The 72,089-nt window shown below is 31.6% G+C and overlaps 1 protein-coding gene across 1 annotated transcript; it reads right to left on the bottom strand.

The window, feature by feature from the left end:
- Nucleotides 1-14,965: 14,965 nt before the first annotated feature.
- On the bottom strand, nt 14,966-61,644 carry Syn2 (Syntrophin-like 2). Its single transcript, XM_088237624.1, has 9 exons — nt 61,514-61,644; nt 58,090-58,249; nt 43,801-43,926; nt 25,579-25,845; nt 22,700-22,884; nt 20,831-20,989; nt 19,401-19,628; nt 17,968-18,174; nt 14,966-15,549 (listed from the first exon to the last, which is right to left on the bottom strand). Exons 1-9 carry the CDS (start codon nt 61,634-61,636, stop codon nt 15,439-15,441), a joined length of 1,566 nt encoding a protein of 521 aa, XP_088093750.1. The 5' UTR covers nt 61,637-61,644; the 3' UTR covers nt 14,966-15,438.
- Between the last annotated feature and the right edge of the window lie 10,445 nt (nt 61,645-72,089).

Here is a 72,089-nt window from a genome sequence, read left to right as displayed (position 1 = left end):
TTTGCATACCTTGCACCATGTCCAATTCGCCAAATCCCTCAAAAAATTTTGCATGTTATGCACATATCGTGATTTTTTATCCCTTTTTTTCAAATTATTCAGCGCAACGCAATGTTTGCCTATTATCTTAGATGTAACTAGTATAGAAATATGTGTCTATTTACCATATGTCAGTGCTTATACTTATTTTTATAATTGCTTCTAAAAGCATTTGTAATACCTAACATGAAGGTTTGTGTTAACATGGATATAAATTGAACTTGATTAAAAATAATAAATTATCTTAAACGTCCACCACGTAATCTACTTAGCTATATAACCATCGTGTATTAATACTATAGTCGGGGTAAGACCGCATAAGGAATGGGGTCTTCTGGAACTCACCCCCTATTTTCAGGACCCGTATTACAAAGAGACGATAAGAAATTGACTGATATTTGATCGATGGATTTCTTTACACTTTTACTCGAAAGTTTACAATATGCAGCTAAGCAATCAATTGATTGATTGAATTTTTCTACTGATATTTCTAGGTGGAACTGCATTTTAATTATGATAATAAAAATACGTATATAGTTTTATTCCACTTTTATTTATAATTTTTTACCAGTGACCGGGTTTCGTCGTGTTTTTTATTATAGTTTAAATTAAATTTAAATATATATAATTCAAATACATTTTCATTATGAAACTTCATAAAATTATACAATTTACACCAGTTTTTATTATATACATTCAAATAAAACTTATATTCTTAAAATTGTTATTATCTTATTCTTAAATGATTTTAATTTTAATTCTTTTATTTCCATAATTATATAAAATCATGATTTACAACCCCTGCTTGCACTTGTACATAACATAGAAATTTGTTTAGTCTCCCACCAGTCTGACGATGTCGGTCACGACGAAACCCCGTCACTGGTAAAAGTTTAAAAACAAAAGTGGAATAAAACTATAAACGTATTTTTATTATTATAAATCAATTGATAATTAATTCGTTAATCACCGGTCGATGAACCAAGTGATTACACAATGTTTGTTTGTGTTAGTACTCGTACTAGAATTTTTTTTTAATTGTCACGCACGCTTAACCAAAAGCTATTAAAGATTTGAATGAAACGTACTCAACGGAAAAACTTATACAATCATTCTAATTTCCAAATATTAGAAAATTTATCACTTCTGTGACGGGTGACAAACATCGTCAGACTGGTCTCTGGTAAACAATTTAAACTGAACGTATTCCATGCTAAAAAACGTATTTTGCTTATTTTAACTGCAATATGCATTTGTTTACGACTAAAAAAAAAATAAGTCGACAAAATAAACAAAAATGAAAGAAAATAAAAAAAGAAAATTTAAGCGTAAAATCAAGAAATCACTCCTACCAAAACTAAAGTAATAAATAAAATCAATCAATCAATAAGATTTAATAGGAGGGAAAAAGTAGATTGCTCTAGTTAAACATTATTTAGTTATTGCTTAAAAAATCAACTTGCTACTTTAACAATGAGGAAGTTCGGTGATTTTTTTGTTGATGGACTATCAAAGTAACATAAGTATATGGTTTTTTTATTACTCCGCGCGTGACGTAACTAGTTCTCTTCGGTGAGTTGGCTTCCAGGAAATCAGAAATCTATTATAACACTCTTATCATTGGTTGATTGCGAAAAACTTGTGACGTCATTTAAAGTAGTTCATCTTTATTACAATCATTTTTGTACTTTTACATACATTTTATTGAAACTCGCCTTACAATTAAATACTTTAATTTTTGCCGCGTGAAAAGAATCCAATTTCATTTGCTTTGATTATTTCTTTCTTTCTTGGAGAAGCATAGCATCAACAACACAAATTTAAATGTTCTTTAAATTTCAATAATAATAAAGTAAATAATATAATCACACCTTTATATTTTTCTTTGCAAAACGAAAACTAGCTCGTAAACAATTTCACACACACAATAGGCTGTTCGCGTACACGGTAATATATTAAAACAACGTGTAAAAGTGTGTCTGCTATTAGAATCGCGGCGCCTACTGTCGTCTGGGGTCGGCCGAACCGGGGAATCCCACGCTGCGCCGGCACCAGCTGGCGTAATCGTAAATCGGCGTAAATCGAATCGGTGCAAAACGACGTTTACCTGTACTCTATTCTACTGCTGTCCATCATCGACCAATCACAGCGCGAATTCACCAGTAGTACGGATACATGTACTTGCGCACCAATATGCCAACAACATCAATGTCTTTAACGTAAGCCTTGTGAATTTTAAAAATCAATGTACCCATATGTTCCATATCAAATAGAAGTTAATATTATAATTTTATGTACCTAGCTGCTTTAAACTTTTAAACTTTATTTATTTTATATAATGTGTATTTTATTTGTTTGTCTAATTTTTAAATATATTATGTTAATATCTTATGCAAATTCTTCTCTCTTTTACAGTTTATTTTTATTTTTCTATGCCAACTGTTTTTCTTAACACTGTTCTATCTTTTATTTATTTAAATTGTATTTTTAAATTTTAATGTTGTTTGTAGATTCATGTTTACGTAACTTTTATGTATGTAAAAGCCTTATGAGCGTGAAAAATAGATAAAATAAAACCCTGTCATTGCATTATTTCATAATGTTGTAATAGAACACTGTTATGTTAAAATGTATTTATGTTTATGTTTATAAAAGGCATTATAAAAGCACATATAAAAGGCAAAAACAGTACTTTAAAAACAATATGTCCCAGGTTTCTGGAACGTAGATTAAAAATAATAAAGCATTCAACACCAACTTCGAGTAAAATTGTTATTTATAATATCGACAAATATCGGTAAGTCTTATATCGTATCTTTTGATTGAGGGCAAGGAGAGGGTAGGAAATATCCTTTGACTCCCCGGGAGCCCAATCATGCGAAAATACATCTGACAGTTTATCAGAACAATGAGAAAATAAAGTGGTAAATGTTCCTCTTACATTTTTTGGTTTTTCGCTATTTATGATTGAGACACTCAGTTTTCGGGGTTATAAGGCTTACAAACGTTACAGACAAGTATTGTTATTTGTATATTTTTATTTTTTGCACCGCAAGAGGCCAAGGGTCCAAATTAAAGTGGTACAAAAAACTGAAAGGTTTAAGAGTGGAATTGAGATCATTGTGAATGGAAATATTTTGAATTTTTGTTTAGTGGGAATTAAAAGAAAGGTGAGTGTCGGAAACGGTCGTGCGCTAAAATCAACCTTGGCAAATAAATATTTGCGGCAGGAGGCGAAATGAACGATTCGCAATGGAGTCCTGGTACCGACCTTAATGTATGAAACATAGAAATAAGAATAGTCCAGAAGCCGCATACGCACATCAAACAGAAAGTGATTCAACTACTCATAAATGAGTAGGTTTACGTTTTGACCTATTAGTTTCTTTGTAGACGTCGCTCAGTACGCAACTCCTGATTCGAATTTAACCATGCCGTATTGTGTCCTTTTAAAGTGTAGAAATACTGCTAGGATCTTAAAAAAAAAAACAGGATGCAATCACATTTCATGTGTAATTATCAAATGAATGTGTTTGTCACAAATGCATTACTTAAAAATTGAATTATTTTTCCATCTGTCAGATTGTGGAAGAAACGAAATGGAAATTTCGTTAGTGTTGCCAAGGTAGATTTTTTTTTTATCCTGCTTTGCTCATCTAATAAAAGAACTAATGAAAATTAGACCTCGGATTAAACAACGCCGTGGGGGACATTTTAACGACATTATCTTTAAAACATCAAATATTATTTAACATGACATAAAAATATCTGTTTTATGTAAAATAAAATTTGTTTTATATTTTAAGGGCAAAGTTCATTATTCAATAACTCTTATTAAATGACCCTTTACTTATCTACTCTGTTGTGTCAATCTATGTTTCCGAGTGCACAATAAAATTTTAGAAAAATTGACAAATTGTTTTTTTTACCTTACATTTGTATGGTTATATTCTTGGCAATCTGGCAATATTACTCGGTGACTTCAAGTATGCGCGCGGCGAAAGTGTGTCAAGTGGGGGAATTGTTGGACACAATCCGATGTATTCAAATATGATTCTCCGCTCCTTCTGGACTATTCTTAATTCCATGGTATGAAAGCAAAGTATAGAATTGGAAAAACATGAATGAAAGTTAACTAAATGCTCTACTATCGCAATAGATTTTCACAGGTCGCAGTGGTGCCAGTGGTGTAAGGAGATTATTTAGCACCCCTGTAGGAATTAGGTTGCTAAGAGTTGGTGGACCAGTGGTTGGTATTTAATGCGTACTTATTGCATGGCGAATGAATATGAATTATGTCGCGCGAGTGTTACGGCGATGGGGAGTTGAACTGGCTGCTCTTGAATTACATGCTTACATGCTGGAACTGAGTGACTGCGTTGAGCTGAGTCTTCGGACTGCCTGGTGGACTGGTGCTGACTGACTGGGCGTCACCACCCCTGTGGTCTCTTTATAGACCGCGTTCCTTTGTTCTACGCTAACGTATTACGTACCCCCCCCCCCATCTACTAAAAAGACAGGAAAAAAGCTGAATGGTCTTTTTAGGCAAAAGTATGGTAAAACTATCTAAAATAGTGGGACAAATATCGAGATTCATACATGATCTAAGACTGTAATAATACAATTGAATATACAGCAAAAATAAGTTTGAAAAATACCATGTGAATGTTGACCGAGAAAGAAATGGCACGACCAAATCCAACTTTGTGGAGGGACTGCTTGTCCGAAAAATTAAGCAATTACTACATTTTGAGATTACATTCTTTAATTATTATTTTTGAAATGACTTTTTGGAATTTTTTTTTAAAGCTTACCATGAGGAATTTTCCTATGAAGTTTCGCGTTTGGCCCTGAAAAACCGTGTATAAGTTTATTCAAATGTTATTTTTGCACCACAACTGGCTTTGAGGCCCAATTACATTGGTCAATTACAGCACAGTGCACCCAGGCTTGAAAAAATCAATAATATTTTTTGTGTTCTCACCGGGAATCGAGCCCAAAACCTTTCATGTGGGAGTCAGTTATCTTAGCCACTACCCCACGGAGGCCGCCAACGTTATATCTCAAAACTTCATTTTTTGGCATTCATCCTTTATATCCTGTACCCTTCATGCCCATTAAACCCTGACCCCCCTTATTTAAGAAAAATATTTTTCATTCCATGTTCTTTGAATACCTACGGGCTTACTTTACTGTTCTACGACTGGCTCCTGAAGCGTAAGACTGATCATCTTACCTTCATGTAACAAATAAAGACAAATAACGACAAGTGTACCATTTTATCTTTAACGTTGTATTCTGAGGTAATTTTAAATACTATTGCGGTAATACTAATATTTTCATATACTTGGTTTATCAGACTAAAAGTTGGCATCACTTTAAAATGTATTGAATCAATATTAACAGAGATATTTGACCTTTGAGTTGATTGGTACAAACGTCCTCTACCCAGGGTCAACTGTATCAGAGATTTAATGAATGAAAATACAATGTTTTAGTTAGAAAAATGTATTCTTTTAAATGGCAATATAATAACAGAGCAGCTTTTTATCGACTAAAATCAAAACACAGCTACTTTCTCAAAGAAAATCAACACAAAATATAAAAAAACGAAAAACGAGTCTTCTCTCTAATTAAACAATAAAATCTGAGTTAAAGCCTACAAAACATTATTCTTTTAGTTTAGTTAACTACATTTTTGTAGTTTTAATGCTTACAATCAGTAAAAAAAAAAGAAAAATATTAATCAAAATATTGTATGGCAAAACTTGTGGAACTTTTGTCCCTGTGGTACAATTATCCCCTGTAAAGACATCATTTTGTAATTTATTAGTAGGTTAAGATTTTTAAAATCTGAATCACAATATTTCTTGCAGAATTGAACCCCATTGAAACTACAGTTCCATTTTCACAATTTTCTCTTTTTTTTGCATTGCATAGAGAAAAATCGAAAAACTTACTAAAAAACATTCTAAAATAATAAATAGTATTTATATTGTATAACTTCATAATAAATTAACTAGAAGGTAGTCATGTTATTGTTTATTTTTGCATAAAAATATCTGCCTTAAAACAGGTTGTACCTAGTCAGGCAGACTAGACATAATCCAGAAAAATCTATTACATAAGTATGTATCTAGTAGATAAAGAATTTGTAATTTTTGTTAATAAACCATTCTTTTTATTATTATTATTAATTAAATAAGTATCAATATTATTTAATGGCAGTAGTAGTATACCTAACAACATATGTACCGGAAGTAAAACTATCGGTGCTGTTGACGAGTAAAATGGGCATAAAATCAAACTGCGAAACTGCTTAGACGAATCAGGTTAAGTTGGGCTACATTTGGAAAGCTGAAACACGTTTTCAGAAATAAAGAAATCCCAAATAATCTGAAGGCCAAAGTCTACAACTTTTGTGTTCTGCCGGTGGCAACATACGGTCGCGAAACCATGTCACTCACTGCTAAAAGTGTTCACAAAATTGAGTGCACTCAGCGGTTTATGGAAAGACAAATGTTGGGCGTCTTCTTAAAAGACCGAATAAGGAATGAGGAGATAAGATGCCGTACAAAGGTGACCGATATCGCAGAAAGAGTGGGAAGACAAAAATGGCAGTGGGCGGGTCATGTGGCGAGACCAGAAGTCGGGTGGATCCCCAAAATACTAAGCCGGAGACCCTACGAAAGTAAAAAGAAAGTAGGGAGACCACAAAGGAGATGGACTGACGACGTCGTCGAACTCGTGGGCCATGGATGGAAACAGAGTGCCCAGGACAGAAAAACATGGAAGAGGCCTATATCCAGCAGTGGAGAGAAACGGGCTGATAAGAAGAAGAAGATTATTCAATGTACTAATTATAATATAAGCTAACTTAAGAAATAAATTAAATTAAATAAAATGTATCGAACCCGGGACCTCAAGTATGGTAGACCAATGAGCCAACCACTACAAACACTACAAGGCCGATCTGTCACCACTCAATTTCCTTTGTTAGGATTTTTACCTGAGAGTAGCCATCAAGTCGAAAACACTCATCCAGGATTCTGGTTCTATTTCACACACGAAACTATATTCTTTATTTGCTTAAACATTAAATAATAAAGATTCACATAGTATGAAATATTCTAGTATGGAATAAAATCTACTCAAAATGCAATAATTGAAAGTGTAGCGTGATGGCAACAACTTATTGTCTATTTCGCACGGTACCCAGTGGACCTATATAAACACGACACTCATCCTTCTCTGCCTGCACCAGTATTCCAGTTTACAACTTAGCATCTCTATTTTATTATGAACCACATTTTTCGCGGATGAAATAATCTTTAATTAAGTTTCCTTGAGGTTAAAATATGAATTATGGTAACAAACACATTATAATCTAAGGATAGATACCTTTAATAGCAATCTCAAGCAGCACCTTCATCTCGAGGGCAAATTATTTATTTATTTAAAATTTACATGTACATTACCGCGCATCTGCCAATTTCAATGTATTGTACCTGTACCTCAGAGGCACACTGATGCAAATCCAGAATTTGATGAAATGACATTTCGATTTTCGTATCCAGTTTCTGATCATACCCATTGATTTGAAAGAAATGTAAGTCTTTTCCAATGAACCATTGTATTAAGATACTGAACATATAAATTAGTGTTATAAATTACCAGAAATCACTTAAAGAAAGTAGATTCTTTAGGTTTGCGTTGAACATTTGACGTTTGGATTTATTCTGAGGTACAGATATTATTATGAATATTTTTTAAAAATGCAAAAAATTGCACACATAATAGAACATTGAAAGGTAAAATAATATGTAGTCCATAAAAGCAATAAAAAAACAAATTCAGCAAATCATTAGTACACATTTTTTTTCGGGAATAACCCGCTATGCCTCTATTTTAGAGGCTTGCCAGCAGGTGGAAAAGAGAGGATACGGAAGGAAATTATGAAAAATTCACCACAATTCCTGGAAGTTGGTCTGGACCAATTGAGAAAAAGTCTTGGATTAGGAATCAAACCCACGACGCTAGTTTCGCAGTTGACCATCTAATAACTCCCCACAGCGCCTATCAAATACATAGTTAGAGACTTAGAGTATATATACTCTAAGGTTAGAGAGGAAGAGTCTAAAATGGGATTACCTAGTATGGAAAACATCCACCTATCTTGGTAGGCTGTCCAACAGACCAATCATCTTCCCCACAGGCATCATCAATGGTAAATTGGTCCTGCATTCCAGGAAGAACAAATGATCTCTTGTCGCCAAGCTCTTAAGTAGTTTCTCGTTGCATATATTTTATGGACTCCAAAATGTCGGGATTATAAATTTACCCGTTCAGAAAAGCCATCATAAGTGAGGCTATGCTCCTTTCTCTCCCCAAACTTGTGATCCTAAGCATACCTAAAAGGAACAATGATGGGTACTGCAATAAGTAGTATCCTAATTAAATCATAGGTAGTATTGTTAATCAAATAGGAGAAGATAAGGAAATAAAATAAAAGGCTTTTTTAAAACATTTAGTAATTTTCGATATATTGTCATCTAATAATAATTTAAAACAATCACTCTTACAATAACAGTAACACATTACTTTAAATGGTTAAATATAATAATTTCATAAGTAATCACATGCATTGCGTCAACTTGTCAAACTCTAAATTTTATTAGCTAGATCTTATACAATCAGTTCTCGCAGAATTTCATATGGTTGGTAGCATTGATAACAAGCCAGAAACAGGAGTATCTTAATAATATTTATAAAAATCGTTGAATGTGATGGTCCATAATTATTTTATTTATATATTATAAATCCCGTGGTTTGTGTTCACTAGATAATAATTTTTAATCAAGCATTTAATATGGCAGTTTGTTTTACCCTTTTCTGCTTCAAAATAAATTGTACGTTCAATCAAATATGACTCTCTTTGTGTTTATACTATGCACAACTCACAATCAATTTTCTGAATGAATTTATTGTTAAAATTAAATACAATTTACTTTAATTTAATAAACCTAAAAAAACAATCACTTTTATTTTAAATATATTGTAGCATACTAATTTAAATTCCTTTTTATATCATGAATATAAATCATACAACGAAAATCATCATTAGAAAGTGTATATGTAATGTATGTACATATACTCAAATCCAATAAAGAAATAGATTTTTCATAATAGTGTGATTATAAATCAGATGTATGTCAAATTATGGAAAAAAAGTGACTTCTCATCCATATTAGCACATTTTTATTTTATTATGTCAACACTTAGAGGGTGAATACAAAATGATGCACTAAATATTTGCATAAGTACGTAAGATAATTAATGATATTCAACATGCCAAAAAATATAATTCTAGAGTAATCCATTAAGTCAGATTTATTTGTCATTTACAAACATCAGTCGACTCAAAAATGAATGGAATTATTCCATCATTTCATGCATAACTTCACACGGGTTTGTTTGATGGGTGATAATATTAAGACCTGTCTTGGTCAACATAGAATATTGCATGTTAATGCCGTCAAATAAGTGAGAATACAATTATGATATAATCTACTCAGGATTCAACATCTTTGCACATATGAAAACTGAAAAAACCTCTGGTGACGCTGAATATAAAGGTAACAATGCACAATGCATGCAATAAAAAAAAAGACTAAAAATACTCTTGCCAGACTCAACCAGTTTCAATACAATCAATATTGCAATTATCTTGTTTATCTACATCAGCCTATTTTAAACCAACTGGTAAATATTATTAACCTGTGTAGGTCATTACATTAAGTGAAACTAAACAGTATTTAAAGGCATTAAAAGACAAGATAACATTTTGTGAAGAGAGTTAAAGAAATGACGATTAAACGATAATTAATAATACTAAACAACATTGCATATCCGTTTGAAATCACAAGCTTAGGATTTTTTGACATAACACTTGTATGAGCATTCTGAGCTTTATGACTAAAAATAATGAACCATATTTACATACTTAAGTAATCTCAAATGTATTATTACATTGTTTTAACTCAATACATTTTTGTTTTAAATGTAAGTATCAGTCAAATAATTAACCAATGATATTATCATCAGATTTATCAAAATTACATAAAATTGACACGTGATTGACACTAGTAATGTAAATTTGAAACCAATCTATTGCTTTTGCGTTCAAAGTATAATTGAATTTGAACATTAATTGCTGATAACCATCGCAATTAATGTTCACAATTTAATCTACGAAGTAAAAAAAATTAATTTATTTGACAGTGGTCACTTTATTTTTTAATTAGCGATGCTAAAATGTATTTAAATAAAACAATACTTTTTTTTTTCTTTTATTGACATAAATATTTTAATTATTATATTCAATTGTACCTAACATAAAACTTTGCGATCTTTTCAGATACTGGAAATTTTTACGAGTCAGTAACTCAATTTCGTATGACTGAAATTAGGGTTGGGAAATTAATTTATCATACATAATACTGTTCACTAATCAACTATTAGAGCGTACTATACATTGAGAATTTATTTTTTGTTGGGAAGATGTGTTCTTATAATATAATAAGTCTTTGTTATGAACCTAGTGCCTATAATTCACACAACACAATAGCACAGAGGAAAATATATTATTATGGCTAATAGAAGAGGGCAGATGAATATTTTTTTTATATACAAATACATCATAAATAAAATACTTAAACACTATAGGTTCTATATTCTATTGCAACTGTTAATAAAAAGTACGGGGGCTTTTCTTATTGATTATTACACAAACTCAAGTATTCTGCAAATTTGCTTCATAAAAATAATAATATTTAAATAATAAGTCGTAACTAGAACATAAAATAGAGATAGAGAAGTTTGTATTTTGAAATTCATATAAGAAAATGTTGACCTTGTTTATGACAAAGGCTTCAAACCATAATTCCTGTCAAAAGTTGTTAAAAAACAAATACAAAGAAATTAACCAATATATTCTTATAATATGGTTCCCTGAAAACAGAGTTATTCCAATCACGTTAGGTACAAAATAAATACTCAATTTCTCACTAGACTCATACGACATGAAAGCATAGGGATGGCATTGGACATATTTTAATTACATATATAATGTAAATGTAAAGGACGAGTACTTATCCGAGAATGAGATTCAAAAGTCACCTTTCATAGTTTTTCTATCTGTCAAAATGTCAGATTCTGAAACTACATGTTTTTTTAAGAACAATTGTTTCAAACAAAATATATCTTTGGTAATTAGTAATCTTTATCGCTCCCCAGGTTGATCTGTAATAGATTCACTGTAGTATTTTAGATTACAATAACTTAAAAATGTTGATCCATTGCAGACTTAAATACGTCTTTAAAGATGGAAGTATGCATACATATGTATTAGGAGTTAAAATAAGTTGTCTTTTTTTGCTAATTTAAAAATGAGCGCCAAAAGTAAAACGAAATGGTAAAGATAATAAGTCATTCTAAAGAAATGTTTCTGCCTTACAAAGACATTGTGTTTGATTTTACTTTACGTATATTATTTTATTTTATTCACCATAGGGCACTGCATTGGTACACCAATTGCAGCGTATCTTAATCATTTTTGTTACATAAGGGTAAAATGATCAGTCTAACGCTTCAGGGACTATGAAATGTTCCAGTGTGAAAACACCTTTGTAAATAAATATTTCATAATGACCATGTCGGGAATCGAACCCAAGACCTCTTGCATGGTAGGCAAATGCGCTGACCATTACACCACGAGGCCGACTTATTTCATTACAAGCCTTCAAAATGGAACGTCAAGTAAACGAAAGTAAGCATTTTCGACATCGCCTGTTCATGTCCAATCAAGGGAATTAAGCTACCAAAGCTGCTCACGATATTTGCGCAGTGTATGGTGAAGATGCTATGAATTATTGACTGATTTGTTGTAAAATAAAAAAGGAGAATTACATTATTGATTAATTTGTTGAATTTTTTTTTTGTTGTGTCCTCTTGCTCTCTTCATTTGGAAAAAAGTGACAAACCTTATGTTAACATTTAACACAATATTTAACCACCAAATCTATGTTTTGTCCATTTTGAGATTAATTGACAATCAGAAAATAATAAATTAAATGAATATGGGAATGTATTGTATAAATAACTGTGCAATATTTATTTTCTACATATTATTCACTTAAAAATATAAACTAAATTATCAGACCCAATAATAGCTGTATTTCTTTGGTAAGGGTCAAACAAATTATATATTATGCAAAGTACAATTATTTTATTATTAACTACGCGCTACTTAGATTTAACATTCGGTTAATTAATATATAGTTTTTCACATCCATTCAAGCTTCAAATTTTTCAATTGACGCTAAAAACAATTAATATATTTTTATAAATAATCGTCTCTTTAATTTTCATAGAATTGACAAAAACTCATTGCAAAATACGTTTACTGTGTCAGGAAATGTACATTTTAGGGGTGGATATGATGATTCTAATTTTATATACATAAGCACCAGAAAATGATCAATACTTCTAATACATAATATTTCCGCTCATTTCAATTTCCAAACAATGTAAATATATGTATTTTCTATAATCTACTAAGAAGGCCTATTCATTCATTGACAGTGTGCACACTACAGGAAAGGTTATTGAAAATATAAATATAATATATTATACTTTCTGTTAATATCTAGAAAATGATAGATCAATTTGTAAAGCTTTTAAACATAAAACAACAAATGGTGGATAATTTTCATAACCAACAAACCATAATAAACTTGTTCTTTTTTTGTTTTCATAGACACATGAAGAATCAAGATTTTATCTTAAGAGAAATATATCCTTTGGTAACTTTCTCCAAATTAATCAGATTTATCGGTGAAACACAGTGATTTTTATCTAGAGCACATTGGTTCTTTAATAATATAGGCATCATTTTATTTTTCAAACAGAAAGGAGAAATCAATACGAAAAAATAAATGGTAAAATGTCTAAATCTTACATAAAATAAAGAAAATAAATTCAATAAACATACATATTTTAAAAACATTTTCTTAAATCTTAAGTTTATTTATAATATATATATTTACACACATATACAGAAAGTAAGCATGCATTTGTGCTGTACTTCTTCATTTCAATGTAACGAGTGAAATCATATTTAAACCAAAAGACAAAGATACTGATGATATTCTAGTCAGAAAGATATCGTCTATTAAATTCTGAAATATGCTTAATGCCAAAACATAAAATGTGCAGGAGAGTGATTTTTTTTTAACTTCACAAACAGTACATTCTAGAGTATTGCAAACGCCATGTTATTGTAAAATTGTTAAAAGTGAGAAAATCCTGTGAAAAATACAAAGTTTAATTGCCTTTCAAGCGAATCCTAGGAGTATAGGATACTTTCTCAACCTTTTTTAGCCAGCGGACCGGTGAAAATAGGAAAAAAAAATTGCGGGCCAGTAACGCAGGTATAAAAACTTTTATTTATGCAGTATTTTGTTTTTTGGTTTTTAATATTATATTAAAACAGGCATAGAAAGAACAAATGACGCTTTTAATTAGTACAGGAATTTTAAAATGAGCGACAAGTATTTCTGCGGACCGGCAGAAAATCGGTCCGCGGACTGCCGGTTGGCAAACGCTGGTTTAAACGCCTGATTTTGAGTTGGCGTTCAGGATAAACGAAAATTAATAAATAACTTGTATTTTAAGTAGGTATTGCATATTTTGCATTTGAGATTATACAAAAAGGAAGGGAGTTTCACAGAGAATCATATTCTGTAAAAAAAAATCATTTTGAAAAATTGGCATTTCGGTTAAATAAACCATAAATCGTCAGTATACTGGTAACCCTCTAAATGACAAAATTTGAGAAAACAAGTTATAAATGCAGTTACATGTCATTTTTCGAGCTTTATAAACTGACAAAATCCTCTCAATCCTCCGAGGTTTACTTTCAAAGTTATCACGTTTAAACACTTACTTTTTAAAATATTTTTATTGTTTTCTGGTGAAAACCATTCATTCCATTTACCAGATATTTTTTTTAAAAATCTCATGCATTGGAGCAACTTAAAGGAAGTGAAATGGTTTCTTCGGTATGTATCATGTCTAAAATGTGTTGGATAAACTTTTGTGGAGTCAAATTGGATATACCGACAATATATATATAATTTATGACTAAAATGTATATAGATTATCGGAATATGATAAAAAATACATAAGAGAATAAGAAACAGAGATTTAAAGTAAAAACAGAATGAAATCATGTAAGAAAGACACAATATTTCAATATCATTGATTATAAATCTGTAAATAAATTATCGGTTAGGGTTCTAATTTGGTACAAATTAATTTGTCAGCATGTGTCGCACTCCGAGTATAAACACAAGTTGGTACATGATTACAACACCAGGTTTACTAGTATGGAAGGGCTAGCTGTTCCTACATATTGCAATAAATATGGCAAAAGGATACTGCAATACAGTATACCTAAAATATTTAACATGTTACCAAACAGTATTAAAAATACTGAGCCAAATACAGAAGTGAGACATTTGCTCAAATTATGGTTTGTAGAAAAAAGTTTTTTGTATTAGTGATAGTTTTTAATTTTTGATAATGTAATATGTAATGTTTTTCAAGTGAAATTATTATTAATGTAGGTTAAGTATGAATAATCGAAGCAATTTATAAGAACCTGCTGACATGTTGTATGTATGCAACTCAGCAGGAGTTTAATTATGTAATTATAATGTTATAATATATATGTATATATTTATATTATTAGTCTATTTTAAATATGTATATACATAGTTCACACTTACCAAGCATTCATTGACTGTTTTAATAATACAATTTTCTAATATTCAGTCGAAGGTTATTTTTATTTAATCGTTTCTCATTTGTGCACTTCTTTGGAAACTTACAACTAGTTTTCATTTTTATTACAGACATAAAACAACAGTTATAATAATTACATGAAACACAACAATATTGTACAGTACATAATTTCATGTTTCAGATCCAAAACAATTGACTTTTGTTGAATTTAAGAGACACAACAATTTCATTTTGTTAAACCAATCCGTTTAAACGCTATAAACACTTTAAATAATGAATAATTAACAATAAAATTGATCTTTTAACAAGAATTTAACATGTTTACCTGCGTCGCAAAATTATCATATCGATAATTGTCGTAAAAGCTCAGATTCAAACTACCAAATATCTTTTTAAGCCAGATTACCTATACCTAGGTAGATTGCGTACATTTTATTGTCCTCGGATGAGCCAAGTACGTTGGTAGATCTCCAAGTAGCAGGCACGAGATATGCAAGGCAAATGAGCCAAAGTAAGATTGATGACTGGCGACTTTTACGTCGCTTGAATAGACGAGAGGAAGGCCGGATCAACAGAAGCGACTTTTGCGGTCAGAAAAGCATGCATACAGAACAGAAGACTCTGTAGAATTTGACATTCTAACTCCTGTAAAAAGAAAATTGATTTACTAATAAATATAAAACTCATCAAATAACAGTCAAATAATTTCACAAGGCAAATAATGTTGTTCTAGAGACCTCAGGAAAAAAAGGTTCTGTCAGGCTATAAATGTCTAAAAACATCTACGACATAAAAAAATATTAATGGCTGCAAGATTCAATTTCATTTAATTATAATTACTATTAAGTAACATGGAACTCGATAATTCTATGCTCTTACTTTATTACAAATTTTGATTTCATTAAACCATCTATGATTTATAAATTCCTAGACAATTGAAATGAATTGATTTTTCGTTTTCGTGACAGGACACATTTAAAAATGTATTTTCTAAAATTGAATTAAAAACAAGTGATACGAAATTTTTCTTTTCTGAAATAACACTTGTTTCAGTGCCACTAATATCTTCTGGGTTGAAAACTTAAAATAATGGTTTTAGTGTAGCTTCGAACCTTTATTCAGATTGGCAGTGGAAAAATATAAATTTCAATGATCCTAACCGCCACCGAGTAATGGCACTATAAGAAAAAAAAGTCTCGCCAGTGCAACTTGATTTATGTAAAATTACATATATCATTTCAGGAGATTACCGTTCCCAACAAATATATAGTGAATAACCATACTGCAACGGACTCCTGTTTTACTTGGTGGATATGTTTCATGCAGTACTGTGTAAAACAAGTATACGTAAATAAAGAATAATTGGACAGGTTTCCTTGCATAAAACATCAAAGGATATCAAAAAACTCATTAGATATAAATTTTATTTTTGAAAATAAATATTAGCGTTATTATAATTTACTCAAATATTTCAATTTTGGTGGCCATTTTCAAAGAGTTGTAAATAACTCATGTGGTAGAGTGGGGTTCGAACCTCAGACCTCTGATCTGTGAGTCCGCAACACTAGCTACGGGACCACAACCCAATTTATATAATATATATATAGGTTTACTAACATAACTATTCCTAAATTCTACAGCATTTTTATGGCTATAGATTTCTCTGGATTGTGTGTAGTCTGCCTAACAAGGTACAACCTGTTTTAGGGCGGACATTTTTTTATGCAGTGCAAAATAATAATAAAAAACAGCACTACCTACTTAGTGTATTTATACTAGTTAAAATTTAAGTCATTCTTCTGACTCTCTACCCAAACCGACTAACTTTTTTTTTACAAATCTATTCAATTGACTCAGGGTCATAGTTTTACAATGTTCGGGCAATGCATTCAACATTTTGGGCCCCAAACACCTGGAAATTCTTTGGACCCATCATCTAGTTTGACTCCTGGTAGTGTAACTGGTAACAACGATTAAAGCACCATCACTTTCAGAAAATAGACGTACCCGCTTAAACACGCTTGGATCAGCATTGTTTTCATCCATTAAGATATCCAAAGCCTTCTGTATACCTCTCTATGCCTATTGAGTAGTAAGAACATGTAAGGGGTGTGGGAAAGTGCAAAACAAACACATAGTATTACTGTTATACTTTGTTAAGTTAATGTTCGAGTAAACATTAAATTTTTTGCACTGTTTATTTTTAAAAGAGGAGTTTGGTGTAGTGATTCACTCTGTTATACTGTGGCTAAAAAACAACCAATCAAGCAATACAAAAGACACATAATAAACTTGTAAGTTAATTGAATTTTTTTAGGGATAAAGACACAGTTTATAGCGACACAATCAGGAACGACTCATGCCTGTGAACTCAACACGGATTTTCTAGCGAGTCGGGGCACTTGTGATGTATTCATAAACATACGTACACACATATATACATACATATTCGCATATACATATTCATATTATACTTTATACACACATATTAAGTTTATACATATCATTAATATTTTATACATTATACCACTTATTACATTTTACATTTATAAATACATATTGGTCGTTCACCAGTTATTCCACATTCTATCGCAGTAATCCATTCCCGTTCGAGCAAACCAATTCCTTCAACCAGATTTAAATTTTGAAAATGACTCAGACTCCTTTGTCACCGATCCAGTAAATAATACAATGTTCATGTCCCCTGTCTTTGAATTGGTATTTTATGGACATTTATTTTGTATTATTTTTACTGTATTTTATCTAGTTTATTCTCATTTAGATCTATAGTGTGCAAGTATTTCTTGAAATGGTTGTTTATTTAGCATCATGTTTTGTGTTATCTAACGCAACTTATTGTAAGTTAAAACATTACCCACATGTTAATTGATGTAAAAATGAGTATAAAATAAATAAAAATGTAATTAGGTACAGAAAAAAGTCCTACGAATAATTCTGGTTCCAACTCAAGTGTATTCTTAATCTATCTGGACACAGGATTTAATAAAATGTCAATGAAATAATAAACATCCATTTTATACTTATTTTTATCAGAAATTCTACCTTAGTCTCAATAGCTCTACTTTCAGTATCCTGGAAGTGCAGTTTGAGTTTGGACTTCCCATCGTCACTGGATCCTCGGAGCTGGGAGAATCGGTACGACCACAGGGCCGGAGCTCCAGGAGCCCCCTCCTGGAGGGAGAAGCCCGAGGTCCAGTCCAGCGTCAAGCCACAAGTGCGGCCCTCGAAACATACAGTGAAGGTTTTCTTCTGCAAAACACAAGAAATACATATTTTTTGCACCACAACATACCAGAGAGCCTAATTAGAGATGTGAATTATAGTATAGAACAAGCGGGCTTGAGAAAAATCACAATTAATTATTGTAATCTCACAGGGAATGGAAGTGTGGGGCAAGACAGTCTTCACCATTACACCGCGAGGGCCGTCAGTTCACTGATTTGGCCGAGATAATTCGTAATTTATTTATTGTTTTAACAGCTTATGCCTTAAACAAAATGTAATCATTGAGACAAAACACAAAACACTTAAATTGAACAAAAATTTCAGTGCTTGCATAGGGAAAAAAACATGTTTTTTTTTATTGTTTTATTAATGAATCTAATTACATACAAAATTGATTTTGTTTTTTTTTCTACACAGTTTACTTAAATAATTTTTTAATATTCAAGCTGTAACTTTCAAAAAAAGAGACTAGCTCTTATTTATTTATTTAACTTTTTGTACATAATGTTATTTGTACATTGGCGGGCTTATTGCCAAATGGCAATTTCTTCCAACCAACCAATTATTTAGCTCTTGTGCTTGGAGAGTGAAGAATGAGGGTGATTTAAACCCATAAAGTTAGCACACCTCTCCTGCTGCTGTTAAATTAGCTATCCTTTCCATTGAATCGCCATCCCCTCAATTTTCCTCTTTTTGATTTCTATTCATCTTTACTTATTTCCTTTTTCTTTTCTTTTTTATACTTTACATATTTTGTATCAATTACTGTAATACTTTATGTACTTCTTAACCAAATATTGTAAAAGCCCTCTGGGCGTTTATAAATAAATAAATACAAGACAAAATAATACAAGATAAAAAAAAGGTTTTGGAGTGACAGTAATTGTTATTCATATTTATGAATTGCTTTATAAAACATCAGAAAGGTACACAGGTATATTACAGATTGATTGATAATGTTAAAATTATTGTGGTTATTAAGAACAAATCAATTACCAATTATTAAGCATCACAATATGCTTTTTTTTTTTTTAAAAACATTTTTTTAAATCAATAAAAAGTAACAGAATCGCAGGATCATAAAGTCATGAAAACACGAGGATTGTAGGAATACTGCTTTATCTTGTACTTTATTAACACATTAACTTTTTAGAAAGGTAAAATACGTAATAGGGATAAATACCTTGACGCAGAAACACTAGCGGGCATACAAATGCAAAATGGGTTGCACAAAATAAATAAACAAGTACCCCTAATTTGATGACCGAGGTGAGTATAGCTGCAGTCCAAGCACTCTCGATGCGCAGTAGCTCCTGTCTGGTCTCCACACTGAGGTAGCGAGGGCCAGTAGCCCCCGAGGCCTGCACAAGGAAACAGTGTTGGCGCCAGTCTACATTCTCCGACTCCTTCACCACTCTGAACATGGTCTGGTACACCTTCAGAACGTAGGGACACTTGGTCAAACCACCCACTGATAACTGGAACAAAAGGACGTTCATTAAAAAAATCATTCTGATTCAAATTAGTCATGAAAAATATTATGTATTTGTGTAAAGCATAACAAAGTAAACACTAAAAAAAAACTAAAAATGAATTTAGTTATTTTCCACAAAATATTATTTTGAGATGGGATGTGGTTACTCGGTAGTGTTTTGAATCAGCAGGTCAGAAGATCATATCCCGCCCTACCAAAACTTGCATTGTCTTTTTGGGTAATCCCGTTTAGGTTGGATTTGTTCCGACATTCCAGCCACCGTTGCAGGGTAAACTACAGTAAATACTCACAAAGTTTACCCTGAAGATGCCTCCTTAACGGTAGCCAAAATTTCAGAATGAATCCAACTTACACGGGATCACCCATAATTGATAACAGTGATCGTGAAAATATATGCAATTACCAAGACTGGTTTTCCACAGTTATTTACAATTCGTACGAAATGGCTCCAAAATTAAACTTCATTTGTGGAAATTAAAAGAATGCTAAAATGTCTTCTGAAAAAAGTATACCTTTGAATCATAAAAGCAACGGTACATTTTAATGGAAAAGTAGACTTAGTCTAACTGACCAAATAAAGTTTTATTTGATTCAGCCTAATTAGAATAATGTAATAGTAATATTGTTATCTTGGTTGCAGTTCCTTGTAGTACAATTTGGGGGTTATAATAGTGGTTGCATCTGAACGTTAAATAAATAGTAATTATATGTGGCTCTAAATAGAAATAGAGGTCAGTAATATAACCCAATACTATTTTATATAAGCGCTCAATATCAATTCCACGAAGGGTTTTTCGTAGGTATACTACAAATGCGGTAAAAGCAAAATACTTCTAATGAAAATACGTATTTAATTCAATTATTTATCAACCATTTGACATCTGTTCTATTAAACATTTATTTATTAATTCATTCATAAATAAATTATTTATTTACATTGAATGAAAACCAGCTTCATGGGACTTAAGTACTGTGTTGAGTTGGGACGGATAATACACTATAGTCATATTGTACAACCATAATATTGTAACACAACAATACATAGCACATCAATAGAGAAAGTACAAAGACAACCATTCGACTTACATGAAACAAGCAACTCAAATAACTTTAAAATCAAATCATTCCGAATACAATTTTAGTATTAACATACATGATATGATTGTTAATCTAACATGTACTCACCGGAGGGGTGTCGAATAGCATCACATCAGTTCCTTTAAGTGTAAGAAACCTCGGTTTGTATGTCTGCCAGGGTTGGTTGTTATTCAGAACACCCTCGTGGACCCATCCCATATATTCTATTCTTTCTCCGGCAGCATAATTTCTGTTGTACAATTTTGTCTAGAAAATAGAATAGACAATTTCAATGAAGGTAATAAAAACTGGAATATTTTTTCTCAATCTTGAAAATCTAAACAAGCTACTGATGTCCCTGCGTCTTCTGTGGATCTGTTGCGACGGGAACAACATTACATGCTTTTAAATCCATAGAACGTAGAATCTGTTTCGATCCAAGCTTATCTAATTTTTAACGCATCCATATCAACAAATAAAAAAAATATACTATGTTTTTTTATACATGGATGACAAATGCCTGATAGATGCCTACTGTGCATAGTATTTATAAATTTTGTAAAAGATTATTTGAACCTTAAATAAATAAATATTTAGTTTATCAATATCCATCCTAACTTCCATACTGATTTTATCGATGTTTGTAATAAAATATACAAATATTATTAATCGTAATTGACATTTACAAACATTTAAACATACTTATAACTTTGATAATTATTAATTAAAGTTGCCATCCAGAAATGGAGTTGGGCTGGTCATATAGCCAGAACCACAAGCTCTAAATATGTATTTAAAAAGTTCTGGAATGGCCAAGATGTGGAAATCTAAACGGAAGACTAGACAATATTAAATTTCTAATGTAACCCTAACGGGTTTTTTAAAATTGTAAATAAATAAAAAAATAAAAAAAAGGCCTATGTTCACCATTGGACATGAGCTGATGATGATTTATTACTTTTAAAGTTATAGAACTCACTCCAAACATAGTACAATAAAAATTGTGAAACGAACTCCCTTTCTGAACACAGGCATCTTGCTCCATAAAGGTAAGACTGTAAAATATATCACGTAAATATTATACATACATAAATGAAGGTATTAGAAGAAAACTTAGAAAGCTCCACCAAAAATGGAAAATAAGTTATTGATGCCAAAATAAACTATAAGTACATTAAAACCTAGCTGCCTTAATAAAAGTGTAATTCAATACCGTCTCTAAATCTTGCAAAAAGAGATTTTAAATAAACTACTTGACACCGCAAACTTAGCATTCTCTATTGAGTTAGTGAAGCATGATTAGAAATCTCTTAATTCTTTTTTCAAAGTTTTTTGCTCTAAGTTTTCTTCTTATACCCTCATACGTATGTATAAAACTTTTTGTCTTATACTTAGTTTCAATAATAAAGTTTTATTTTATTTTATTAAATTTTATCTCTATTTCTTAATATTTTATATATATTTATATTTTCGATACCTGACACCCTCTTTCCAATATAACACCCACACACCCACCCTCTCACTCACTTACACTCACACAAACACACTAGTATGTATTGTACGTGTATTTAATGTATTTCTGTGGATATCTGTCATTGGTTTTATTCTCTGTATATGTTATTTGTTATATTTGTATTACATGTATTACTGTTGATATCCCCAATAAATAAAAAATAAAAAAAAAAAAAAAACGATGTTTATAAATCGATTTTGATAAAATATAAACTTTTAGAAAATTATAGTTAAGTTTTACTTTTAGAATTAAATAGAAACTTAACTGCAAGAAATAAGAACAAGTATATTCTCTTCTACTATTACCATCGCATCATATTATAGTATGGGTAAGCAGAGGAGATAATAAATCACATGCATCCATTGTGACATCATAAATGTCACCCACCATCATGCTTATTTCTGCTACTTTCATCACTTCCTATTTCATTATTCGTAACAGAATATTGGAAAAGATTATCTCACCTGCAAATTAGTTAATCCAACAATATTATCCATGATGTACTTGAGCCACTGCGACATGATGGCGAGGTCATCACAGTGGATAACTCCTGTAGAGACTCCGTTGAGGCCGCGGACCTCGAAGGAGTTTGGACGTAGTTTGTCAGTTCCAAATACATAGCGGGTTACGTATGCCATCATGAGAGGTACTGAAAATCAATATTCAAATTCATTAGCTGGAATTATTTATTATTTTGTTATTTCATTTTGTTTTTAAATTCATGCTTACTTAACTACTTTTAATTATAAGAAATGCTCTGTAAATCTCAAATTTTACAACCGAGTTGTTTAATGAATACCGAGCAATCCCATATATTGCTTGGAAGGAATAATTTTCACAATCAGTTTTTACTTGGAACAAAACCTAAACTCAAAGTTTTAGGAAAACCTGATAAGTTGAAAAGGAAGAGAAAGCAAGCAAGACTGACATTAATAGTTGTGAATCTTCCCAAGCCATAGTTCATTTATGAACTGTCGATAACAAGAAAACTGATAACTTGTAAAGTTGGTTACTTAGGATTCTTGGGAGCCATTTTCTGTAAGTTGCACAGGCAGCCAAATTGCTTACAGCTTACAGCCCTGGTAAACCCTAAACTTCCGTACTACTGATTATTTTCAATGAATACATAGCTTTTTTTGTATGTTTTTTTATTGAGCCAACTGGAGATGTATCTCATGAGCAAATGCTGAGAAGTACCTGATTGGCCCGCATTAGAATATCCTTCCTGATTCCTACAGTTTAGCTAAAATAATGTAATATAATAGCAGAAAAATCCTCTTTTTGAAATATAAACCTTGTATATTATAAGCAAGGTAAAAAATAATGCAACTCCCATATAATTTTCTTTTTAAAAACTGGAGATGTATAGGGGTTTTATCGTCGAATTTTTTTTTGGTGCTGGATCTAATAAAGAACCGTGGTTACGGTCCCTATATTAAACTGTGACTCTTCCTCTGTCATTCAAGTGAATTAAGAAAAAGTAAAAGTATTGATTACAAATTAATTAAACTACAGTGAGGGATACAATGAAAGCTTTTTTTAAGTTTTTTTTTTTTTAACGTTTGATTACTTTTTACAATTTTTGTTTTTAACTTCGCCTGGCTTACAAGAATACATACCCTGTTCTAAGCAAGCAATAACATTTTAATATAATTTTTTTACATATAAATTTATTTACATATAAATTTATTTACATGTAATTTTTTTTTCATATGAATTTATTTAAAGATTTATTTATCAAGAGAAAAAAAAATAATTATATGTAAAATTCTGTAAAAAAAAATTGGGTAATTTTTCCTTTTGCTTATGGACAACTACAAAAACTTATGTATATCTGTATAAATTAGTTTCCTTATAAGCTTGTTGTGTCATATCGTCTGACTAACTTGCAAAACTCCTATCTCCAAAAAAAAATTTTTTTTCAGGAGGGTAAAAAAACAGTATAATTTGTTGAAATTATACTGTTTTTTCACCCTCCTGTTATAATTTTCTTTTTGGGGATTGGAGTTTTGCAAGTTAGTCAGACGATATTATATTTATCGATGATCCCTATTAACAATGTCGGATATATATTTTTACCAATTTTCACTTATTTATAAAAATACTAGTGGACCCGACAGACGTTGTCCTGCCCGAACGTTGGCTTGCTTGCTATCATCCTGGAAAAATACTTTTAATCTAGGTACTTGTTTGTGATTAAATTCCAAAACTAAAAATTGTTGATATTCTAAAAATATTGAATTTAAGTAGGTACTTGTTTATGGTTGAATTCCAAAACATAAAATAAATATATTTTTCAAATATGGCATTCTTTTTGCAAACGTCAAACTCCGGTCGTCTCATCAACAAAGTGGTGTACTAATGTAGGAATACGATTTTTAAAAATGTATTGAATTTAATATTATTTTAGTGTTACCAAAAATCTAATAAAAAGAAATAAATGGGTAGAAGTTATAAGGAATTAAAAGAAAGAATCTGATTGAGATCCACAAAAAACAAATGGTGTTTGTAAATATTCAAAAACAAACTTTTTTTATACACAAAAAAACAACATCTTTCCATTTTTTTGCAAACGGATTCTTCTCGAATGCAACCCTGGTAGATCGATGAATAAAACATTTATGCTCCTAACTTTTTTTTTACAAATTTGATTAAAAATTTTAATATCTACGAACACGCACAGCGCAAAGATCTATATTTCTCTGAAAACCGCACGTAAATCAGTTAAGCCGTTTAAGAGGAGTACGGTGACATCACACGTACAGAGAAATTATATATATAAAGATAATAATCACAATAAAAAGTTACATGGTGAACAATAATTTATTTGATTGAAAATCATGTTATTTAGCCAGTTTCTAGGCTAATATCGTCGGTAGTAATAACTTTGTCCATGCATGAGTGTTGGTAAAACTAACTTTAAACTGCTTTACTCAAAAGTAGTCATTTTGCAGAACCGACATTGTTAAAAGAGACCATCGTTATATTCTATAACTACAAAGTAATTTTTTAAAATTGAAAATGGAATGGCCCACGCTCAGCGTTAATGGCTTTGCGGGCAAGTTTTCTAAATTGCGGTCTCTTCATTATTTTATAAGATGTATTTTTTGTAATGTGTATTTTTTTGTTGATAAGATTGTTATTGTAGAAAATTTCTAATGTGCTGTACATTAGAAAAATAAAACAAATGATACCATAAAGTAAAAAAAGTATATATTACGTTCGCAAAATAAATCAAACCACTCTAAAACAAAAAGAGACTAGTCGTCAAATTTTAGGAAAAGGGTGGGAAATTGCTAACATAACATAAATAAAAAAATAAAACTATCTTAGTCTTACGAACCTGTGAAAACATCCACCCAGTGTTTCCTGCCCATGGATCCCACATAATCCGAGGCTACTGACGACGGCCGGCTGTTGGCTGCGGAGCCCCCTCGGCTCCAGGGGTCGTCCCCGCGCCCCAGGCTGTTGCAGGCCCCCAGGCCGGGCCCCAGCCCAGCCTCGCCCCCCGGAGTGGTGGCCCCCAGCCCGGGAACGATGTTCCAGCCGACGTTGTGGTGCTGAGGATGCTCGTCTCCGGCGATGCTGTCCGTGTCTGATGCGCCGTCAACTACAAATAAGGAGAATAAAATATAAATATAATGGAAACATTTATTAATTTATTCCCAGTATTTATTAAATTTAAAATGAGGAAGTCAAGTGCTACGGAAAATTTAATTTAATTGTATTTTCCTTGTTCTTCCAAATAAATTAATCGTAGAGTGTTGTGATAGATTTCTGGTTTCTGGGAAGTCAAATCAGGCCAACTAACCGACTAGCCAACTAGTGACGTCAAACGCTGAGAACATGTTATATAACCAGAATCCTGGACAAGCTTTGATGAAGACTAGATGGCTGCTTTCAGGTAAAAATTCTGAAAAAAGAAATGAAGTGGAGATAAGTCCTCCTTATAGCGTAGTGGTTGTCGCGTTCGCCCTCCATGCTAAGCTCCCATGTGCGATTTCTGGCAGGATACATGTGAAATATTTGGTAAACGTTGCGTCGTATTGTTGCAATGAAAAGACTCGGGGTTATGTTACAAATTTAGTTTATCACCAAGCTTAAAGGCGGTGATATAAGATAAAATTTAATGACTCGATCCGGGAAGGAAGTAAAGTCCACAGACCGTCGTTTTCCCGAACTCGGTTCCCGGTAAAATGGCGGACATAAATCACCCTGATTGGTACTAATGTTGCCACGTTACATTTGTTTTAAATATGATTCTACGCTACAATCAGCGTTGCCAACTATGTCGATTTTTCGGTAGATCTACCGATGTTGGGAGCAGTCTACCGATCTACCGAATTCGATGAAAATTGACATAAATCACCCTTATTGGCTAATGTTGCCATGTTACATTTGTTTTAAATATGATTCTACGCTACAATCAGCGTTGCCAACTATGTCGATTTTTCGGTAGATCTACCGATGTTGGGAGCAGTCTACCGATCGACCGAATTCGATGAAAATTCTACCGATTTTTACACATTTTGAACAATCGGCAATTTTTATGACGTAACTGCTAGCAGACACCCTCACTATATTTTGCTATCCCTGTAGCTCAATCACAAATAACTATCGACGTGCTTAAAAACATGTTAAGCATTTGAGCGATCACAATGAGCAATAATGAACATGCTTAAGTTATCGCAGTCATAAGTCAACGCGTGTGTAATCTCTAAGTCAACGCTCGTGTCGGTTTGTTTTTTGTTTTCCTCGTAAATAAATACATATCATTGGCGAAAAATCGGCATTTACTATAAAAAATAATGCAATATATTGCAAAATAGTAAGGAGTATCTAATACAGAAAAGTGAAAGATAAATTACTATTAATACGGCGACTGCTTTTCTTGACATTTGGCTTGCCAACCGCTGGCTAAATGCAATAAATAGCATGATAAATAATAAATAAATAAATAAAAATAGAGGTTTTGGAATAGTTTCCATTTACACCGGTAAAATTTAAATATGTGATTGCGCAGCAGGATTATACGTTGAGAAACGTAAATATTTTGACATTTAATATTACGCGTTCACGGATGTTGCATGTGATCGCGAATACGATAAACAACCATGGTGAAAAATTGATCACGTCGCTTATTAGCACGTTGATAAGTATTTGTGATTGAGCTACTGGACTAGTATCTGAAGCGTAACCTTACATTTGAAATTCGAAATACACTGCGTTTGGTTTACCAATGCAGTACCCTATGCATCAGTGGGTGAGGAAAGAGGAATGACAATGATGATGGTTGCTAGCTATTTTGCTAGATTTAACCAATTCTGTTTTTATAAATAACTATTATGTGTATTCAGAATTGTTTAAGTCTATCATAAAATTATGTAGTCATGTTTAAAATAAAATTATACATTTGATCGATGCATTTATTTAATTTATTTTTTCTTTCAGAATGTACAGTAGAATCCGTTTATCCGAACTCCAGCCATCCGGATTGCCAAATATCTAAATCGTTATCATGAAATACAAATAATATAGATATTTCAAATTTAAATGTAACTGTACACTTAACTTTTTTTAGCGTTGTAATAATACTAGCGAAATATAAGGCTGCTCGCGTACATGGCAATAGAATAAAACAACGTGTAAAAGTGTGTCTGCTATTAGAATCGATGCGCCTACAGTCGTCTGGTGTCGGCCGAACCGGGGAATCCCACGCCGCGCCAGCACCAACCGGCGTAATTGTAAACCAGCGTAAATCGAACTGGCTTAAAACGACGTTTACCTGTATTATATATGATTAATGTATACTTTTTCATACTCATAATAGCTTAGAGTAAGTAAATAAAAAAATGCGATAAGTTGTTGATTTATAATGTATCATAAATTTTATTCTGATTTTGTAAATAATATTAAAGTTTAAAATATAAATACGTCTGTAAATGAATATTGTTATCTGCATGTCCCTAAATAAGTTTTTTTTTTCAAAAACACCTTGGGAATATTATATAAAATAATGTATAATATGTTTTTCATTTAAATACAAAAAAATAATATAAAAATACTTCGGAACTGTTATGCATTTAATTTTAAATCTTTTAATAGTCTCGCGGGCGGTAATAACAGTTGAAGTAAAATAGTTGAAAAAACATTCTACATAATGAAAATACGTACATACACAGTTGCATTTTTATGATTTGGTCTCACATTGTGACAACTGTGCTTTTTTCACTGAAACAAAATCCGGCACAGAAATAAAGCACAAAGGGTATTGTTAAAGTAGAGTAAAGAGCAAGTTTTCAGTAAAACTGCAGCTAAAATATACCCCAGATCCCAGGGCGGCCAGGAGAAGTTGGGTCAGCGTTGCATTCATATTCTGGAGAGATTTACCTACACAGCTCTGCATACAAACGTCACATTACAAAACGGACGTTCCCAAACTGCGGAGAGATACAAGTTATTTATTTACATCAGAATTTATTGTAGTCAGCGGTGATAGAACTTATAAATATTTTGGACTTATAATTTGATACTTAACAGTAAAAAAATTGGAGCGTTTCTCTTTTTATTGTTTTACTTATATTCCTTCGTTATCTAGTTTTAATTTTATTTTTATTTTATCTTATTTTATTTTCAGTTCACAAACAGTAAAATATATCACAATATAAATACAATTTATAAAATAAAAAATAATAGCACTAAACTTCTTTCACCAATTATATGTGAACACCAAAAGTCACACAAGAAAAATTAAAAATTATATATAGACCAAAATTTAGTTTTCATTATATGTTATAAAAGCAGTTATTAAAATTTATATAAGATTAATTAAAAAAAATAAAAATTAAGATAGATGCAATTTATACAATCGAATATAATTTTACTAAATTATTAATAAAGTCTCGTAGTAGTAATAAGTTTTTTTTAATGTATATCAATAAACTATACTAATAATAGTCCCAATAAAATAACATAAATAAAAAACAATGCGTACTCTTATTTAGTGTATCCGTTTTATTATTGTTGTACATGTTAGTTAGGGTGAGTATATATATTTAGGGTGTGTGTATATGTGTATGGGTGTGTGAGTATTGTGTGCATGAGAGAGTGTGTAGTGAATATATAATCCTCGGAATTAGTTCGCAGTAATCACCTGCATATCCTCCATTCATATCCGTCTTCAGAGGCAATGTAAAACTGGTGAAGTCGTCGTCTACTCTATGGTCCGTGCATCCTACAGTTTTTCCGAAACAATATGCAAAAAAAGTTAGTGATAAAAAACGTTATTTATTCATATGTGACGTTATTTTTGTTATTAGGTATTTAGTAGTGCTGATCTTCATCGAACATGTATAGTTATAATCTTAAGAAACGGATGCAAATTAAGGTTTTCATAGAGCATACAGCAAACTGTGATTTAGGTACGAAAATACCTTTATATCAGGGCCGTCTAAACCAAATACGATCCTGGGTCAATCCAAATAACAAAATAGGTTGGAGGGCCGCAGAAACAAACAGTTCAACTTTTTGAAGAAAAAAAAATACACGGATGTCATTGTTATACGAGTAATACAATTAATTTTATTAGTTCTTCATTGACCTATTTTTCTTACAATTCTGTTAATATCAACATCAATATTAGTTGTTGCCAGACGCAGTGTGTGTGTCTTCAGGTCTTCACCTGTATTTACATCAATTCACAGTTGAATACGCACTTTTACAAAGATAGGTACTGCCCATCATCGACCCCATTTTTAAGCCAAGATTCATTAGTTTGAAGAAACAAATACACAGTTCAGGAATCCCCCTAATAATAGTTACAGAAAACTTGTTGCCAAATGAATAAATATTTCGTTTATTTATTTGGGATGCCATAAAAATAAAGTAATGTTCTACGAAATTAATTTTGTAAAGGGAAAATTTTCGCACGATTGCCGCATGAATACATACTCGTATAAGCCGCGGACCGTGCTTTGGACAGCCCCGCTTTATATCATATTATCCGACAATCTAATTGACCGATCCCCGTACAAGAATTATTCCGACTCGCCTCATTTTCACAGCTTCTAGGTGCGTAAAATCACGCGCAGATTTTTATTAGAATGGTTATTGGATATAATATTAAAATTTGTTTCCCAGGGAAATAGTAGTGAATTTATTTTTAATTTTCAAGTCAATCAAAACGGCAATTTGAAAAACTATGTATTATAAAGTTAGTTATACAAGTCCACACAGTGCGCTAATAACCCTCTTGGCTAAAAGTTAGTGTAAGATTTTTTGAGAAGCGCTGATACGAAGATAACCCTGTATTGAAACTACTCCAAACATGGAAGTTTTTTAAAGAAAGACACACCTCTCAAATTTCAGCAAGCTATTGAGTAAAAGAAAATAATAATTTGTAAAGCAGGTGAATTTTAAACAATGTCTCTTTTAAACAGAATTCCGCATCTACAAACTTAGAAAGTGAGTAGATTAATAATATATTTATAATCAACGCTGGAAAACAAAAAATAAAACGTTATGCAATAATTTAGTTTTTATTAATATGAATATTTTTATTAATAAAAATCATTTAAAAAATATACTTGCATAATTTGATAATACAATACTACAGTTCAAAGGAACCTGATATTAATTTATGATATAAAAAATATATAAATCAACCCCAACAATATGTACAAGAGCCTAGTTAAAATTCTGAGTTTTCTACTAAAACGTATTTATGGCATACGCAAATGCTTACTAGTTTTAAAACCAAACGCATAAAAATTCATACATTTGGACTTAATCTATAACACCGCCTTTACCCAATATAGGACATCTAGAATCATCTTCTCATAAATACTACAAAAACCCAAATTGTACTTGTTGGTAGTAAACAAATGTATTTAAAAGTGAATTTTACCACACTTCCTCTTTTCAAAATAGATGGTACAGAAATTCCATTCATGACTTCAGTCAAAAACTTAGGTATTATCATTCATAAGCGTTTAGGGTGGCACGATCAGGTTAACGAAGTTAGTCGTAAACTTTATAGCAGTTTGCACTCACTTAAAAGATTACAGAATTTCTTGCCAATTAATGTTAAGCAAACATTAGCCCAGAGCTTACTTCTTCCACTCCTTGACTACGCGGATGTATGTTATCCAGATGTTAACTCTGAATTGCTTGATAAGTTAAAACGATTGCAGAATATTTGTATTCATTATATCTTTAATCTTCGCAAATTTGAATTTGACCACATAACAGAGTATCGCACGCAACTACATTGGCTCAGTATCAGGCAAAGAAGAAACATTCACATTCTATCACTTCTTCACAATATTTTAAATAATCCCACTTCGCCTGTTTATCTGAGAGAGCTCATCCAACCTCTTTCACAACACGGACTATCTCTTCGTTCTAGAAACGAGAGAACCCTTTTAATACCCTGTCATCACTCTAATTTTCTTGCCTCCTCTTTCACAGTAGTAGCCGTTCGATTATGGAATAATCTACCCACTAATGTTAGAGACGCCTCTTCTTTATTTACATTTAAGTCAAGATTGAAATGTCATTATTTGAATATTTAAATTGTTCCTTTATCCTTCTTTTTTCCTTCTCATCCCCTCTCCTCTCTTCATAGTATAGTGTTAATGTTTTTTTTAGATATATTTATTTTTGTTAATCTTTGCTTTTAATTTTTGTATAAAATTGTAAGATTCAATATGTCCATGTATTTAGAATTTTCTCAAACTAAACGGTTTGGGTAGGTAGGAAGAAATTGCCTTAAGGCAATATGCCCGCCCTTATGTATATTTATTGTATATGTATATAAAGTGTCAAATAAATAGAACAAAGTGGTACGTATACGAGTATAGGTATACTACCACCAGAATTGAGGTATTTATTTTACAATATTTCGTATTAATTATAAATCTTATGTCACAAGAGTATCGTAATAACACTGGCAGATCCGTCTTCCACTCAGTTTTTTCAAATACAATAGGTTTACTATCATAAAAAATAACGAATTTTATTAGGTTTGCAAGGCGTAAATCAACACAAAATATGTGTCCTATAAAGTGGTCAGGGTGCAAAGAGGCCACTTTAAAAACTCGGTTGGTGGGATTTTCCAGTGTATAAAAGTTTTTCCAAGAGAATTTCTCAGTAAGCATTAAATTTGTTACATTTTATAAAAAAAAAAAATATTATATTTACGGTTATTAAATACTAATTTTAAGAATAAAGGGGCTGAACAATGACGCTCGTCTCACGCTCTGGGGTTCAGGATTCAATTCCTGGCAAGATTACAATAATAAAAATCAGTACTGTAATGAGGAATTCCAGCCCAACCCGGAATTGAATTTTAAAAATGTTTTCGTGTACAGGTGAATATTTAAAAAATTTGGAGTAGGATGAAATATCTCAAAAACGCACGCAAAAATAAATAAAAAATGTTAAAAATAGTATTCATTTTAAAATCGTAAATAATGACGTCACTCCTTATATCTACGTGTAGTATTTCCGGTTTCCGCTTAAAGCCCCCGCACCCCTTAAGGAACGTTTTGACCATAGAAAAAAAAAGTATAATTTTTATAATTTGACATTTCAACCAGAGATTATGTCAACTTTCTAGGTTTTTCTAAATCGAAACGTTCGTAAAAACAACCATAACATAGAAATGAGCAAATTACGATCAACTAAATGAAGTAATCAAAGCAATATTCCATAGATTCTTGTCAAGTCAGTGAAAGTAAGAACGCCAACCGTTTCATAACGTCACTACTGAAAAGTGACACACTGATTACAGTCATTTGGCGCGGTATTTGATAAATGTAACTTTAAAAAATCATATCTTTGTAAATAGCACACAAATATATATATATATATATATTTGTTCAGTTAAATAGTACGCTAATAGAAAAAAAATAAATAAGAAAACAGTGGAATTCCTCATTCACCACTGTATATGAGATGAGGAACGTGAATAGTATATTTCTTTTATTTCATGTTTTATTCTTAGTAATTGGGCTTCTTCAAGTCCATCTTCGTTCTTCTGTTCTCTTCTCTTTCAGAATGACAGACCAAGATAAAAGTGGAGATAATGAGAAAATCTTTGAAGTTGACCCATTTCGAGAGATTGGAGATAAGACATGAAATATCTACGTTTAATATTGTTATAGGTACAGTGTCCCAATAAGAACAGCAGCGTTTGTATAAAAATATGGTTTTTTAGAAATATAAGTAAGCATTTGCGTTTTTATAATTTACCCTCATATTTCAATTTTAGAGGCCATTTTTAATGAGTTGTAAGTAACTCACCATTGAACGTAGTTGTGCAGAAAGCAGCCAGTCCACAATTTAGAAAAAATGATATATTGATGTTATCGGGTGCAGTAAGGTCAATTCTATGTTTTGCTAAAAACAGACACATTGCTTTCATACAAAAAACTGTATTAATCACCTTCTGAAAGTGGTGTCGATCACAAAAATGGCATTTCTCGATTTGCAGAAAACACCCACAGCGCTAGAAAAATCTCACGGCACTTCAAAAATCATTAAAACTAGTCAAATACGTAATTAGATTCTTGTTTGTAATATAAAAAAACGAATTAATTCATTGTTTATTATTTGTTCAAATCTAACTGTTGTGTAGATTTTATTCTTCGCTCTTCTCACAAAAAAGCTATTATCTCTGTTTCACTTTTCTATGGCTGGCTGCTTTCTGCATATCTACGTTCAATTAGAACATGGGAATCCAAATAGGTAGTATGGGGGTTCGAACATCGGACTTATGATCCGCGAGTCCGCGACAGGACAGGTCTACAAACCGATTAATGTAATGTAGCTCATTAAATTTAATAAATACAATCAGGCACCAATACTTGAGTCGAGTTTTTTTCTATGGATTAGACATTCTTTTTGTTTTTTAGTTCACTTAAATAGCGTAATTTGGAGTATGTTTATTTAAAAAATATATAAGTTTATATAATAAAGTAACTGAGTAGTAAAAAAAAACAATAGGATTACAACACTTATCTTTGTAAAATCCTGTACAGGATATACTTTTCAAAAATATTAATACTCAAAAAGGTTTCAGCTATATCTTTTAACAAAATATCAATAGATCTGATGGCAACAAACAAGAAATGTGGATATTCAAACATATCCAAAACTATAAATATTACCAAGTGTGTAAAGCTATTTAACCCTTAGACTGCTAAACAACGATATATCGTTGTTGTTAATCCCTATCATAAAGTTCTAACTAGACTGTTGCTGACGTCATAATCCCCAAAAGGGTAAATGAATTCGGGAACTGCTTGTTGCACTTAACCGTCAGTGGTATAAAACATTTTCAAAACATCAAAATTACTTATTCGACGGGTTATTATTCAGTTTCGTACCTATTTCAGCCCTACGGAAAATTTAATACAAAAAATGTTTTCTTACGCGCGGTGAAAATTCGAGCATTAAATTGTACAGCAAAGTTTCTTGAAAATTAATAAAAAATAATACATTTTTTAAAAATAAAAACGAACTACTTTGAACGACGTCACTTGTTTATATGAATCAATCTATAATAAGAGGGTTGTGGAAGATTTTCGGTTTGCTAATCGTCAATGGAGCAATCAACAGAACAAATCAAGAAGAAGCGGAAGAGAACTTGCGACGTCACACGCGGATTAATTTCGGAAATACAAAACTATAAAAAATCGTAGCGCTGATAATACGATACATAAAAATTGAAAAAAAAGCTTTGTTTAGTAGTTTATTAACAAATATATATATATATTTTTAAACAACTAAATTTCCTCATTATACATTTATTTATGATGTTTAAATTTGCAGTGCTTTTAAAAAAAGAGAAACGACTAAACACAGGAAACTTCTAGCTAGCCGGGAACGGAAACAGGGAATTTTTTACATTGCAAAAACAGTGAAATAAAAAATAAATCATTTTAATATTTAGAATTTTTAATCACTTATATGATATTTGAGAAAAATAATTATATTTTGTGTCTTCCCTGCTATTATACCCGATCCAGTGATTACAAAAATATTGATGTATTTCCGTAATGAATAACTAATTGAATACTTTACCTTTAATACAATAACTCTTATCTAGTAAGGTCCCTATATCACCGGAAAACCCCGTAATTAAGAATATAAACAAATAAGTAAAGAGCCATAAAATATAAAAATAATTCACCATGGAACCTAAATGATAGTCAATTAGGACGTTTGAATATTAAAAAATCATTTGTTGATTTATTATAATGGGTACCTACAGTAATGTGAAATTTAAATGTTTTAGCTTTTCATTAGGTAGTAATTATTACTCTACAAACAAAACGTAATTATTACTATAGAAACTCTATTCTAGAAACTATTCTACAAACAAAACGTAATTGTGGTAAATAAAGTATATCAGCTCGATCTTGATCCAAAAATATTTCAAAAATGCTTCTTCGATTTTGAGCTCTTCATAAGAGTCATATAAACTATCATCACTATCACTTAGAAGTTGATCGTTATTGTCGAATTCACTTTCGGAATAGGTTAAGCTGCTAAGCTTCCGAGTTTCTAGGTGAGGTATTATTATTTCTATATCACTTTTAATATCCGTTATCATTTTGCATGATATACTTTGTGTATTTATTCACAATAAAAAGGACCCTTTGCAGAGTTAACTTGTCAGTTAGAGTAATAAAGTAAGATTAAAAATATATATAAATGTACACAATATGTAATTTACCACAGCTGTTTGTAATTTCAGCAACTGTTGTCTATCTCGCTCAATCCATTATGCGTGAACTAGCTATTAGTGAAACGGAATATTTTTCTTGGAAGTGATATCAATTTGTGAGACAGTTGTACGAAAAAATTATTTTTTAAATAAAAATTATATTAAAACATCTACCAAGAAATAACATCACTTCTTAGTACATTTACCCGTTATCATGAAGTTTCGATCTAAATAACTCCATACAAACATTTGGACATACTCAAAATATTGTTGATCGAAATAACTTGCATAAAAAAAATATTTTTTAAGTATTTTAGGCATTACCTAGGAGGTGAAATAATTTATCCAGATGAAACTCGCCGAATTCAATAAAGGTTTCAGCTCTTTTAGTTTGCAAAAGTCAACAGATGCAAGAGTTGAGGTAATGTAAAAATAATCGTGAATGGTGAATATTTCGCAGTGTGTCAAGTGGCCATTTAAAACAGCCAATTACAGATCATAAGTCCTGTAAATGCCTAGACTTCCATATTCCCTTGGCAAAAATGTGTTCCCTCTCTGTTGCAACAAATTCCAAGATATATTTTACTCAAATTTTATTTAGAATGCATTGATGGAAGTGGTAGGTTTGATAATAAGGGCACTTTGCCCCGCAATCAACAAAAAAAACACCATAATACTGTCGTTTCAATGATAACTATTAAAACAATGCGCCTTGAGATTGCTGTGCGAGATCATTTTTGTTTGTTTTTATTTTCGATTAAGAAAGGGTTTACAACCGCTGTACGAGAATGTGTTGCGGGCGGCACGAGTTGTCCATCTTGCTCACTCCACTGGGCTTGAATTAGATATTTATGAAATGGAAGATTTTTCTTGGAATTGCTATTAATTTTTAAAACAGTAGTGTGTTTGGAAAACAACGTATTCGATAAAATATTTTTAAAATGTATAAATAATAAGATTTCTGATTAGATTCTTGAAAAACTGCGTAGCAGCGTAAGGGTTAAATCTGCCATTCCTACTTAATTCTAATAGGTTGGTGATGTAAACTGAGTTTTGCGTATTAATATAATTAGTGTCCCGATTCATCGGGGGCAATACTCTTCAGAGGCAATTACGTCTCGAAACGGGTAAACATAGAAAAGTCGGTAAGTAGTTGTATACAAATATTTGCTTACATTTATTATATTACCAAAGCGTGAATTTCGAATACCCTAACTAATCACTGGACAGAAGTATCTTGGAATCAAAATCAAATCAAAATATAGTAAATTTTAAAATAAGGCAATGCAGTAAATTTTAAGAAGCATTATCGACAAAATCAAGAAAGGAGTTCTGCGTTAGTTTGGACATGCAGAGCGAATGGACAGCGAAAGAAGGGCTAAAAAGATTTACGGTGCGAATGTTGATGAATGCAGAAATCGAGGAAGACCGAGAAAGACATGGCATGGCCCAATTCAACAATATATTATTTTTTTTAAAATTAACTTGGTAGACATTATAATAATAAATATGTATATCTCCCTTCCCCTCCTTATCCTCTCTTCAAACATCCTAGCCCTAATCCCGCCCAACTTACAATAACTTACTGTTCTTAAAAAATATATTTAAAAAACTTTGATTATTGAAAAATATTTACGAGTATAGGAAAATAACGTTTTTTTTGTTGCATAAACTTATATGTATTTATTTGATATGTAATATATTTTCTTTACTAACTTTGTATACTTTGTGGAAATCTGTTATTAGTTCTGAGTTTATAGACTGTTTGTTTACTATAAATATGTATGTAGAACTGTTGATTTCCCAAATAAAATAAGTAAAATTACAATAAATAAGTAAATACGTATTTTAATAAATTAACACAATGAATTATAGTATTGCTACATAATATGAACACCCATTAACTTTTTTCGCAGTATAGATAGTAATCCGCTTACCACCAATGTACTCCAAAGAAAACTCAATTGGATTATTTCATAATCTCTACTTACGACTTTCCCATACTCTAGTCTAGTTGGTGCACCGCCATTAAGAGATTTAGTGTCAATATTATGACGTTGGCAGCAGGAAACAGCTGGCGAAGGAAAATAAAATAATCCTCACAAGACACAATATCAAGTTCGGAATAGATCAGGCACTGTGATGGTTGGTTACATAACTTTTTTTTTAATGGCGCGTGACGCTGAAAACGAAAAAATTACCAAGCGACATGTAGTAACTTTACAGAAGAGCCAATTAAAGTTTAAAAAAATAAAAATAATAATGAGGCCCGTAATTTAATTTTTTATTTAAACTATGTAGAAGTCGAAAATAATACGTATATACGAGATTTTTTTATAAATCAAAGAAAAAAAAAGCCTTTTTTGTAAAGTTGCTCCAGGTCGCATGGTATTTTTTTTCTTTCCAGCATAGGTATCAATCTACAAAGACACATTTAAAAAAAGGCCCAGCAACTGACTTGACGGAACTTGACATAATATGTTAATTAATACCACCGAGGTATAATTAAATAGAGATGATGCTTCATAGAACGATATTTTGAATTTATGTTCCGAAAAATGAGAGTTGTCGCGTGAACATTGCCGTGCAAAACGTGTAGTAGAGTAAAAAGGACTATCTGTCTATGCCAGTTTACTGTGAATTCAAAGCTATATATCACGCCTTTTTACGCTGCTTCACGTTGACTGACTACAGTTTAAGTTCCGGAACTTAGGTTGAAAAGAACACAAGACGGCTGCTTAGTGCTGCATTTATTGTATACATATATTACTATACAGCAATGATTAATACTGCATATTTTTTCAACATAAATACAGGGATGGAGAATACCTTAAAGAAGGTAATATGGAAGTCTAGACATTTACAAGGCTTATGACCTGTCATCAGCTGGTTTAAGTGGCCACTTTACACACTGTGTAACATTCACTATTTCGCCAATGTTTGAACATCCATATTTCTACAATTTTTCCATCTTCCATTTGCCAACCAATGACAGATCATAAGCCCTGTAAATGCCTAGACTTCCATATTCCTTTCTTTAGGGTATTTTCCATCCCTGTTGTAATTTGTTAATTTTAATGACTCCCCAGGGGGTGAAATTCAGTCTTTTGGCTACAAACATTTGGACAAACTCAAATATTGTAAGAAATGAAGCTATTGAGAATATGAATGTCTAGGCATTTACCGAGCTTATAAAGTGCCATCGACTGGGTAAAGTGATCATTTAACATACTGTGTAACATTTACTATTCTGCCTATGGGTAGTTAACTTACATACATATTCACGTATAGCATTTTAGATTCTGTATAGTATATCATGAGCTTTGGTGTACTGTAGATAATGCAAGTTCGGATAAAACTAGCGACATCTATTGTTGAAAGTGGATAATTTAAAAATATGTTTTTTTAAATAAGTATTTGGGTTTTTATAATTTACCTAAATATTTCAAACTTGAGGCCATTTTCTTTCAGTCGTAAATAAGCGTGTTAGAAAATGGAAGACAAGTTATAGTAGAACCTCGGGTCTCCTGATCCAGATTCAGCGATACCTGGCGGCCTCCGTGGTGTAGTGGTCAAGACGCTTGACTCACGCACGGAAGGTTCCGGGTTCGATTCCCGGTGAGAACACAAAAATTAATATGTGATTTTTCTCAAGCCTGGGTGCTCTGTGATGTAATTCACCACTGTAATTAGGCCTCCTGGCCTGTTGTGGTGCAAAAGAAAATGTAAAAAAATGTAATGACCAGGTACAACCCGTCTTCCGTTTTCTCAGATTTATAATCTTATAATATTTACGTGAGAATAGTATTCATGATAAAAACACAGTTTTTTTGTACATAGACGCGGCCTGAAATCTCATAAATAAGGGTTGTTTCTTAATGCAAAAGAAACAACAAAAACGATGTTTTACGTGCGGGAATTTCTAAACAACTCTGGAGAAAGATGTCCTACATTATTACAGAAACGACTTAATCATTGCTGAATAATTTGACAAATTGTCAGTTTTTTTATGTAGACCAGACCCAGAATTTATAATTACTTCCTTCCGGGGACAAATCATGAATAAGCGGTCATTACGTTATTTTTCCTCAGTAAAAATGTTTGTGTAGATACACGCAGTGTATGTCTAGTAATTGAAACATTTCAATTTTAGAAAACTTTAGAACAATTTTAACGTAAAAACTGTTATGGAAACATGGGCATCTATTTTTTAGTCAAAATAAAATCTTTTTAATGGCATATTTAAAAACCACTTAATTTTAAAGACCTAGATAGGTTCGTCCTTAGTCTAACGAAGCAGTAAGAGCGACGAAATCGGTTATTGATCTACAAAACTGAATGGTATAAGTATCAACCCGGTATCTAACCAATTACATTATTTAAATTACAATTAATGTACCCCAATACCACCAAGAAATTTGATTGGCTTGATAAATGTATATGTTTTCCAATTAAAGGTACATTAGTATAATATTGTTTTAATGATTTTTAAATCTCTCCAATATTAAAATTTTAAACATATCTACAATCATTTGTGAACGAGAAATCAAAAAGTGAAACATTTCAGGCAATATTTGCGACAATTCTGCTTCAAGCCGCTGTATTTCTAAGTAACTTTTAGGGGTTTGTCGTCGTTAGTCAGGAAAGAAGGGGTATAAACTTACGTTTCCGACAGTTAGACGGCTTATAACCCTCTACACTAGAATAATAATACATAATGTAATCTGTAGGCGAAGGCAATATCGAATAATAAGCTCACAAATTAAGAATACAACGTTTACGTACTATTCTAGAACTCTTCGAAGGTAAATTAAACATATTATGGCCATTGAGATATAATATAAAGAGATAACACTCCATATATATCCCAGCTAAAAAGTCGTCCCCAAAGGAAAAGGAATGCCAGCGGAGGGAACAAGTGTCGCACGTCATATCACGTCGAATTTGGCAAGCAAAACACGTAGAACAGTAAAAAGCACAGACTGTTTACATCGGTCTACTCAGTGTTCTAATTAAGTTCTATTCAGTGTGTCGCTCCTTTCCGCATACGCGTCACCTTTGTTTATCGTTTCACTATACGCCCGACTAACTGAGCAGGACAGAGACATGATATAGCTTACGACTGGCAACATATTAATGAATCATTTTTTTACATTAAAACAGCTATTTTAAACAAGTTTTTGATTGAGATAAAAACATTACTTACCGGTGAAATACCATCGCCTTTTCTATCTTTTCCGAATTGATTTGTGCCGTATCTTAACGTACATATAAGGATTTTAGTAATTGCGAGAAGAGAAATAGCCGGGGACTGCTCGCAACAGCTTAAACTCCGTTCTATCAAACATATGCCTATTGGCCGCAGGTTGATGGAACATATTTTGAACGCTCATGCTTACTCTAGTTATATACCTCAATTACTTTGGCAGCGTTTATAAAGTTTGAAACTAGGGCCGTTTTAGAGAAAAATAATTTGAGACAAAGCCTAAAAAAATCCAGAAGTAAATTCTTATAGGATGTTCTTTAATTATGTTTCTTAAAATATGCGGAAAAAAGCAGCCGGACTCAAGTTAGAACCGGTCATTTGAGGAAAGACAACAATCATCGGGCGTTAAAAGTGCCGACCCAGCAGCGTAGCGTTGCCAATAAAATAAAGGTAGTCAAATACACAAAACAATAGTAGATTTGTGAACAAATTGATGGATCGCCGATCAAGGGGGTAGAATCTAGTAAAAAAGTTTTACTACCAAGATATCAAGGATTTTCTTTTTTAATTCCCGGTAAGAAACTCCGCGACGCAGAATGAAGCTAAGAACTGTCAAATTACAAAAAGTGTGGTATGATATAATACGTTTTACGTAAGAATAAAATAAATTCTTTTCGGATAAGAATAATGTACTATTGAAAACGTAAATGATCATAAGTACTGGTCTTAATAAATAAGTTACTCAGAAACCAAAATAATATCATAATTCCTAAATTCCTCACAAGTCATGGTCAAAATAGTTTTGTTTTCAAAGGAATAAAAAATTACAATAATTTCCCCAATGAACTAGAAACGAATATATCAGTAAATAAATTCAAAATTAATTTTAAAAAACTTTTCGGACCCGAGTAAAAACTCCATTAGATTTTAATTAATATGATTTTACGTGATTACGTACATGATTATTTTCTGTTTTTCTTTTTATTTGGTATAATTTCAATTTTTTTCTCATGTACATTCGAAACAATATAACTTCAAATTTCTAAATAAATATATCAGCGTAAGTCACTCGCCAAGCACAAGAGCTGGTCTCTTTTCGGGAAGTTAGTTTTAACATTGAAAAATTAAAAGTACATTTTAATAGAAACAAAAAACATGTATCCTCATAAAACTCTCATATACAACTCCAGCTTAATTTATAGTTTTTTATACTAACTACAATGCACAATTCATGGTATTTTTATAATTACCAGTGTTTACTTTGAATATATACAAGTCTATGTATTTTACTCTGGCCATTAATATATATTTTCATGCCTGCCGTTTTGCACAATACAATTTCGAGCTTTAGTGAAATATTTCTATGCGCTTGCAACTGACGTGCAGCGCAAAACGAAAAATGTATTTTAATTGTGAAAGTTTTGCGAAATACACTTAGCAACTTATCTATTAAGAGTTTCTCTCTTGTTCCTTTCTACGTGTGAGAGGAAAATGGGGGGATGATGGGTAGAAAGTAGGACAGCGTGATTTGTCGTGTTTTAAATCTTTGAACAAAGAGAACGTATACAATTATAAACGCGGTCGCTAAAACGGTTTGTTTAAGCGAGTTCTCGACAAATTACTAATGGCGAAAATAAGAAATTCACTTTCTCTGATCACCTTTAAGAAACGTTTGTAACATTACTATGTATACTTAATCATCCATCTTATTTTACTTAGCCTTTTTTATGAAACTTCTCCCTGTCTACAATTTTCTGACCTGGTCCCATATCCCACGCATTTCTTACCTCATCATATAAAATATATGTTTTTTCATTTTTATTTGATGTATTTTACAGAAACAAACAGTCGACAATGATATAACAATATAAAAAAGATACGGTTCAAGGACAGACCAGCGAAGTTTCTAAATTAAAATCATACATTTTAAATTGTGGTACAACAAAAGGGTGTGTTTATGTGTATTTGTATGAGAGTAAGTGTATAGGTGTGTTTGTATGTATGTGGTAGTAAGTGTTCAGGTTATTATGGAATTATTTTAAGTAATCCTAAACAAAAGTAATCAAAAAACGGCAAGTACAATAATATTAACTTACACCGCTGTGTTTTGGGTTGATTAGAAGATATATCTCTGTTGTAATAATATGTTCATCGAGTTCTTTTATCTGATTCACCACTTGGATAACGATTTCAAAATGCCACCAATTTTTTTAGGAAAAACTTCTACGAAATTAAATGGATATTGAAAATGAAATAATTTCTTGCGAAGATATCCAAAATATCCGAATAATATAAAACACGAGTAGCCAATGAACGCAAAAAAAATCGGTTGAAAAAATATTTTTAAAAGTCGCCAACGAGGTACGAGAATATCAACGCAAAACATGACAACCCATAATAACACACTACAATAGGATTGTTTTTGCGTTTTTATATCAATTTTCGGAAACAAAGGTTCATGTTTGCATGAAAAAACTGATAAAATCGATTTGATCACTATTGACATGAGTTTGACAGCTGTCATTTTAATCAAGCTAAATTTTAGGGACTATAATAGTACCTGAATGGTTAAATTATATCATAAATATCAAATTTTGATAGTTTAGTAAAAACTTTTTGGAACATACCTTGTTTCTGCAGGAAAGGAGTAGCAGCTCTGTAGTGTTTTACGGTCAGTACTACCAGGTCACCAGCGTTTCTCAAAATGTTCACAGCGTCATCGTGCGGACACGCTGTGATGTATTCACCATTTACTGAAAATGTAATAAATAACAAGCTTATTTTTTTCAATAAAAAAAAACATGTATGTTTAACCACATTTTTTCACCACGAAATATTCCATCTTTCCGTCGATGTTAAGGGTGATAAGCACCCTGCACTGAGAAGATAAGATAAATACATGTCTAGAGGGTGGAAAACTTCTATAAAAAATTCTCAAACTGACCCGCCTCGGCAGTTTGTAGCGACGATGCTTTTCCTAGGGGAGACATTAACCGACCCATTATCCCCTGTGATGAACGAGATAGAAAAACAAGCAACCTGAAGAAGAAACATTTATATTACCACTTTATTGCGAGGATTAATCTAACTTTGAATTAAATTTTGGGTTTTCAACCTAATCAATCATTTCACATGTTCCGTACAGTATAATTTTTAGAACAATTAATGTTTTTTGTAGATGTGAACCTTTTTCGTATCGGGGGAATATAGTTAACGAGCTAATACTTTAAATTTTATTTATTTATATCGCTCCCTGTAATTACATTGAAAACAATCAAACAGATTTTGATATAAATAAATTACATGTTCCACATCTATTAAGATTTCTTCATTTTACTTCACAAAATTTAACAGGTGCAATAGATAAAGACATATGGAAGTGCAAACAAATACAAAATGGTGAATTTTACGTACGTGTATATTTATTTATTTTATTTATTTATTTATTATATATATGGCCTAAGCCAATTACAACAGTTACATGAAGAAACATAAATGCAAGAAACTGAACAAAAAGAACATAAAACTATGTAGCAAAGACAAACAAGGGCAAAACAATAATGGTATACAATTTGTTCATAAAATCGAAAGACATAAGACTTCGAGCTAAACCATGCCAATCTAACTTCATCCCACACTGTCTTGTCACGAAGAGATCTACGAAAAGCCGGAAGATCTATCCCAAAGAATTCCAAGTCGTGTAATGAATTGACTAATCTACACATTCTGGACATTGGAGCATAAAAACAAAAGTTGCTCTTGGAAGATTGTATAAATAGCAGCTTTTGACTTCTGGTGACATGGTTGGGAACATGAAAAGAAACTTATCGCAACAGAGATGGAACATCACTTATAGCATTAAGTATTTTGAAAATGCATATAAGGTCCATCTCAGTTCTACGTCTCTCCAATGAAGACAGATTAAGAGATCGCTCTATTTCAAAATAGGAATAATTACCCCTTTTTAATCCGAGCAACCATGCCACTTTTCTTAGAAAACGGTGTTGGACAGACTCGATATGGTCAATATGAGTCCTGTAGAATGGAGACCAAATAGGAGAAGCGTATTCTAGATGGGGTCTAACTAGTGAGCAATAAATGATTTTGATGGTATTAATATTTTTGAAGTCCGTCCTCACTCTATTAATAAAACCGAGAAGTTTATATAAATTATATGACCTTCTCTTTAATGTTCTCCATCTTTATTTTAATATCTTTCAATAGATGTTACAACAGAGATGGACCAGTTTAATATCCAATATTTTTTTTTTTTACCACACCTTTAAGTATTGATCCATTTACACTTTTAGCCATTAGTGGCCCAAACCCTATCTGTTTATTTCAGACTGAAAAGAAATTTTTCCCATATAGAATGCTAACGCGAAAGTTATTTCCGCACTAACTCCTAGAATTTAATGAAACAATATTTACATTGAGTTCTTTATAAAGTTTCATAAAAAACATGCCTTTTTAACCTTAAGGCAGCTTAGGAACACAAGTCAACTAATTCCCTTTAATTTACAGAAATACGATGTAGAGGATGAAATTTATTTCAATAAACAATTTATTTTTCTAGTTAATGTGACAAAATAAAACATCGTTCATCAATTGGAGTAGAATACATTTTTCAAGAGACAGCATAAAACGTTGATATTTTTTTTAAATTAACCTCAAAATATCCCTGTGAATAGGTCACGTCGTTGCTAGTAAAATTGATTTACAAAACGAATTTACATACGTTCGGCCAATCAAAGGACAAATTTAAACAATCACAGCTATCAAATGTACAAATTGGCGCTAATCAAATATGCGAAACAACTTCCATTCAATTCGGTGAGGGAAAAACACGTGCGGACGTGAGAATTTGTGAATATATTATTTAAATCGGGCAATATTGCCGACAAATAACTAAAAATTTAAAACTTTATTAGAGAAAAAAATAATACCAAGCCCAATCAATAGTACATAAAAATATAACTTTATTTATATTGTGTGAAGTACGTATATTACGCGTTTAGTTTATAAATTGAAACGATATTTATTTTTGTAGGTATGCATTTTTTATGCACATTCCACTGTTCGAACTTTTCATCGGATAGTAAACGGTAGTGAAAAAATAAGATCTATTTTATGTGCATAAGTCAAAAGAGTGGTTCCACTGTCGCTCCAAATCTTTATTCAGAGCGACTGCGGACAAAATAAAGATTGCAATGAAAAGCACACAACCGAAGGGCATTAATGTGGAAGAAACTAGGAATGTATGTCAGGGATAGACGTGTGTGGCGTTCCATCTTCTTTGCCTACCTCTACGGGGAAATGGCGTGATAGTAGTAGTAGTTGAATAATATTTTAAGTATGTCTCAGTGTTTGTGGATAGGGCTGTATTTTACTCCTTAGAGAGTTATCAATATTGAAATCTTTTGCATCAGAAATGCTATGCCTCTCTGTTGCAATGGATTTCAATATTATATTTTCATTCAAATGCCCATTTTGCATGTTTTTTATTATTACTACGCGAAACTGTAAAAGACAGTGTCGTGCATTTAAAAAAATCATAAACTAAATTATTATTTTAAAAAATCTTTTATATTTAAAAAAATTAACTCACCGAATTGTATTAATCTACAACAAAAGTAATGTAAAATAGGGCATATTATCTCATTAGACTATATGAGTCTGTACAATATGTACATATGTATGTAGGTACGTGTACCAACAATTAAACTACAACTGGCCGTTCTCAATTGAATAATTGAAGTCAAGTAATGTCAACGTATTTTATTTTTGGCTTCAGTAAAAGTGTTCGGCATAAATAACAGTAAAGCAAGTTAAATATTTAATAAAAATGGCTTAAACCTTTGCATTTTCGGATTAATTTGACCTACACGGAAACGCTGAAAATTACCTTTCAGTTTCATTAAGATTTCAATGAAAAGCACACAACCGAGGGGCATTAATGTGGAAGAAACTAGGAACGTATGGAATGTATATATACTTGTGTGTATTTATTTTTGTTTTTTTTTTATATATTGAGCGACTGAGGCTTCCCACTTCGTGACTCGGTTTTTGTCATTTATTATTTATTTATTCATCAAGTATTTCATTGATAAAAATGTACATTATTTGGTTAAAATGGATTCCTCACTGGGAAATCCCGTGTCGAGGAATGTATTTGACAAGTTTTTTAACGAAGTACTTTTTTATTTAATTTTTATATTCGTTTGTATATGTCTCTCTCTTTCTCTCTCTCTTAAATCCGTGCCTCATGTCTGAGGATGGTGATCACGCCCGACTCCAGGAATGGCTCATCTGTGGATAATCTCCCTCCGTCTGGAACGGCTTGCGCTGTTCTGAAGGCATTTGTCAGTGATAGTTCTGATAATTCAGTGACCGGGCTGCTCCATTTTGTCGGTCGACGTCCACACGACCTTGTTCTTTCGAGGAGGATAGCTTTCTCCTAACTATCAGAGTTCCCCCTAGAGAAATACGTCCAAAAAACTGCAAGATTCATTTCTAGCACATGGGTGTTCGTCTTTCTCTTATGTCTGGTTCCTGGAGTATATATATATCTGTGCATGGAAGCCGCCGAATTTGCCAAAAACTGTTTTTTATTCAGTTAAAAATATTTTTTTTGCTTTTTACATCACATATTTCTGTTTTTTGCAATCAGCCTGACCATTTATTTTTAAACAATATTTTGATCACGTTAACGTCATTGTCGTCGATTGTAATCGAGTAGTTACTGGATGTAATCAGCGAGATTTTATTTTTAAAAAATAAAGGGGCGTAAAAGAGGCATTTGTACCCCTCTAAATTTATAATAAATGTAGAATGTAAATGCAGGCGCCGTGGCACAGTTGGTTAGACGACCAACCGTGAAACTGGCGTCGCGGATTCGATTCCCGCCAGTTGCAAGGAAAAATCCAGCAAAGGTTTTTTTCTCAATTGGTCTGGATGTTGTGGTGTATTATTAATAACTTCATTTCATATCCTTTCTTTCCTACCTGCTGACAAGCCTCTACAAAAGAGGCTTAGCTGGTTATTCCTTTAAAAAATAAAATAAAAACAAAATACTTCATCACTGTTAAGACATAAATAGGCTTGCTGTGCACATTATTACGTCAGCGTCACAACCACCGGTATTTTGATGGGGAAGGCTTCGATATGCATGTCTATTGGATCCCGTTCGAAGAACGGATGTAAACAGATTCAGGTCACTTCCGGAATATAAAGTTTGGCGCCTGAGACGTGTTCCGGTTCTACTAGAATTATGGTTGATGTAGACAAATTAAAGTATGTGCAGACGAGTGTACAAAAGAATTTATAAATAGGGATAGTGCGATACTTTTCGGGATGATACTATATTTATTAATTTGATCTACAAACAATGAAAAAAACAAAAATATTTACGTAAAAACAACGTATTTTTCATCAATTAAATGTACACACTTATAAAATACACATTTAAATAAATTCATGAATGTAAATGATTAATGATGTAATAACTTATATTTCCATATAAGTTATTAATTTTAAAAATACTCGGTACACTTCCACTTATTTATTTTGACCAATTAGCGCTTTCACTCTCATCTTCAGACTGGTAAAAGAAAAAAAAAAAAAAAAGTAAATGATTAAAATTGATTAATTAATATAAAAACGCACCTTGGTTACGTGTAAACATCTAAAACATAAACATTTCACTGCCAAAAATGACAATCTCGGTGGTTTCAATACTGTTATACAATCTGCACATTCTTAACCTTGAATCAAAGAAGGATACAATATTCTTAATCATTGTTGAGTGTTTTTGGGTTCATTAAGTTATAGCCATTAGTAACGCTTATTTTGATATTACTTCAACAGCAGGAACTTTCCAATTTACCATTAATAATATCGTATATTAATACATAAGATCATTTGACTTTCTTCTAGTCTCCGATGTTATGAGGCAAAAGTGCTGTATTATCGTTTCGTAAGTAGGGTAAAGCAAGCAATAATTCGCACTTAAAGTTTTATTTTAAAAGATTGTATATTTAAAAAAATCTACCAACAATTATAATCATATGAAAAGAAAATATTTTCGGAACAAAAATAATATAAATATATCAACAATATTTTGAGTTTGTCCAAATTTTTGTAGACAAGGACCGGATTCAACTCCCTGGGGGGCTGTTTATATTAACATATTACAACAGAGATGAAAAACATTTAGGAGAAGGTAATATGGAAGTCTAGACATCTACAGGGCTTATGACGTGTAAATGGCTGGTTTAAGTGGCCACTTTACACACTGTGTAACATTCACCATTCTGCCCATATTTGAACATCTATGTTCCTTCAATTCTTTCATCTGTTGATGTTTGTGAAGTTAAAGATGGGCATAATGGTGAATGTTACACAGTGTGTAAAGTGGCCACTTAATCCAGCCGTTGACAGGTCATAAGTCCTGTAGATGCCTAGACTTCTATATTACCTTCCCTCAAATGTTCTTCATCACTGTTGTAATATGTTAATAAATATATCATATCATATTATTAATAAGTGAACAATATTAAAAGTATGAAAAGTAAACATTAAAAAAATGCATTTTTTGCGTAATCTTTAATAAGGTAAGAGTACGCACAACCATTTTTTCGTACACGGTAAGAGTACGCATATAATACGATGTTAAATTTTCGTAAACAAATTACTATTAAATGCTCCAAAACCAATGTAGTCGGTGCACTCATCGTGCCACCATGTTTCTCATCTTAAATTGGACCCGATCCGCTTCCGGTGGCTCAATATACCTCTTCGCAAAATCATCATCTGAACCCATTGGTTTCCTATATTTTTTTTGTTTCTTCCCTGATTTCTTTGATTTTGCTACTAATTTATCTGCTCTTTTCTTCTTCTTCGTCGGTTCTTCCTTTTTCGTATCTTTTTGTATACGTCTGCTATAGAGTACGCAGGCGTAATCTTAGCTTTGGCACCCATTTGTTGACATAACCAAAATTATTTATAAAATGACATCTAGTACCAGTAACAAATTCACAAAAAAAATACATGATCATCAAACACCACACTTGCTAAAGTTTGTTTAGTCGTTTAAGAGATTATTTGTTTTTATCGATGTTTAGATCAAAACCACCAAAAAACGTAAACTGCTTTTTATCAAATTGAAGACACCTCAAAATTATTGTACGTATTTTTCGTAATACTGCTTACATTTTGTTCCAGACTTTTGCAACTACTGGTAAAAGAAATTACGTAATTTGCTTACGTAACGCAAGCTAAGAGGTTGCTGACGTTACCCATAGGGGATATTATTTCAAGCTTAAACTTTAATAAGCACAAGTTTTGTTCTTTAGTTTTAAAACCTGAGTAATTTAATTGCCCGTTATTATTTGCACAGCGAACATGAACGCCGTAAAAACAGACATGCTCGATCATTTGGAAAACTTAAAAAATCATTATATTATCTAAATGTTTGTGAAGGTACCTCCTTATCAGGCGCGTGCGGTGGCTTTTATCAGTAAGGATGCTGACATTAAATAATCATGTTCTTAGTTTTAGTAGGTTTATTCAGAATTATTTAATACGCTATATAAGTTATTCATTAGAACAATAATAATTAATAGTTGACCATCAATAAATTGACGGAGCACAGGCGCGTCTAGAGGCAAAGCTGTAATTTTTCTTCTTTTTCCACTCCTAAGTTGAGCATGTGGACATCACTAAACGCCGAGAGACTTTATCATTAGCAAGCACTCTCGCCTCTTCTGACGTCAATACCGCGTCCCTTAGTTCCGCTGAGTAAAGCTAAAAGATCGCCATCGATGGTCTTCTAAGACGGTCGCAGTAGGAAAAGAAGATAAACGATATAAACATCAAAACAACTAAAAACAAGACCAGAGACAATCGTTCTTAAATTTGGGCCAAGTGTCAATAATGCGCTACTTCAAACTTTATGATAAACGTTATTAGAGTCGTTTTATCTTTGAACTATACAAGTTGGATACTTCTTATCTCTCAGAGTCTCAAAAGAAAAATCTAAAACCTTATGAACCTAAAGCGCGTGCGCGAAAATTTGGACATTACAATGGGAACTAGACGCAACCGACAAGCAGCATCCCGCGTATACAACAAATACTATCAATAACAAAATACCTAGATATTCAGTACGTACGTTGATATAGGAAATACGCATAATATGTAGCTGGGTATGTATACTGAAGATATTGTTTGAATCGCGTGCACCCGAACGTTCTCAGTGAGAATTTTAGGAATACATATTTGAAGGTTTTATTTCGTATTTATGATATATTTTTTGTAAAATTCATGTTATTTTGAAATTTTCAAGGGATGCGCCGCATCCACAGTATCTATGGACGGAACGCGCCTGCTCCTTATATTACTGAAGCAATAGACTATAGTGAAAGGCGTTGGTTCTCTGTAGAGATTATTTTTTTGAAGAATTAAGTTAACTCAGGAGAGTTCTGGTACTGCAGGGACCCGCGAAAATGAGACCAATGAACACGAATGTTGTTCGGGAGCTAGGCAAGCGAGATGAGTAGCAGGAGAGTGTAAGAGCTGCAAAAGAGTAAAATACTTTTTTCACTACCTTTTATAGCCTCTGTGGGTAGCTCCACATATAAACTAAAATATACATCTAATGCACATAACCTACCTACATAGAAACACCAAATTGAAACAATACTTTTTAAAAACGTCGCACGTTATTTAAAAAAATTAAACAGATTTTTAACTAACAACTAAAATAAAGTTAAAATTTATATTTGAAGAACTAACTTTGCTATTTTCCGCGTTGAATACTAGAACTAATGGCCCTTCACCTGTTTTTAATGGGTAGGAGAAGCTAGTACCTAATAGTTCTAGATAACAATTTTTTTTTCTTCAAATTGTTTAAATTTCTTTATCAATGTTTTTTTTCTCTTTTCTTTTCTTGGTTTTATTTAAAAGTACAAAACATTAGTACTATATTTTTTTTATCAGTATGTATATTTATATTAGTTACCTAAGTAGTAGTTTTAAATAATAATACATGTAATTTAAAAAAGAAACATCTTCGTTTAGTGTTATTTAAAATTGTTTTAATTTTTTTTTATTAATGTGTGTTGCGTTCTTACTTTTTTTCTCTTTTTTTTACAGGTTCAAAATATTTCTATGACCAAATATTTCATTTTTCTAGAATTTTTATAACTAGTAATACAATTTTTAAACTGTGTATCTTTTTTTTGACTCCTTAATTTGTAAATAACTGTTTAGTAATAATTTGTTTTAAATACTATATTTTACTTATTTCACTTACATGTGTGTATTTTATTATATGCAACTTATATGTAAAAGGCACTAAGTGCCGTTTATTTCAATAAAATTTAAAAAAAAAACAAAATACAGTGTTCCAAAATTTACGCAAGAAGTAATTTTCATAGAAAATACAGGTTTTTCATTAAAAACTGTTTTTCTTTTTTTTTTTTTTTTTTTAAAAAAGAAATATTTGCGTTCTTATGATTTACCCAAATATTTAATTTTGAGGGCCATTTTCAACGAGTTGTAAATAACTCACTATTAGAAAATGGGAATCAAGTTGGGGTAAAGTGGGATTCGAACCACAGACCTTTGGTCCGTGAGTCCGAGACACTAGCCACAGGACCACAACCCGATTCATTTTCGATTTTCTTTTATTCGATTTTCTTTTATTGATTCATAAAGTACACAGCATAGAGTTATGTATATAAAGGCATATCGGATAAATAGTCTCCACGGCTTGCTGGCACATACGCATTCTTTTATCGAAATTTTTCATTACCATTTTGCATAAATGCTGCTGAATTTTATTGATGCAGCGCTCAATTTCCTCCTTCAAGGCGTAGGTGGTCGTGGGCTTGTTGGCATAAACCTTAGACTTCGAAAAACCCCAAAGACAAATGTCCATCGGCGTTTGATCGCATGATCTGGACGGCCAATTGTGATCACTAAAATGGGAAATCGCATGACCAGGAAATTAATAAGCAGTAATTGCATTGTTTCTCCGGCTGCATGGCATATGGCACCATTTTGTTGAAGTCACATGTCGTCCGCATCCAAATTTTGCAATGAAGGCACAAAATACTGGATTGTCATATCGCGATTGTGAGCACCACTTACTATTATTGCCTGACCAGCAACATTTTCGAAGAAGAATGGTTCGATGATGCCTCCAGCCCGAAATTCGAGCCAAACAGTGACACGTTGTGAATGCATTTGTTTTTCAACAATCACTGGGATTTTATGAACTCCAAACGCGACCATTTTGACAATTAACGAAACCATCAAAATAAATATGAGCTTCATCGCTGAAAACGATTTTGTTCGAAAAATCCGCATTTACATTTGGTTGTTCCATAATCCATTCAATGAACTTTCCTCGCTGTGCGTAGTCCAATGTGCTTTTTCATACACAACCTTATGATGTATACTTTATGAATAAATAAAAAAATATTACCAACAAATTAGTATATTTTTAAGTCTTGATAAAGAAACAGTCGATGTTTTGAAACCGGTCGGCAGATTAAATTTATTCAGTGATTTAACACAATGAAAATGTTGAAAATAAAGTTATTTTATGACAAAATTCAATGAAGTATAGGATTTTTTAAATAACCAGTTCAATTTACGCAATAAATCTTCATATGTGATTCAATCTGTGTATGAACTCATGGCGGCCATAAATTTGAAGTATTGTGTGTTTCAAACCCATGGCTTAGTTTAGTGACACGTGTCAGAATGAACGTGTGTGATAACTTTATCAATATAAATAATAGACGTATGTACACATTTGATTTGATGATAGAATAGACAGTACAATTGTATCTATCTATCTAGTACTAAGTATAAGAGTTATTATATAAGTTTTACATTTAAAAATAAACGAAATCGGGGGGCTCTTGAATGCTTTTTGCATACATCAAAATTAAAAAATAAATATTATTAATGTCAGAAAAATACTACAATTTCAATAGTGAATTATCAGGATAGCGTAAAGAGTTCCTTTAGGAGTCAAATTTGATAGACGAAATAATACACTGATAGATTTTTCTGATGTAAATGAATACTCACGTAGTTTTCGGATTAGTGGGCATTTTGATTCAAGTGTCAAACCGTCCTATCCTTAGAAACCCGATGCCCTTTGTTTTGATTTCCACAGTCACTGACGTCACTTCTTTCTCGGCGGCGAGTCAAGAAAAAAACACACTTCTTGTAACATCGCAACGAGCGAGACACGAAAAACCGCATCTTTAAAATCGATCTAAGATAACGTACACGGATCAATAAAATAACAACAAAGATTGAGGGATATTCTGGAACAAGTGTCAAAGAAAAAAAAAAACGTAAGTCCTCATCCCTTTCATTTAATTCCTGGATTGACGCAATTATTTTAACGTATATCAAAAACCAAACAGACATACACTAATTTTCTTCGAACGCGTTTAGGAACGGGTAGCCCTTAAACGGGTTGTTATGTTTTAAATTTTTGTATAAAATTACCTAGAATATGTCCATGTACTTGTAATTTCCTGAAACTGAACGGTTTGGGTAGGTAGGAAGAAATTGCCTTAAGGCAATATGCCCTTATATAAATAAAATAAAATAAATAAATAAGTGCGTAGGATTTCACGGTCACTGTTATCAATGTGTATGGGTAAACTGAGTTTACCCTGAATATGGCTCCTGCAATGGCAGCCGAAACGTTTGAACGAATCCAATTTACACGGGATCACCCAAAAAATATACATATTGAGCTAGCTCTTATTTACAGTCCCAAGGAGTCGAAGGAATAACGAACAAACGTCAATACTTACATTTTACTGAATTTTATATTTAGTGTATTTATTTGATACTAGCGGATCCGACAGACGTCCTGTCCGAACGTTGGCTTGCCTACTATTAGCTGGTTGAACAAATGTTTTTTTTCGTAAATAAGGACACACATAATTTATTTTGGACTTTTTTCAGATGCTCATATATTCGTAATAAGGGTTAGTTTTTCGTTTTATCTCCTCATTTGATTGGCTAAGAGACCTCATCGTGCTCAAATCAAAATCATGCGAAAATCACTACTCTAGTGCCATAATCCATGAAGAAAATACGGGAATACGTGTTGATGAAGAAAAGTCAGACCGCGTTTTACCCTGAAAATTCTAAAATTATGACGCTCAACCCATGCCAAACGCAAATTTAGTCATTCTTTAATCGCCAGCCGTGTTTTGACGTGAGTTTAATATTTAATTCGAAACCAAAACAAATTAAAAGAAAAATTCCTGATTATGTCATAAAAACGTGCAAAAACTGTTCAAATAAACGGGAAAAGACTTTTAATCGATAAGTACACCTACCTTGGTACTTGTTTATGATTGAATTCCAAAACTAAAAATTATTAATATTTCCGAACGTTGGATTGTCGTTGAAGTCAGACCGCGTTTTACCCTGAGCATTCTAAAATTGTCACACTCAACTCATGCTCAACGCGAATTTAGTAATTCTTTAACCGCCATCCGGGTTTTGACGTGACCTTGACATTTAATTTAAAACCATAAGAAAATAAAGAACTAAGATGGGCCAGATCTTGTCTTGAGGTAGTAATTATTAATATTTTTTTGTCCTAATTTTATTTTATTAAGATGTATTTTATTTCATTTGTACCTGTATTTAGAATAAAAAAATGTGTTTACAATTGTTGGAATGGACTGTATAAGTCCGTCAATAAATAAATAAATAATAAAAAAAGAAAAATGAATGTGTCGTAAAAGCATGCATAAACTGTCCGGATAAAAGGAAAAATACTTTTCATTGATGTGTAGGTACCAAGGTACTTGTTTATGATTGAATTCCAAAACTAAACTTTTTAAGTGTTGAATTTCATCAGGTACTTAGGTACTTGTTTATGGTTGAATTCCAAAACATAAAACAATTCATTTTTAAATAAAGAATTCTTTTTGCAAATGTCAAACTCTGCGATACTTACTAACAGAGGTGCATTCTGTGTAACAATACGTTTTTTTAATGTATCATGTCGGTTAAAATTATTTAAGCATTACTAAAAGTCCATTAAAAATAAGTTAACGTGAAGAAATTAAGAAAATGTAGAGAAATTAATCAATACAGTATCCATTAAAAATAATTGATGTTTGTAAACGTTAAAATACAATCATTTTTAACATACAAAAAACAACTTCCTTATTTTTTTTAAAAATATGCATTTTAGTCGAATGCAACCCTGGAAGTTCGACGAAAAACACATTTTTGCTTTTTTCTGATGAACATATTGAAGACATTATTATTTACATTCTTAAGTCACGTGAATCGGATTAGTTTACAAAAAATCGCATGTTAATTGGTCCTGTACTTATCGAGTCTATAAAGGACAAGCTTTCATACATTCATTTTTATTAAATAGATATTTTAAAAATGCTCTTAGTCAAAAAACATGTCAAATTTAAAAAGTATGATTAATTGACTGAATTCTGTATTTTATTTATCAAATTTTAAAGATTTTTCTTTGTCAAGAAAAATTGTAATACAGCACGGGATTTCTCAATGAGAAATTCATCATACCCAAATCATGTTTGTTTTTTATCAATGAAATACTTAAATAAAATTGTATTATATTTATTACAACATATCCTTTTTTACATTAAATGCTATAGGTGCGTTACAAATAGCTAAGTACAATATATAAAACAAACGTATTCCAATTAAAGACAATTCTCAAACATGAAAACTAAATATTTGAACAATTTCCTTAACGCCTATGGCTAAAATTCTACCTCAAATGGTCGATTCTCACAAAAAGGTCAATTACATTGTTGTCAACAGAGCGCGAATTCAATATTACAGGAAAATAGAATTAGTTCCATTTAGAAGTACATCGGTTCATGTTGAACAAATGAAACGGTTCAATGAATGGAACAACGCAAATAATTGTTATTCAGTCCCTTTGGGTTATTTTGTTTACAAGTAGTTACATGTTTAATATTATTTCCACAAAACGTAAATTATACAAGAGTTGAATAATCACCGGTTCGATTCGATATAACTCTTTTTTGCTGAAATTATGGCAAAAAGATTTTTTTTCATTTATTTCAAAGCACTTAATTTGAATTATTGTGTTTACTAGTCAGCGCATATTTTACTCACGCCCTTACTAGGCTTCCATATTTCCTTCTCTAAAATGTTCTCCATCTCTGTAGTAATATGCTAATGTTTAACAGTCGTATAGTTGAGGTACGTGCCCATGTAAATAAATAAAATGTGCCGAAAACAATAAATGTTTATTTACTTAATATATTTCACACGTTCTACTTATTACATTATGCATGATCAAGCCCTTACCTTGCTTTTCCGGACATGTCAATGTTATATTCATTAAGTATTTATTTCCGTTCAAACAGAATAACAGCCCGTTTTACCTTTTCCAAGAAGTTGCTCTTACAAACTTCTATACAAAGGGTTCTTTAAACCCTGTCACATCCGAAACCACGATGATCAGTAAGAGAAAGAAGACATATTGGCACATTAAAATATTTTTTTAGAACGACTAAAATCTTAAAAAATAAAATACTTGCTTACCCTCGCTTCTCTCCTGCAGAAGCAACCATTTGTTTTATTTCTATATTTTATTTTTCAAGATTTTAGCCGTTCTACAACATTATTTTAATGTGCCAATATGTCTTCTTTCTCATACTGATCATCGTGGTTTCGGATTTGACACGGTTTAAAGAACATCCTGTATATTCCATACGATTTTTTATTCGAGATTTTTTTTAGCAGAAAATATGAAAGTCTTAAGCATTTACGGGTCTTATCATATAATAAAAAAGACTTTTCGAAGAAAGGGCTTAAATTCAACATGAATAATGAATTACATTTACCTTTAATAACAGCGTCCCCCACGAAGAGTTGGCCCGTTTGGTCAGCCGCTTGGTCCTTGTATATTCTAGAGATGAGAATTGGCAGTTTGTGTTCAGCTCCGCCCTTTATACTGAGGCCAAGTCCGCCAACTTTTTGTCTTGTAATTTGCACCATTCTTTCCTGAAAAGGCAACAAAAAATACATTTCACTGAAAATAATACATACAAAAAATTAAATGATTATGAGTAGTGACTAACTGAAACAAGGTTTTCAGCCGAAACCGAAATTCGGCTTCTGTTCTAGTTTCAGCTGAAACCGAAACTGAAACTTATTTAAATAAGTTAAAAGTCACTTCAAAGTGCCCAAAATTAGGCGTTCTATTTTTAATCTTACGGGTGTTAAATAACATACACAGTGAAATGAAAGGTATAAATTTAATGGTTCGATGTTATGTTATACGAGGGCTGTCCGTAACATAAGGTCTCAAATGATTTTTCACAAGGTAAAACACGTTTATTTGCATTAACACATATATTTTTGAAAAGCTTGAGCTTTTTAATATTTTTCTGTAAAATCAATATTGCGATCGATGCATTTTTGCATGCGATGTACCATCTTTATCATGCCTGTGTCATAGAAATAGCGCACGACGTCTTATAGACCTTGTGGTATTCCAAATGTTCTGGAAAAATCATCTCAATAGTGGTCTTGCTTACATCGGGGATCGTGTCACAGAGCTCCCGAAATGTCACCCGTCGATCTTCAAGCATTACTTTTTCCACTTTAGCAATTGTTTCGTCTGAAACCGATACCCCTCCGGCACGCTTTTCACCGGGGTTTTTCTCTTTGCACACAAAAATATCATTTCAGAGCGTAATTCACACCTGGCAGCTGCGGCGAGTGGAAGCTCCAATGCGAATCGCTGCCACGCATTGCAGAAAGTGGTGGGAATTTGGAGTAGGGGAACCAGGCTACACACCAGTGTTGCCGAAGTGCATGTAAAACCGTTCCTCGTGACCCCAGCACCTTGGAGACCTTATTTTACGAACAGCCCTCGTACATGTAACGTATATGTAACAGTGTACATGTGTGTACATGTACAGAGTACAATGTACACAATAGGAACTTTAACTTATTGACTGTGAAGGAATAAACAACAATACAAGAGTGGAAAAAAAACCCACAAACATTAAACAATATTAAAAAATTGACTTTTTTTTTTGTTTTTTAAATACATTGTCATAATTATTCAATTTTTACACCTAATGGTGCATAAGGCACTGCATTGATATAACAACGGCAGTGTATCTTAATAACTTTAGTTACATGAAACTAAGATAATCAGTCACGCGCTCTAGGTTGCAGCCCAGGGACTATTCTAGTAAAAAAAATATTTTAAAGTGAATATTTCATGCGAACGTCGGGAATCAAACCTGGTACCTCTTGCATGGTAGGCTCGCTGAACATTAGATTAAGCCACAAGGCGGACAACTATTCATAGCAGTCCATAATTTGTTTTCATACAAAAACTCCTGATCGAATAGTCACTTCTTATTTTTCCGTTATCAGTTTTGGTAGTACAGTTTCTATATAGTAACATATGAGGCAGAATACGATTGGAAAATAAGGTCAATATGTTTCTTATTTGGCCACCATCAAAAAAATGTTGAATTCTTTTAAATTTTGTAATAAAAAGGCAACATTAATCATTGAGTAATTCTCTAACCCCAATAAATGTTTTAAGTAAGTATTTCTCTTTGTCCGTTCGTCCGTTTCCCCCCCTAACACAATTACTAATGAAACACCTGTATGTTTTCAGATATAATTCAAAGTATGTCCCTTTTAAACATTAAGTAAATCCCTTGCCCAAAAACGTACGAAATGATTGTAAAAGACTTCATTATGGCTGCAAAAGTTTGTATAATTCAAAACCATAAAACAGCATGTTATTTTTAAAATATGTTTATTTTTTTATCATCATCAGCATCACTATCATTTTTATTTTTATGATTTTTAAGTAAGGTCAATAACAACTATATTTTTCAGTGCATTATAAAATGTTATTGTGAATTTACCTCTACAATACTGGCAAGTGAAGGTAGTTAGGACCATAGAATTAAGAATAGTCCAGAAACTTTTTATTCAACAAACTTTGCAAATAAGATTTGATGATTTTTATATTTAACATGTTTATATTAACAACAGCATTCTGAGGTCAGGACACCCCTTAAGGAGCTTATCAAGATTGATTATATTACATCAGAAATAGAAAATATTTTTGAAAATATAATATTAATGTCTAGGTATTCACAGAGCTAATTTTATTTCATTTAGTTGGTTGCTCAACAGAAACATGCGAGGAGAGGGATTGCATTGTCACCCCTCCTCAGAATTCACTTCCCTCTATTCTCAATTCAATAAAGTACATATTATGTACTTCTGGAATCAGCACAAAAATGCTAAGGCTGCAATATTTCAGAGAGCTCCTTCAGGCAACTTTTCTCGTTTGACAACGAGCAAATTTTCCGTGTATGTACTTATGTCCTCAGATGCGGTGTGCGGTATGTGGTGGGCAAGCTGTAAGTATAATTTGTGTTGTTCTATAATTATTGTAAAATATATGAACTTCACATGTATCGTATCTCACTTATACTTGTTTCGACTTTTTGTATCTTTCTATTTGGCAACCAACCGAATAAAATAAAATAAACTCCGTAAATATCTGGATTTTAAGATACCATTTTTAAAGGAAATTCAGAGGATAACAACAAAAGCGACCACACTTTCCCGAAATTGTTTTTGAAGCCTTTCCGTGTGTGAAACAGAACTAGAACCCTGAACGAGTGCTGTCGCCGTAGTGAAGTGGTTGTCGCATTCGCTTACCATGCTTGATGTTTTGGATTCGATTCCTGCCAGGGCGCGGGGATAAGCGAAATATTGGTTTTAAAGGTAGGTTAGGACTGCCATCTACCGTTACGTCTGATCACCGAACCTTCCACGTAACGAAAATGCTCCAGATACACTGTTATTGGAGTTCTAATGCAGTTTTCTATGCATCACTGAGTGCTGATGCATATTTATAAACACCCAAATCATTATCCGTTCTAGATGTTTCGGAATCCATACGAAATGGCTTCGAAAATAGCATACGTGTCGGATGAAAATACCTGACGCGTTATCTACCCCAGTAATAACCGAAACAATCAAAATTATTTTATTAGACGTTTACAACGTAGCCGAGATACGACAGTGAAAACGAGAATGTTTACGTTAAGTGACGTTAGTAGGCGCTACTTAGGGGCGATTTTGTGGCATTACGAAACTGAACAGTACTAATTGATACCGAAGAATCCCGAATGGATAACAAGTCGGGATATTAAGGATTTCTTTAGTTTTGAACTTTAGAAGATTTACAAAAATTCACAATTGTAGAAACACCCTTACTCTGGCGTGAAGGGCCGGTCTGCTCTCCCTAACGGGCATTTCCTTTTGCACGGCCAACGTCTCCATGGACAACCGCAGGCGGGCGGGCTCCGGGCGACTCTTCCCATCGCTCACTCGCACCATTCCGGTGCGGATCTGCAAAGATAAAAAAATGAATTATCACTTCTGACCATTCAATTAAATCAACTTTTATCCGGTCTAAAAATAATGATCGTGTAACACTGAAAATTAATTTCCTGAAATTGTTCCTAGATATCCCTTGACTTACCCTAGTGTAATAATATGTTAATTTGCCCTTAAATGTTTCTGAGATTTGTCGCATTTTTTAAAGTTTTGAAATTACATAGCTTGAGACGCCACTAATTGTCGTCTGTAAGTTGAGCTGACATTTAAAAAGAGAACCCCGTTCGTATGAAAATACGCTGAACATGGCCTTCCGGAAACTGGAAATCTATCACAAGACATAATTGATTGGCTATTCTAAACAGCTGTTGAAGAAGAAGCCAGAACCTATGACGTTTTAAAGTAGGTCATTTTTAATACAATCAACTTTAAAAAATAAAAAAAAAATGCTATAATATTTACCGCGTGTAAAAAAAAATTTTTTAGATCTAATTTCCCGTATCACTAAAATTCCTCGTTGGTTTTATATTTCATTTGTATACCTACCTTTATTTGATTATGTAATAATATATTTCATTGCAACTGTATGCCGAATAAGTTTGTAAAATCGGGAGTACAATTATGCCATGTATATTATTCTGTGTTTTGAATAAAATCATATTAAAAAATATATATTTTACATTTAATTACACAACTATTTTGATCACATGTCAATATCTACTGAACCCATTGGAATTACAAAAAGGGGACAATAATGTTACAATTTTTATATAATATACGTAGATGATATATTTAACATAAAGTATAATTTGTATAAATCAACACTGTTTATTTATTTCAAAAATGGTGTACGGTAAGTTACATTTTCCGGCTATAGTTGATATGTACCTATATTATATTTTTTAAATTTTATTTGCTTTCTCTTTACTTTTTTTCTATTTTTTGTATATTTTTATGAATATATATTATATGTTTTTTAGGTTTTTTTTTTACTTAGTATAATATATTTTACTTAACATAGCATAATTATAATTTGAAATAAAAAATATAAAAAAATTGTTCAATGTACTTATGATTAAAGATATACCTACCTGTCCTTTTTTAAAAAAGAAAATTTAGCCAAAAAAAACATTTTTCGTACTTTTTAATTTTTATATTCCTTTTAATGATTTATTTTTAACACAATAGGTATGTTAGCGTAATCATTGAATAAAACTATTGTGTTATAACATTAAATTGCGTCATTCCAAGGTTGTTCAATGATCTCCCACAAACCATCATTAACATGAAAGATCTTCAAATGAAAAATAAAGAACTGAAGAAATATCTTCTAAATGCTTTATAGTTCCTGTTAATAAATAAATTAATATAATATAAATATAATAATGTAAAATAAGCCTGTCATTAAAAAAAATGTGTCCCACCGAAAAGTCATTAGACTTAGTGGGTAAGAAATTGTTAAATGTATTTTAAATTATTAAATAAACGCTGCTCTGCAGCACTGAAACTGGAACTACTTTGTACTACTAAATCTGTCAGAAAAATAAAGTAAATTTAAATAAAGTGTTTTTTCTACTTTTCGACTTACACGACTGACAAGAAACGATAGAAAGGTTGTTTTATAAATATATACAATATAAAAAATACAATCATAACCGATCAATAAATTTAAGAAAATGTTTCGTTGGAATCTCTAAAACGATAAACAACAATCACGGTGAAAAATGTTTATCGCGTCCGTTATAACCGACAATAGCGGCTCCTTTCGTTCCCATTGCTCCATATTCACGATAGATGCAAACGAGAAAAAAGTTTTTGAAAAACTTGTTTCAATTTTGACATAAAGATTTTGCAATCGTTCGTTGGAACAATACGTACATTTTTAGGTAGTTTAAGTGGTTATCAACATTGGGAAAATAACAACTGGTTAGTTGTGCAATAATAATTCACAACACTTAACAGGTGTACCACCGCATAAGAAAATTACCATCGCGCACCATATAAAAGAAAGATGAATCGGGTTGTGGTCCCGTGGCTAGTGTTGCGGACTCACGGATTAGAGGTCCGAGGTTTGAGCCCTACTTTACCGTAACTTGATTTCCATTTTCTAATAGTGAGTTATTTATAACTCGTTGAAAATGGCCACCAAAATTGAAATATTTGGGAAAATTATAAAAACGCTAATATTTCTTTTTTTTAAAAAAAAGGGGGTCTAATTCTGTATTCCTCTTCCTTTCCTCGATTGTCTACTTCCAATCTCACGCCAAATTAAATGACATTCGTTTATTTAATAAGTTTATTTTTATAACACCAAAAAACTCGGTATAAAAATCAATTGTAAGTTATTATAACCTTCATTAACAAGATATTCAATCATCATTTGTAATTCGCGATACATTTCCCCTCCTCTGCATTCTTATAGAGCGTAAAAGCTCGTCAAAGTAATATATATGTCTACGTTAAACCGGACTAACAAACGGGTTTCCGGACGCAATTTTAGGAAACTCATGCATAATAAATCGATAGGGCTGTGAAAAATTCATCACCCCAATCCAATATTCCTCAAATCCTCATTTTTGTACAGCGGGGAATATTTTCATTCCGAGATCCCGCTGGAGAAAGGGAATTGTAATCTGGTTAAGCATGATATCCGGGTCTTATTTTAAATATACGAAACAGCCCTCGATACAACCCTCTCATCAGTTTTAAATCTAAATTCAGATTTTTGTTTTACCGCGGTTTAGCAAAATAAATTGAATTAAAGACCAATATTTCAAATTATGTCGGTAATTAAATTCGAAAACCCTTTTAACCCAAATAAATCTTCTTCCGATAGATTGACAAATTTTTCCATTGATTTTTTTTAAACCGGGGTTAAATTTACTAACAAAAATTACAATTTCTTTATCTACTACATACATACTTAGGTAATAGATTTCTCTGGATTATGTCTAGTCTGCCTAACTAGGTACAACCTGTTTTAAGGCAGACATTTTTATGCAAAAATAAACAATAACATTACTACCTACTAGTTTATTTATTATAAAGTTATACAATATAAATACTATTTACTATTTTAGAATATTTTTTAGTAAGTTTTCCGATTTTTCTCTACCTAAATCCACCAACCATTTTATTAAAAATTTATTTAATTGAATTCGGGTCATAGTTTTGTAATGTTTGGCTAACATATTAAATATTTTGGGGCCCAGAAACCTAAAATTTCTTTGCCCGAATTCAGAGTTTGTGGTAGACCCCATGACCCATACTTTAGTTTTACTTATGGTAGTGTGGGAGTGTTCCTTTTGGGATATGGCAAAATAATAAGTACCTCCACACGCGTGCAATATAAGAGCTTTACTAAATGCGTATGTAATGCTAAGATAAATGTGTTGCATGGATTGTACAAATAAACGAATTATAAATATACATCGGTCGATACAAAAACCATTTGTAAATGATAGTGTCAAAAAAATTATAAAACAATTTAATCATGGTGGTATGAGCTACGCATTTAGTTTAACACAAAAATTAAAATAAAAATAATATTGATTTTTAAATTGAATCGAAAGACATAAAAAGCTGCTAGTTAAAAACGTCTAGCAAATACTAAATTGTGAGAAAATACCATAGAATTAAGTAGAGAAAATACCATAGAACTACCATAGAATTAAGAATAGTCCAGAAAACGCATACGCGCATCAAACAGAAGGCGACTAAACTACTCTTAAAAAGAGTGGTTTTACGTTTTGACCCATTAGTTTCTTTGTATGTATATATTATGCTTGTATAATTCATATAGTGCCATTTTTGTGAAAATCACCTCAAGGGCGCTGTACAATAAATAAATATCCCAGTACGTATTGCAGCTACAGAGCGCATGGACGGTTGGGATTCTAGTTCCTCGTCTCCAATTATGATATATAGGAGCTAGATTACAGCACTTCTTGCAGCTACAGAACGCATGGATAGTAAGAAATCTAGCCCCTACTTACATTTTTTTATTTTATTTAATTTGATAATGAAGTTTAGAGTTTAGGTGGTATTTAAAAAAAACTAAATAAAAAACAAATTTATAAAACTAGAAATTAGATTACAAGTCTTTTTTAGCTACTGAGCGCATGGACGGTTGAAATTCTGGACCCCATTTACTAAATTTAGATATTTGATAGTTGAAAACATTTGCATAATATGATTTATATAATTTCAATTTCAATTTATTTATTTTATAAACGTTTATGTACATTACAAAATATTTCAATGCATACATAAAACGATAAAATTAATACTAAAATTTAACTTTACAAAAATGGTAAAATAAAAATACCCAGCAATTAAAGAGAAAGAATGCTATCCTCTCTGAACTTTTTTTCACTAATATGAAAGATGTCAATATCTGAAGAGATACGGTTGAGTAAAGACATTGCTCTTCCTAATGGCATTACCATCGGCAGGTTGGTTCTGCAAGCAGGAAGATAAAACAGCTTAAGCTGTCTATGTCTAAGGTAGTCATTAATACTCTACGTTACACCTATGTTGATCGTAATACCACGGATCAATTGGAAAAAATACATAAGCAAGTATGCATTTCTTCTTATCTCCAAACTATTGTAACCAAGCATTCCCAGTATGAAGTCAGACGGGTACAACCACGGATAATATCCGCACTCCCTTAAGTAATGATACCTCAGAAATTTATTCTGAACCATCTCCAGCATAAGAGAGTACTTCAATTCGTGGGGTACCCAGGTCAGAGATCCACACTCAAGTCTGCTTTGCACCAATGAGTTATAAAGAAGCCTTAGAAAACGAGTATTCAAGAACACCTTAGCTGTTCGGAGAACAAATCCCAACATTTGGCGCGCATTGTCACAGACAGTGCCTATGTGAATATGAATAATATGATAGCTAACATCACAAAAAGTCTTGCAGCTACGAAGCGCATCGACGAGTGGAATTTCAGCAACATAAGAATGATTTTAAAAATTTTACAATAAAAAAAAAACACACAATAATAATACATCGAGAAGAACTAGTAAGTATGGCATTTAAGTGAACATGTAACAGCACAAAAAGTAAACGATAAAAAACTAAACAAAGAGAGCATTCCTTAACTTATTATTTAGGTTAACAAGATAATAGACGATACTTGAATTCGAAGGGTCACTGTTTTACGTAGGCAGCTTACAGTTACAGTTTGTAGACGTCGCTCAGTACGCAACTCTCAATTTGAATTCAACTATGCCGTGTTGTGTCATTTTAAAGTGTAGAAACACTGCTGAGATTTTTAAGACGCAGGATGAGATCACATTTCATGTGTAATTAGCAAATGCATGTGTAAGTAGCAAATGCATTACTTAAAAATTGAATTATTTTTCCATCTGTCAGATTGTCAAAGAAAACAAATTGAACATTTCGTTAGTGTTGCCAGGGTAGTAAATTTTTTTACCCTACTTTGCTCATCTAATGAGAGAACTAATGAAAATTAGATTTCGGATTAAACAACGCCGTGGTGGACATTTGACCGATATTATCTTTAAAACATCATATATTATTTAACATGATATAAAAATATCCGTTTTATGTAAAATTAAGTTTGTATTATATTTTAGGCTCAAAGTTCATTAATTCGATTACTCTTATTAAATGACTCTATGCTAATATACTGTGTTGTGTAAATCAATGTTCACAATTTTTTTAAAAGAAATAAACAAATTGCTTTTTTTACCTTACATTTGTGTTATGATTATATTTTTTCCCATCTAGCAACATTACGTGGCGACTTCACGAATACGCACGGCGAAAGTGGGGCAAAGTGGGGGAATTTTTGAGGCAGTTCGATGTATTGATTCTACGCTCCTTCTGGATTATTCTTAATTCTATGTAAACTACCTTAGTTAAAAATTTTCAAGAATGAAAATACTCGATTTAGAAAATTATTGTGTATTCATTTGTTCTCAAGTGTTTTCTGAAGACAATGTCATTATTATTTAAAAATAGAATTAAAATGAAAGTGGGGAGATTATAGAGCTCGTTTACAGCTTTATAGTGCGCTATTAAACACTAGGAATTTTATTTTCGTGAAAGTTTATTAACTTCCAAGAAAATTCATTTTCTCACACTAAACCCCACTCTTTTTACTGGGTGTGATTAATTTTAAGTAATAAACGCTTGAAATGAACAGAATTCTTTCCACAAAGAGTAAAATTTTAAAACAGTACTACCTACGTAAATAAACCTTAACAGGTTCCTCTCTGAACGATAAATAAAAATAAATTAAAAAATACTCCGTCTTTAAAAAAGGTCAAGATGTAATGAGAAAAACATGGCACATTTTTCAAATCAATTTTCTCATTTAAAAAACATTAAACGTAATTAATATATTTTTTAATTGATAATGGCACGTCTTTATATTTATTTACTAAAAAGAAATATTTGCATTTTTATAATTTACCTAAATATTAAAAAAATTGTGGCAATTTAAAACTAGTTGAAAGTAACTCACTATTAGAAAATGAAAATCAATTTATTTTTATTTTATAAATTTATTGCATACATTTAGTTTTCATATTAATAACAGGGAATTTATATAAAACTAATGAATAGAAAATGAAAACGGAGTTTTCTCTGTTTATGGGTCTCCATCTAACATGGCTCAGCCTGTTTTAAGGTGGAGATTTTTTATCTTCTAGAGCATAAGTAGTTCTATACTAATATAACGAAAGCAAAAACAATTAAAACTATTTAATTATAAAAGCATTTAAGTTTGTAAGTAAAAATTCTTGATGGAAGTTCATTGTAATGTATTATTTAAATAAAAGACGAGTTTACACTATTTATTTTTTAATATTACAATTTTTAAAAATCACTTGTTATATTTTTACTAAAACTAAAATCCCACCGAGCCACTTTCTGTAGCTTGTTGGTGAAGATTATATTTATACTAACTTAATTATATAATTTACATTTATAAAAACAATGAATAACAGATAAAAATTAACAGCCGGAAAGATCGGAATAAACATGTTTATACAAATAATAATATATAAATTTATTTTTTAATTACAAGAAAATATATGAAAAATTAAAATATTTACACCTAAGCTACTATTGTGATAGTGATACTTTAATCCACAAATTTGGAATATCCAGTGACCGGTTTCATAGCTTTCGCCAGAGGCCAAATGGGTGGAGCCTTTAAAACACGCATAAAAGAGCACTACAATCATGGTCTAATAATAAAGATAATTCAAATGTTGCCAATCATTTAATAGAATATAAACATTCCTTGGATTTAAAAATAATGTAAAAATAATTCATATTGCACCTAAAGGCCATAAACTTGACAAATTAGAAATTCTCGAAATTAATAGATTAAAAAATAAACCCGACGTAGAATTACTTCAGGACCAAATAACACACGTGCATTCTCCATTACTATATACATTGTAGTATATTTTTACTAATGACTTCTTACCCTATGTTTTTCAGAAATCAAAATTGACAAAAATCACACTCACGAAGAAAAATAATATACTTAAACTCATTAAAATAGCATTATATCAACTCATTAGTTAACCCGAAAAAAATTTGATAATGATCCTTAAGATAAAAATAACTTTATTTAATTTACTTTCATCTAATTTTGAATTTTGTATCCTTACCTCTGTTTTGTATAAATACATTAAACTCTTTAATAAAGATACCAGTCTCGAAGATGTCGCAAAAGCGATGAAACCGGTCACTGGATATTCCAAATTTGTGGATTAAAGTATCACTTGTCTTTTATTTTTATAATAAATTACTTAATTATAAATGCCTTGCTAATCAAATGTAAGAAACTAAAAATCGTTATTATGCAAATATAAAGTACATATATGTGCCAAGAATACACGTCATTTAAGCATAAATAATATAGTTTAATACATAATAACAAAAAACAAGTATACAGTAATGAAATACATAAAAATATAAATAATATGTGTACCAATTGTATAAAGTACTACGTTTTCTGATCTACATATATTTTTCAAAAAAATCTCTCGCTACACTATTTATATGTACAGTTATTTTTATTTTAAAATTTGTTTAACATTTTGAGTCTTATATTTGGCAATAAATCATTAAATGTTTTTGGAGCAATTACATCAAATTGATTTTTACCAGAGATCAGTACAGTTAATTTGTGTTGCTGAAAGAGTGTTTATATTTTGTTGGCTTCCTTTGACCTCACTTAGTTTATCATACAATTTAAGTAGTAGGCACCTCACAATCAATTGCCTTACATCTATTGAGGGTAAAGGGTTTGAACGTCGGACCTCTGATCCGTAAGTCCTACAATAGCCACGGTACCACAACCCTATTCATGTAAGGAAGGGACGAGAACTAAAGCTAAGAATCCGAAAAATAACATATCGATTTTACAAGTATGCTTTTTGACAAAGAAATTACTGATCAAACCCATAAAAATATAAACAGAAACATGTTTATTGTCCTGGAAAACTTATATTTACGGGTTGTTGGCTGAAAAATAAATGAAAATAAAAAAATAAATAAAGGCGGAGAAGTTGAGATGTTTTTCATCGTGTGGGGGAGTTTGGATAATCGAATTTCAGTTCCACCACGACCAATGTTTTCTTTTACTTTCAATCTGCCGACTGGGGACTAACACACCCCTTCGTAACAGGCACAATAAGAGAAACAAGACTAGCGTCGCGACGCGACGCAGCACGAATAGGGGAACGTGTGCATATTGTATGGGGAGGGTTGTATTATGTGAGTACTCAGAAGCGCTGAAAACATTCCGGCGCAACCTAAAAAAAAGAAATGATCACACTTGCTAAAAAAGTAAAAATTCTTAATTTTTAAGTCTTATTCAAATATTTAAAATATACTCGTAAGTGTTTTTTTTACAAGTAGAAAAAAACAACTTCATTTAGATAATGTAAACATGTAAACAATGATATAATGTTTTTGATTTTTACGTACCTATTGGTGGATTGATATTTATTGTACTGTAATGATTAATTTAATAACAGAATAACGCAAAAACCACTATGACGCAGACTGATTTCATTTTTCAGGATTTTTACCTGAGAGAAGCCACGGAATAAACTGTTAGTAAATACAAAAGAATATAATAAATGTCAATCCACCCTAATTGTTTACGTACCATGTGAATTTGGATGATACGTGTAAAATGGACCAAAAATTTATATCTATTACGAGTATTGAGATATAATATTGTGAACGAATGTTTTTTTAATATAAAAGGAAATATTTTTAATGAGTTCTGAATTAAAATACATATTTGCATGCGATAGTTAAATTTTTTGCCATCTGTTAAGTGGTAAATAGCGATAATTCCTAATTGCTTTAGTAAGGGATATATTAAAATATTATTTTATTGAAACTCCACACCAAATAAGAGGTTAAGTTAATAATAGTAAGATAACGTACTGTGCTCCCAAGGATTTTGAAAATGTGTATCAATATATTTTAGAATACAAAATTACTTTAGAGCCTCTCAAGTGTAAAAAAACGAATTTGTCTCTCCTGAAAAGTGGGGTTTTTGGAGATACTGTAGTTTATCTCTCGCATACGGATATTAGAAAATGATTTTAAAACCATTGGCAGAACATTTGATTATGAATAATTTTTTTACTACTCTTAGTATTTCTGTTTTTGCTTCTCATTCAGTTAAAAAACAATAATAATAAAAAATTTAAAAAATTAAAAATATATGTCTATCAATATTTTTATCACCAGGAAAATCTAAACCTGGCGGCAGTGATAAAAAAAAGTAAAAGTATGTCTCATGGTAAATTTAAATTGAAACTGAATATGAAAAACACAATTTATAATACATATACTATACTGTCAAGCTACAATTTTCTTCAATAAGAAACGTCTAAATGTGAAAAAAACACTTTTTATTAAATAATATTAACACAAATAAAAAACACATTCTTGTATTACCAATCTGTTTTCAATTCTAACCTGACATATATATAGTATATAATCTATGGCTAAAAATTGTTTTGATTTTAATTGTAAAATATCTCCTTGTTCTTTTTATTCTATATGTTTTGTAATTTACATTTGTTTTAATTTTCTAATTATTATTAGTATTTACATTTATGTTTAATTTTTATTTATGGAAGGTATATTTTCTCATTTATATTTATGCTTAAATTTTTATTATTATCGGTATGCTTTCTAATTTATATTTACGTTTCAATTTTAAATTATTAACGGTACATTTTCTAATTTATATTTATGCTATAATTTTTATTATTAGTATAATTTCTAATTTATATTTACGTTTCATTTTTCAATTTTCATGTTTTATAATTTATATTTATTTTTATTTTTTTTATATTATTATGATTTGAATTGTTCTAGCACAATTTAATGGGAAAAAACACAAGTAAAAAATAAGGTCTTGCTTTAA

The sequence above is a fragment of the Micrasema longulum genome, unplaced genomic scaffold, assembly GCF_059751315.1.
Source record: "Micrasema longulum isolate JH-2025_06_02 unplaced genomic scaffold, ASM5975131v1 h1tg000106l, whole genome shotgun sequence".
Classification (NCBI taxonomy): Eukaryota; Metazoa; Arthropoda; class Insecta; order Trichoptera; family Brachycentridae; genus Micrasema; species Micrasema longulum.
The sequence above is the reverse complement of the archived record's forward strand: the minus strand, read 5'-3'. Positions and strand labels throughout refer to the sequence as shown.

What these genes read in the sequence shown, in the direction of transcription:
- Syn2 (XM_088237624.1), bottom strand. Translation starts at nt 61,636, where the DNA reads ATGGTGCGAGTGAGCGATGGGAAGAGTCGCCCGGAGCCCGCCCGCCTG. An exon ending in CCTCGGTCATCAAATTAGGG is followed by an intron (nt 18,175 to 19,400) that starts GTACTTGTTTAT and finishes TGTGTTTTGCAG; the next exon opens with AAGAAAACCTTCACTGTATG. An exon ending in GTAGAGCTATTGAGACTAAG is followed by an intron (nt 15,550 to 17,967) that starts GTAGAATTTCTG and finishes TTCTTTTTACAG; the next exon opens with GAGTTAGAATGTCAAATTCT.